Source organism: Apostichopus japonicus, chromosome 16 (assembly GCF_037975245.1).
Source record: "Apostichopus japonicus isolate 1M-3 chromosome 16, ASM3797524v1, whole genome shotgun sequence".
NCBI classification, from domain to species: domain Eukaryota; kingdom Metazoa; phylum Echinodermata; class Holothuroidea; order Aspidochirotida; family Stichopodidae; genus Apostichopus; species Apostichopus japonicus.
The window spans coordinates 1,547,828-1,617,560 of record NC_092576.1 but is presented as its reverse complement, the minus strand read 5'-3'; the positions used below and the strand labels follow the sequence as shown (position 1 = coordinate 1,617,560).

The following is a 69,733-nucleotide window of genomic DNA, read 5'->3' as shown; positions in this document are numbered from 1 at the left end:
AGCAACTAGCATGATTTCACCTCATTTTGTCTCAAAAGGAAACTTGTTCCTTGTTTTCCAATTTGCGCATTGGATATTGCAGTGCTAGTATGCATATTTTCCTTTGGGGGGGGGGGGGGGCGTTGATGGAGTGATGTGTATACACAAATAAGATATTACAATAAGAGTTATAAAGGGTATAAATGTAAGGCTGTATCATTCCAATCGAATTTCTGCAAAGTGCCCTTTCACGGGAAAAAGACACGCATTTAAGTTATCGTAAGCACAGTCCTTGGATGTTTACGTCTTGCTTACGGTCACCTTAAACATCGGAAACCCGTACATTTTGGAACAACGCGTTTACGATGTGATTACGCATCCGTAAACATTGTAAACACGGAACAACAGATTTCCGTTACGTTTATGACAACTTACATATCGGAAGTTAATAATTACTTTCGTATTTATTAAAACTTATTTCTTCTGCACGTTTACGTTGACCTTAATCTCGCCACGAAGAAATTTACGACAGGATTACGATTATCTTACACATCGGAAACTCGTAGCATAGATACAACGCGTTTACAACAAACTTACGCCAAACTTAAGCATGACGTTAACGTTGATTGTTCCATGAAATAAAATACTGGACACAATTCTCATGTCAATCTTCCCGATAATGATATTACCCTGTGACTGCATCTCATGAACACAATTTCAACATTTACGTTGGCTGAAACGAGTGCAGTTAAAAATTTACTGTATATTTACAATTAACTTACAAATACCCAAATACGTTCATTTCAGCGTTTACGTATTGATTACGAAATCCTTAAACGTCAAGTTTTCATGGACTTGTCATGCTTAATACTATTTATACGAAGATGACATTATACTGTGTTTGTTCGTATTAAACATATATGAATATTTTCGTTCACCTGAAACAGGAACAGTATGGCATGTTTAGGATATACACGTCGGAAATTCCGAAGCATGCACACCACGGGATTACAGCATGATTACACCAACTTACTCATTGCGTTTACGTTGAATGTATTCTCCACTGAATTCGGAATTTACGGGAAGATTACGATTTACTTACGCGTCGGAAATTCCAGAGCATACACATACCACGAGTGTCAGTACAGCATGATTACATCAACTTGCACACTTCGCTTACGTTGACTCAATAAAGATTCGGAATTTAAGAGATGATTAATATTAACTTAAACGTCGGAAATTTCAAAAAAATACACAGAACGTGATTACGGTATGATTACACGTCAACCCATCACAACCCATATACGTCACATTTAAGTTGTACCCACGGGTATTTTTTACCGAGACAATCATCTGCCTATTCGGTTCATTATATGTTCGTCTGTAATTATAGCATGCTAAAGTACTTCCAAAGTGTTCTCTTGAAATTCTAGTAAATGGACACACAAGATGACTGAATGTCCAGTGAGGTAAATTTCCTTCAGGGTGCACGTGGTAATAGAAAAAAAGTTAAAGGATTTGACCAAAGGTGACCATATTTGAATTTCTGACATTTTTCTAATACAGCATATATCTTTCAACGTGAATGTGCATGGCCTGCACAAACATACTACCATATGTACCTCACAATGTATTTCTCATACTTTGTTCAGTTATAACATATAACATAAATATATATATATATATATATCTATATATATATATATATATATGCAGATGCAGCCGTCAAACCAACAAAACTCCTCAAGCTAATTCTATGAGAGTATCAGCAAATATCCTCGTGGTTGCTCATTTTGGTAAGTTACGTAATTCACGTTGCGGGCCCTCGATCATAATACCTCAACAAACAGCTCGCCCTCACAAAGAATTAAGTTTGGCGCTCTGGCATGGCTGATCGATATTCTTATCACTACCGCTGGAATCATGAGAAAACAGATGAGAAGACACATACACGGGTCTCCTCATCTGTCTGTCTAACTTTTTTATGTATACTTATTTATGTGTTAAAGTAAGATGGTTTTTTATTTATTATTATTATTATTTATGTCGACCCGATTAGTATGGTACGTGTTTGGTTTATCTGCTTCTTGATGCATATGCAGATACAACAATGAAAATACACGATAAGGCCTGCCTTATACTGTATCAAACAGAACAATGCATCCAATTGGTTTATTGTAGAGAATTTGTGAAACCGCAATGAACGGGGTACACCCCTCAGTCCGACAAGTTTTCAGTCCGACAAGTTTTCAGTCCGAAAATAAAATATACGTTTTCAGTCCGAAAATGAAATACACGTTTTCAGTCCGAAAATGAAATACACGTTTTCAGTCCGAAAATGTTTTCACTTGGGGAATGAAAGCAGTTTTAATGCCATAATATCACCAATAAACTGTGACAGCCCGAACTGATATTATATATATATATATATATAGAGAGAGAGAGAGATATTGATATAAATATAGATATATATATATATATATAGATATTTATATCAATATCTATATATATATATATATATATCTTTATATATATATATATCTATATTTATATCTATATCTATATCAATATCTATATCTATATCTATATATCTATATATATATATATATATATATATATATATATATATATATAAATGAAAATCCTCCATTGCATATATATATATATATATATATAATTGAAATTGCAGTGAGTTGGAAAATCCAGAACATTTAAAAAACTTCCAGCCTCCACCGGGATTCGAACCCGGGCCTCCCGCTTTATATGCGGACACCCTAACCACTAGGCTATGGACGTTGATTGTATATCCAGAGGTTCGAACCCGGTAAGGAAGGTCGAAATTCCATTGTAGGCGTAATTATATGTATAAATTACGCTTGAGAAAAGTTTAAAAATTATTTAATAAAAAAATGGCTTAAATACATACCAAAACAAGGAAGCTGTACGGCTCCTCGTAAAAAGTGCAATAAACCACCTCGGATTAGTACAATTTCAACTTGAGCTCTTTAAGAAATGAGTAATACAGGAAACTATCGGGAGGAACAATGTATGCGTTGGAATTCCCAGGATCTTAAAGTTCATGGTCTGTAGATCGCAAACCACAAACTTAACTAGAAATTTCTAACGAATTCAGGAAATACGTCGGTTCAAATGGTCTCGAGTTTAGGCTTTACCTGGGAAATATCCGGACCTGCGATATGTATACAAAGTACATGTGGTCACAGAGGGGTTGATGATAAAAGTTGACATTTAGTACAGGCAGGCCTACAGCTTCATGAATCGTTATAGAACTATATGCAACGAAATAGATGCATACCGCGGCTTACACAAAGTGCATGAACTTTCCCTTAAGTATACTTGACCTTGTATTGTTGATATATATATATATATATATATATATATATATATATATATATATATTTATATATACACACACCCATCACTTCTTGAGATTGTTCTCATCTGCATGAAAACGCGCGCCCCACAACCCCTACGCCCCACCCCTCTCGACCTTCGCCCGTATAGTACCAAGACCTTGACAAAATCCGGCAACACACCACTTCATCGATAACAAGACTAGTGATCGGGTTGTGTATAAGTGACGTCTTGAGGTCGTGCACTTACCTAAATGGAGTGTGACCACTCCCGATTTCCTAAGATCAGGCCCCGTAAAATCCCAAGGACACTGTACTGAATGGACATGCATCTAACAATATTCGAATTATTCGAATTTGTAAAGCAAACAGCAGATATCACTCCATATCAGTGAGCATGAAAATGGCGTTCCAGAATGAACAGCCTCCAAACCATGGGCGCAGATCCTGGTGGGGACAGCGGGACGCGTCCCCACTAACCTTTTCAGTAGTGGGGACATGATATACCGTATCCCCACCAATTTGTCTTGAACAATAGCTGCATTTCAAGTTCCCCTGTATTGAACTTTGGCGAAGTTTGATCCAGCATTGTGCAAATCACATGCAACAGTTCTCATTTTATTATATTTATCCACAGTTGTTAAATATAGGACGGAAATCGCATTTGCGGCAGTCTATAATTGTTTTCTGGGAGAGGACACCAGACCCATCGTATACAAAAGTCTACTTGGATTATTTTTCCCCTGATTTTTTTTCTGCAGACGCCCATGCATTTATTTCCCCAAACTAAAATTCTAAACCATGAAATCTCAAACTTAAGGAGGTTTGGGAGCATCATTAGGTCTGGGAAGTGTTATTTCCGGCGATCTGGGAGGCTATATTTGACCCCAAAAAATCGTACGCAACGCGCGAACCCATGGTCGCGCTCCGCTTAGATAGTGTCAGAGAACAGACTCGCGTTCCCACCATTATCTAAGACTGATCTGCGCCCATGTTCAAACTGTCGATGTGTGTAGTGTTCGGTTTCGAAAATATCTATTTCCTTAAAGAGGTTTTATTATTTGTACACCAATAAATTAACTGTGTCGGAATTTTCGAAAATTCCCTGACCAACATTCTTCATCATACTTCCCTCTACTCGTGCAAATTTGACTAGTTCTGTTTGGGGTTGAAGGAGGTTTTTCTGTATTGATTGTCCATAGATGAAATTTTGTGCAACATTGCATTATGGGTATGTTTTGAAGTGAATTTATCGTGAATTTTCAAATTCTGAACAAATAATGGGCTTAAAACCTTGAAAAGTGGAGCTGACGGGTATAGTGGGCCGCGACTTAGAACCACCTACAAAAGCAATGATCCGCGGGAGATGTGATGAGGTCGAACATGATGAGTGACTGATGACAATCTTCAAAAAGGTTATGGATGGAAAAAAAAACCATTTGGAAATACTTGGTTTTCAGGCAAAAGTGTACATCTGGTTGGTCAGTTTCAAGCTCGAGAAGTGCCATTTCCGGTGATCTGGGTGTATCAAAACCAGAAATCGCTGCGCGCCAACCAATGGTGGCGCTCCGCTTAGATAGTAATTCGCGCCCCCCGGGTCAGAAAATCCTGGATACGCCACTGATTAACCACATAAAATGACTGAATGTTCATTTCCTCAAGGGTGGTAATACAAATACAATATTTTATTTTTTTTTATCAAAGGTGACCATATTTGAATACCTGGCATATTAGGGGCCAAAACAGCAAACCTTTGGAGCGGGATATACTGGTTTTGTATTGGGGTGTAAAATCTAAACAATTGCAAGTAAAAGATTCAAAGTAAAGAACATACTTTACCAAACACGTTTTACGAGGTACAAAGTATATATTTATAAATTTGTAGTTAAGACGGTGCACTCTTTACTGCAGGAATGCGACAACTTAATAACGATTTTGCTCTCCCTTTCCTCTCTTATTCATTGCTGCAAATGTTTCTGTTGCAGCGATAGAAAGCAAGTGTAAAATAAATGACACATGTTGACGCCAGAAATGTGTTCCACGTTCATTTCTATTGTAAATTTTCTATTGTAAATAATGTTATTGAACTCTGAATTCAAACATGGAAACGTTTTACAAACATTCACCTCAAAATTAGTGGAATAATGCCACGAAGATTAATATATAGAATGAAAAACAACTTGTAGGTAGGGCCTATTGCTTACCGGCTAAAATTAACAAAAACATAATAACATTAAAATTAAAATAAACATAGACAACGTATACTGCACGCAGCCGCGTACACTATACACACACATATATACATATTATCCGTATTGTGCCCACGCTTAGGCAATTGTGCCCACGCTTGGGAAAGTATGATTGAAATATATTAGGCTAGTTGTCATAAAAAACTGTTCTAAAATTTAACAATTTGGAAGGCATTACACCATGTACAAACGAGAAGGCCCTATGAGAAAATTGCAAGTGAGACAAAAGCCTATACATCATATACTTTCTTGTATTCTCTTTCAAACACTCCGACCCCCCCCCCCCACCCCCTCACCCGTTTAATTTTCGAAGGTAATTACATTGCTACGGGAGAAGTTTGGGTGTCCAGTTAGGTTCAAACTTGATATATGCAACTAATATAGGTATAGAAGGATTAAAGTATGCTGTATTGGCCCATATATGCCATATATTCAAAAATGGTCACCCCTGGTCAATATTCTTAAACGGTTTATATTACCTCGTTGGAAAAAAAAATACCTCACTGGACATTCAGTCATCTTTTGTGTTCATTAAGATTGTCTGAGAACAATTTGGAGAGCGAAGACCTCCAAGGGAGTATTTTTTTGAACACTCCTAGCAATTATTGCTTGCTTAATTTGCGGCCAATACAGTCCACAGATACAGTCACAGATACAGACATATGTACGATTAACATATAAACATATACAACATATGTATACTGTACTCAGCCGCATACAAACACTTATACATATTGGTTGACATATATGTGTGACAGTAACTTTATTGTGCCCACGCTTAGGAGAATTGTGCCCACGCTTGGGAAAGTATGACTGAAATATAGTAGTCTTCACAGAAACTGTTCAAAAATTAAGCGATTTAGAAGGCATTAAAACCCAATACAAACGAGTAGACCCTTTAGGAACTGCACTATTTAAGAAGCCTATATATTACATACTTTCTTGAATCCTCTTTCCGACCCCGACCCCGCCCCCCCCCCCCCACCGACACATATACATATATACACATATACATATTGGTTAACATGCATGTGTGACAGTAACTTTATTGTGCCCACGCTTAGGAGAATTGTGCCCACGCTTGGGAAAGTATGACTGAAATATAGTAGTCTTCACAGAAACTGTTCGAAAATTAAGCGATTTAGAAAGCATTAAAACCCAATACAAACGAGTAGACCCTTTAGGAACTGCACTATTTAAGAAGCCTATATATTACATACTTTCTTGAATCCTCTTTCCGACCACCCCCCCCCCCCCCGACACATATACATATATACACATATACATATTGGTTAACATGCATGTGTGACAGTAACTTTATTGTGCCCACGCTTAGGAGAATTGTGCCCACGCTTGGGAAAGTATGACTGAAATATAGTAGTCTTCACAGAAACTGTTCGAAAATTAAGCGATTTAGAAAGCATTTAAACCCAATACAAACGAGCAGACCCTTTAGGAACTGCACTATTTAAGAAGCCTATATATTACATACTTTCTTGAATCCTCTTTCCGACCACCCCCCCCCCCCGACACATATACATATATACACATATACATATTGGTTAACATGCATGTGTGACAGTAACTTTATTGTGCCCACGCTTAGGAGAATTGTGCCCACGCTTGGAAAAGTATGACTGAAATATAGTAGTCTTCACAGAAACTGTTCGAAAATTAAGCGATTTAGAAAGCATTAAAACCCAATACAAACGAGTAGACCCTTTAGGAACTGCACTATTTAAGAAGCCTATATATTACATACTTTCTTGAATCCTCTTTCCGACCCCGACCCCCCCCCCCCCGACACATATACCTATATACACATATACATATTGGTTAACATGCATGTGTGACAGTAACTTTATTGTGCCCACGCTTAGGAGAATTGTGCCCACGCTTGGGAAAGTATGACTGAAATATAGTAGTCTTCACAGAAACTGTTCGAAAATTAAGCGATTTAGAAGGCATTAAAACCCAATACAAACGAGCAGACCCTTTAGGAACTGCACTATTTAAGAAGCCTATATATTACATACTTTCTTGAATCCTCTTTCCGACCCCCGCCCCCCCCCCCCCCCCGGGCCTCTTCATTTATTTTTCGAAGGTGTTGCATACGGGGAAGTTTTGGTCTCCAGTCAGGTTCAAACCTTGTTATATGCAACTACACGTTAAAACTCAATACAAACGAGTAGACCCTTTAGGTACAATTCTACACTACTACATATTACTATCATACTAAGTATGATTTATTGGTCCCATATATGCTACATATTAAAATATGGTCACCTTATGTTAAAATTCTTAAACTGTTTTATTACCACCTTGGAGGAAATTTACCTAACTGGGAAATTTAGTCATCTTGTTGTGTGTGTTTATAATGTCAGCGAACAATATGGAGAGTGAACACCTTCAGGAAAAGACTTTTTTGAAAATTTCCAGCAATTACAGCATGCCGTAATTTGGGGCCATTACATACTATTTTTGAGGAGTACACGTATTTGAACTCGAAGCCCCTCACCCCACAATCAATTTCCCCCTCCCTAAATCTATTACACCTGATTGACTCTGCGATCAATTTTATATATAGTTTGATGATACCTATACTTATTTTTAATTTAACATAATATGTTGATTACATATATCAACTGAAAATTATAGTGGGGGATCATAACGAGGAAGAAACTGTACCCATCAGCCTTAGATTAAAATTGTATATGTACGCTTATGAGTACGGAATTTCCGACTGTCGCACTCTAATTTTTCCGACTGTCGCACTCTAATTTTAATAGATTCTTGTTATTTGTGAGTGACCTACAATTTTCGGTCAAACTTGACCTTCAATCAGTCATAATTACCACGTTTTCCTTGTCATATTAAGAAATTGTATCTCGCGATTCTTATACTCCACCATACAAAACTTCGTATGATTTTGAATACTCTAAAAAAAATGCCTAATAAAACTACTGTACAACGTATACAATTAAAACGCTCAATGCTATTCTACGGAAGCTTAAAAGTGCCATCAACATAAGAAAAACTTTGCCCATAAGGTGAAATTTTTCAGTAAATTGTTAAAATAACAAGATAAAATCTTATCCAAAAAAAAAACAGAAAAATATTGGATCGCTTAGTCGCTTAAACTGAGCAATTGAACAATTTTTGAAAAATGTTTAATTGACAACTTATCATATCTCGTGTATTGGACATTTTGCTGCAAATTGTTCAATTGTTCACTTCATCCCAATTGAACAATTTTCTGCAAAATTTTTAATTGGCAACTTATCGTATCTCGTCAACTCAACATTTTTCTGCAAAATGTTTAACTGTTCACTTCATTCTAAATGCTCAGTTGGAATGAAGTGAACAATTTAATTTTTTTTCATGTGAGTGATAAATAGCCCCCCCCCCCCCCACAAGAAAATAATATTAAGCGCGCTAGGAAAAAGCACTGTATTTTGGGGTAGTTCACTATGTCGTCGAATATAATTTGTTGAAAAAGAAAAGTTTTCCCCTTTGTTACATTAACATAGCTTTTTTAGTTGGTAGTCTATGTAGCCTATAAAGCAGATAACTTATACTCATTGCTTACTCGCTAACCAGAGTGATTAATAAATTTGTGAAGTGAGGGCCAGTGGTACAAATGTACCGAAAAAAGTTCGGAACAAAAGTGCAGTCGCGAAAGATGGGGTGTCTGACTGACACTGACCGTATCGTTGACGAGTAGGGTGTGGGGGGGGGGGCGGGTTACAAGGCAGCAGTCGGAATTTTCTGGCTCCAAAACCCATCCAGTTGGAATTTCAGCCACTACATCTCCCCCCCCCCCACCCCCCTCTCAATCATCAGGCCTTAGCTACGTCCGTGTGTACGTAAACGACGTTCATTACTGTTAAGTTTTTACGGGACTTTATAGTACTAATTAATACTACGTGCGACCGTGGAGCTCTGTTTATAGCTCCATGGTGCGACGAAGACTTGTACCCACGCTTATATAGAAATTCTACCCAAGCTTGGCAAAGTATGACAAGTAAATCGCAAATCCAACACATATATACCGGTGCTATGGCAGAGTGGCGGATAAAGGCGGTGGCGTTTGGAAGCAATGCGGGTTTCTCCCACATTTGTGGTCGCTTAAGCGTCGTGAAAATAACTGCTGATTATTATTACCATTATAACATTTAAAAAATGTAGTAGTTTGAAAGATTATTGAACTTTCAAGGTTTATATATATATATATAGGTTTACTTGAGTATTCACAAATTCCAATCTCTAGTCCACAATCACGAGTATTCTTCCAATGCTCGCCCCACCCCTTCTTTTTACGTCCTCTTCACTCATTATCGATTCATGGACAGAACTTGATAGTAATTTCTGATAAAATCTTCCTCAGTTGCATCCTATATGTAAACTGAATGTTCCGTTGTTTGCACATATGTCGAAAATAATTTATATCGCTTGAGAAAAAAAGCATTATGCAAAAATTGTCATATTCACGTGTGGTGTTTGTAAAAATCACGCACCTATATGCGAATATATAATAGCTAAGATTGTCCTGTGTCCGTTATATAATTCCATTAAAGAAATGCATACCTGAGACACGAGAGTATTATCCTGTGAGGCCGACCGTAATACATTCATGCTTGAGACACATGCAAGTCTTAAATAAACAGAATAGCAAGTCCCAAACATATAGACCTTCCTTACTGGTTTCGAACCTCTGGACATACAATCAGCGTACATAGCCTATAGTGGTTAGGGTGTCCGCGTACAGAGCGGGAGTCCCGTGGTTCGAATCCCGGTGGAGGCTGAAAGTGTTTTCACTGTTCTTGATTTTCCAACTCATTACGATTTTCATATATATATATATATATATATAGTAAATAAACATACATTAGTGCCGTAATAAAGGCAAAAATAGAGCGCCCACACGTGATACGTGGTACACACAGCGAAATCCATGTGCATGTGCCGCATCAAGGTAATAGTTTTATTCTCCAATAGTTATATATATGAAACGAATTTTCCTGAAAATTATTGCAAACTACATCTAGATCAAGTAACGTTAAACACACAAGTGATGTTTAATATGTTGAATGTCAAAAATGGAATGTAGCTATATCATTACGCTGTTGACATGGAACTGAATAAAATTAAAAATTAAATACTGCCGCATTTTGAAGAGTGTCAGACTTTCAAACCTTTTAAAATGATAACTCGTATTAAATTTGTAGTTGATGTGGGTCTCTGAAAAATATAGCAAGAATGTGTTTGTGATTACTGTCAAAAAGGTGTGATATACTGAATAACATGTAAATATCAAATGCTATTGTCACTGTGACACGCTTCACATTGTTTGATTGTTTATTGTAAGATTCCAGCTACTATATGATCACTGAGTCAAAGCATGGTTAAATGATCGACAAACTGCTATATTCAGTTTCCTCCGACTTTAACATAAGTTCACGAGATCGTCAACAAGTTTTAGCAGCGGCAGTTCACGGCTTCCATACATATTTGAATTTAACTGCCTATTGTTGCTGGACCGTAGAATTCGGAAATATCAATGTTGGATGCTAACTACGGAGCTACAGAAGCGTAGAAAGGACATTGTACCGTGGAGGTTTTTACCTCCATGATTGTACTAACAAATTTATGAACTAGTAGAACGTAATGATAATATAATAATTGCAGTTTCCATGAACTGATATGTGAAAAGAATCGCTTTGCGTTGAATACTTTTCGAAGACAAGACAAAAAAAACTATGGCTTGGAGGATTCACACTGAGTACATAGCATCGCACAATTTTTTTCACTTGAAATCCAATCGAGTTTTCCCTTTGCTGTTTGCGCCAAGTTAGCTTCCGAGAACCCGCGACGTTTAAATGAGCATTTACAATAATTAGGGTACTTTAATTAGACCTCCTTTAACACTATATTGGGGACCCGATGCAACCATGTGGTGCAACCCACCCACTCGCCCCCCCCCCTCGTCAGGTTCCCCATGTGTGGTAAACTTAACTGTTAATGCAAAGAATCGTTATCCGTTAATTTTAATTGGAAAGTTAGGTGATCGAGTAACACATTGACATCTCATGGATACAACATTTGCCCCTAAACTGATCCAGAATGGTCGTAGAATTCATCTAATATTACAGATGAGTCATATTTTGGATATTTGTGGATGTCTCCTTCTATCCAACTATATGTACCCCCTCCGAGTTTAGTCCTGAAATAGAAATTAAAATATAATTAGCCGGTTCCTTTGTGATGCCGTTTTTGCGGCTTTAGAAATGGTCGGGTCCAGAATAGCTATTTAGAGGATTTATTTAAAAACGGGGACAGTGGTGGGTGGGGGGGGGGGGGCACAAGCCTCGGAACTGGGATATCGAACAATCGGTACTCAATGTCAGGCTTCAAAAACTTTAACTTAACTTTGTCGGTCATAGCGGCGCAAATCCATATTTGAGATTTAAGTAATTTTTGCTTAAATTTTGTGCGAAACTTTTTCCAACCTCCAACCTCCTACCCCCATGCCCCCCTTCCCCCTTCCCCCTCCCCCCGTTTCAAATGCTCCTCTTACGATTCCCATTGTCCATATCCTTTTTCATAGATTAGTCGAGATAGATTTCAACAGTCCGTTTTTTGCTCTGCCGATTTCTCTCAATATGCCCTCAAGTGATATTCGAAGAAGTATACTCAAGGCCTATATCATGCACGTAAAGCGATGAACGCACAAATACCCACCGCAATATATGTACGAAACAGAGAAGTATACTGCTTACTTACTATAAATATCATTTCCAGATAAGCAAGTGAAATTTCCGGTCACATCACAATGATAAAGTTTACTGTCTGTCACTTTGCAGTTCACTGGTTGGCTACGCCAGTTGGTTAGTAACAATAACGTATTCAGTATAGTTAATTACGTCACAGCCTGGGCTTACTAGAAAGCGGGGAATTTGAAATCAGTTAAAGGCGGTATCACTAGTAGCAACACGTTGGTTTGATTCACACCGCACTTGATCCTCAATCGAGTTCTACATTGCAAAGAGCATTCAAAATGGACGATTCAGGCTTCCGTGGTTTATTGCAGAAGTAACAGAAAGCTCCGTGGAAGCAAGGTTGCCAGTTTATACAAGTACACTTTCAATTCGATCCGTCGCTGGTTTTTAATGATGTTCCGCAGGAAAATGTCATACGTGTATTGGAAAAGGAAAAAAAAAAAACATTTAGAAGCAGCGACAGTTGGAACTACCGCGGCAGTATGCACATGTTGTGACAGAAAGCTCGGTGCAAACATTTGAAGGAAGAATTAAGGGCACTCCGAGCACTACTGGCTGAGAAGGAACAACTTCTTTCGAAAAAAACGAAAACGAAGTTCTCTGTGCCACTGGATTGTTCGGTACGTAACACTAGGCCAAGACTTATCAATGTAACTTTTCAATCACTAAAAGTCACCGTTATATAAACCCTAGACCTGTACAGGCATTCGTTCCTTTAAAAACGATAAATTAAAAGAGTTTAAATATGACAGTGAGAGAAATAATACAATAACCTCCTTTTAGATATCTGTAAAATGTTTCATGCACAATTTGCCAGGGTATACTGTTATTGATACATTCACGTTCTAACCTTGTGATGGTGAACGTCACCCAACCACGTGCCCCCTACCTCCCCCCAACCCATAAACAAATGTGCTTTGTAAACCGTTGAAACATACAGTGGCGTAGGAAGGTACATTTGATTGGGGGGGGGGGCTTAAGACTGATGGCCGGCCCGGGGAGGGGTCTAAGGGAAGTTTTTCCAGGTGGCCTCAGATGCAATTTGGTGCAATAAAGCACATTTCAATACCCACTCCATTTTGTAAACTTAATTTTGTATTTTCACCTGGCCTTAGATGCAATTTGGTGCTCCAAATGAGATTTTTTTCTCATTTGGAAAAGAAAAAGGGGTTTTCTGACTTGCGAAGCGGGGGGGGGGGGATGATACTTCCGCCCCTCCACATTTTTCACTGGGGGGCTGGAGATATTGAGAGTTGGAGCTAGTATATTTTTCAACAAAAGTAAACTATGCCAACTGATCTTAATATATGTCTAATTCATATATTATTCTTGTGTCTTTGTTTACAGAAACTTCGGTGTAGATTGAGCGCAGTGAAGAACATAGACTGGTCAGAGGAGAGAAAAGACAGACTGTACAGTGATGTCAACTGATTATATGTCATCCGAGGAATCTGACATGGAGGGCGAACGAGCTAGGGTACCGTAGTGCAGGAGTTCACTTGGGAGTCGGAAAGACTGAACAAAATTAGGCTGGACTCATTCTATAAGGACGTTCTCCTTAGCGAAAAGTCCAGAAAAAAAGGATACCCGCCGTTAGGAAAGGAGACGTATCTTTAAAATGCGTATCGACTGACGCCCCAACTTGGGCTGTTAATTAGGCTGAACAATAATAATGAAGGTATGACCCCCCCCCCTCTCCAAATGGTGAAAATGGTCATTGTTTGATGTGCCGGATTAAGCTTGTGGGAGGCCCGTGGCAAACAGTTTATTGGAGCCCCCATAGAGATACATTGGTACCGGATAACGCCGGATGTATATCTCACAAAAGATATCTATTTGCCCACGGTGGTTATGATGCGTACATTAAAACATCACATAAAAACAGTCATGGATCAACAGTGTAAAGACTGCATATCGAAGTCCATTTCGTTTGACTTTGAACTTTTTGTACCATATACAACGTAGAATAATGTAACGTTATAACAATATTTCTTTGAATTTTTTACCCAACGTTTAAACTCGTGCCCCTGTTGCACGTGGATAATCCTGTCCTGAGCGTTTGTTGATTAATGAGGCCCCAGGAACAAACAGCAAACGCCGTTGTTTCGGATACAAACAAGTTGCAGTTGACGATTTTGTGTAATAAAGAAGAGTTTTCTCTAATTTAACATTTGGTGTAATATAATTACATGATACCTTTAAAACGAAATCCTGTCTGAGATAAATGCAACAAGGAAGAAAGAATATGCCCATAATAATAGATGTCAGATTAATTATTATTTTCTTGTAAGTCTTTTGCTTTAATGGAAGCTTTTTTTTTAAATTTCCCTTCACAGCTAATATATTCCATCAAGGGATTAAATGTTAAGGATTAAGTTATCCTTAAAATATTTTCAGGAAACAAAAGCCAAGAAAAAAGCATGATTCTATTAATTGTTAATGAATCATTTAGTAAATCATATTTTAATATAAGACATAGAGTATAGGCCTAATAACTTGTCGTCGAAATGTTGTTGTACTTGTACGATTGTCTTTCATTATTCATGCATGGTTAATTCCAGACTTTCAGGGTAAAGAATTTAGAGATCTTGTTTGGGCTATCATTGAATTTTATATCAAAATATATGTTAATTACAATAAAACTTAAAGCAGCAACAAAATATTAAGCGTGCTGCGAAATGAGGCAGGAAGTGATGTTCTGTGTCAAGTTCGTTCCACATAAAAGAGGCTGGTACCGTTTCCGGGCCTGGGTGGGGGGGGGGGTCGAGGGGCCGATAACCATCATGGAAGAAGTGCCTAGGCGTTTATATCATCTGAGGATAAACCGACCGAATTTTAAACATAAATTTGTTTGGTTCAATTTAACTGCTGATATGTTAAGTTACTTCAAGTGGGTAGCTGGTTTTCAGAGGTTTTTATTTGCAAACTAGTAACTAAAAATAGAAACATTCTATATATATTTACTTGTTTTTTCCTTCTTTCACCTGGCATTAAAATCGTTGCATGTGTATAATAATTGCCACAATGTAAGTAAAGTAATATTTGGGCATCAAAATACATTCTGCGGACAATAATGCATGTTTTGAAATTTGAAAAGGAGTATGGCTTCTCGAGGTTTAAACTTTGTATTCAAAAAGCTAAATATTCAACACCATAATGTAAAGCAATATTGAGTTGCATTTAGATGTATTTACACATCAGAAGTGGTCTTTCGTTCATTTACATAGTTTTTGTATGAGTGTAAATATAACAAATAAACGTTTACGATGCGATGTGAAGTGCAAATATATAAATAAAAAAGTGGAAAATCAAACGAGTGTGATTTTATGTTTATTATTTTTAATTTTCTTTAAATCAAATGTAATATTTGATAGAGGTGGTCCGTGTATTTCTCAGCCTTATCAACCCGATTAAGACTCCCTAAACGTAGCGAATAAGCCCAGCCCCTGTATTGGTCGTAAAGTAATGTGTTTACGATGACCACGTTTCTCCGTATATATTGGTGTAATCATGGCGTTTACGATGATCAATGCGAGAAGTTTACTGCTGGATTCAAACGTAAACTCCAGATTAACGGTCATGTTTAAGGTAGCGAATCTGTTGTAATTGTGACCGGAAACGTAAAGATTACCCTTCCCTGAAACCGCACGATTAAGTAAGCTTCACCGTATTTGGATGACACTTGGCGTTTACGGTCAACGCGTACGCGGTAAATAAGTCATCGCGAACACGGAAAACTCACGCGTTTAAGTTAGATCGTAAGCTAACCTTAATCACTAGTTTCAGGAATGGAAACGTAACGGAAACAGGCATGGAACTCGGAATTTACGTCGCAATTACAGACCGAAAACGGCGATTTAAACGCGTGTTTTTTTTCCCGTGAAATTTGATGTCGGTGCCCAGCCCCCAAGATTAAAAGTGTTTCCGCCGCCCTTGACCTGGACATCTATGGCGGGCCATCAGTCTCAAATCATGGGAGATCGACTTATACCGATTTAAATCGACATATACCAGTTTCCTTCGACTTATACCAGTTTCCAGCAGCTGAAATTGACTTCTACCGATTTAAATCGACATATACCAGTTTCATTCTACATATCATCGATTTATTTTACTTATCATCGATTTAAATCGATGATAAGTAAAATAAATCGATGATATGTAGAATGAAACTGGTATATGTCGATTTAAATCGATGATATGTAGAATGAAACTGGTATATGTCGATTTAAATCGATGATATGTAGAATGAAACTGGTATATGTCGATTTAAATCGATGATATGTAGAATAAAACTGGTATAAGTCGAAGGAAACTGGTATATGTCGAAGGAAACTGGTATATGTCGATTTAAATCGGTATAAGTCGATCTCCCATGATTTGAGACTGATGGCCCGCCATAGACATCCCCGATAATGAGTGCATATAAGAAACATTTTCTTTTTCATGGATGGTGGGGGGGGGGGGTGCCTACAAGCCTAGAAGTACAGGTTTATCATATTCTTTGTTATATTTTATACTTTTTTGTGAGACAAATTGCAGTCTCACCCGACACAGCGACATTATCCCGCCTACGTGTCGTTGAACAATGTATGTTTTTCTGGAGGTAGCTGAGTACTGTCTTAAAATAATAAATAAGGTAACTAAATAGGAGCTTAAAAAATATACTGTCCCATTTTTCCCCTTCAAAGTGATGTTACCATTTTTTCTTCTTCTTATTTACCAAATTTTTGGGGAAGTGTAAATTTCTAAAACGTGAGATTATAAAATAAAGAATGTTTAGATGCAACTTGCAAGGCCTCAGCCTAAGTGCCGTTTCCGGCAATCTGAGAGGCATTGTGTGCCAAAAATTTTCTTGTACGCTACGCGCCAACCGATGGTGGCGCTCCGCTTAGATAGTGTCACAGGAACTTTCGGGCACAAAAAGTTCTGCCCCCCAAACTGAAATGGTCCCGTACGCCTATGTTTAGATGCGATATTCTGGCTAAATTGACACCCAACAGTAGTACACAAATTCTCCCTATAGCCCCTCAGCCCAGCCACTGCACATAACCAAAAAAACTTTTTCGCATTGACCGCGTATCACATTATTTTTTACCTCCAAACCTGGGCGTCTCCCCCCCCCCCGATTTCGACCTAGGAGGGGGTAAAGCGCTCCCTGTTCCCGGTTTCCATGGCTCTGTTTTAAGCAAGTACTAATATTAAGTTAGGTGCGCATGCGCACATCATAATTCAATGTTGCAACTGGGGTTTTCCAGGATTGCCAAAACGGGAAGTCAATGTTTGCGTAATAAATATATTCAGGGGCGTGAAAGTCCATAATTGTCATGTATTGCTGTATGTGGTAAGGCGGTAGACGGCGAACTCGAAAGCACAACGAAGAACTGGTGTATCTATCCTGATTCTCTCACTTCATCGTGGATGAATATCGTGTTTCGTGTTCATAGTTCTTGGTATGTAAAGCTGTGCGACATTTTGTTCGATCTATAGAAGTTACAACTCATGTTGAAGGTTCTTACGACCCAAACGTTTTCGATCTCCGACCTCTTTCTGACAGACGTACACAGGTAACATTATCAGTGCATTGTCACTTTCAGTAGGCCTAGCCTAACGTAAATTGTTAATGTTAATTGTCCAGACCGTCGTGGAAAATTCACCACACAACTTACGGCATCCTCCCTAATTAATATTATACAACCTGTCAAATACTGACCTGACAAGCAACTGACTTTTGGTTCACAGTTATTTGCTTACAAAAAAGCCCATCTTTTCCAGACAATGAAAATATGAAGTCATTAAATATGAAGTCATATGAAGTCGTTAAATATGAATCTAAAAAAGAGACTGACTTCGATCAGCTTGCGGCTTTGATAAGCCAATGAGGCTTCTTTGCGAGTTTCTGATGGCAGGAGGACCTACAATACATACATACACATACGTACACGCATACATACATCATAGTTTGTAAGTCATTGGGATTTTCCTTTTCTATTTCAGGTTTTTGTGTTTGAATGCAAATAAAAGATTGACTAACATTTTCAAGTTTGACTATAGTAATTCACTAACAAGCCAAAAAGATATAAAAGTATAAAAGGTTGGGTCAATGGGAATGTATTTTTAGAAATTGATATGATTCAATTCTGAAATTTTAATTCCATATATAGGCTAGGCTACATAAGTTTTTTTCTTACTTTTACCTGTGTTTCCTGGATTGGAACCATTCTGATGCCTGCAGTTACCTTGTCATTCCCTGCTGTCTAAATGAAATTTTGGCCAACATGTGTTGGAACTGTATGGTCATTATTATTGTTGGTCAGCAGTGCTATGGTGTACTTTACATGATAGGACTAGTTCCAAACAAGTGCTGGATTATGCATTAATCAAAAATGAAATAAGTCATAACTTTTTCACATAAAACTATAATTCTGTTCTTCAAAGGTGTCTTCAAATGTGGTACATATACAGGGGAGGTCAAAATGGGTTTTAATGATGATTGAAGGTTACATAAAAGACTAGACTATTTTACTTTCTAGCATCATTTGGGGCAATAGTCAGTACTGATGACCTCATACAGTTACTGTATATGTCACAGTGGTGGACTGGCATGGACGAAGTACAGTATACATATATGTACATTCAAATCAATCAATCAATTCAACTTAATTTTTGGTACATTTTGCTTTAAAAACTCTTTACATTGTTTGTAACAGTAGTTCTCTAAAACCTCAGATGTTGTATTCTTCATTTTCTGTCAGTATGATGTACTGTGATGTCATCACATGAAGATGGCTGCACCATCGAGGCAAATATCTAGACAGGGTTCAGCATCTAGGTATGTATATATATATGGTATTCATCAATAATCAAGTCAACATTATGTGATTGCATTTGTTATCTTGTTACAGTACCTAGATCGAATAACAGCAGTTTCACATTGTACGAAGCTTCCCGAAAATGAGGGCTAGATAACTGCTGAGTTTTGATGTTGTCAACGGAAGAATTTCAGATTTGTGAATATATGGCGGCCCAGATGGAATATTGTTAAGTTTCAAGAACTTATTGATCCAAATGTCAATACTTTTTCTTCAGAATGTCAATAATACATATATTATAAGGTACACATGAAATGCAAAATATGTCTTTTCTTGTCTGGAGTAATGGTTTGAGTCTGAAGGCAATTGTAATGATGAGCCTTATTGAAAGTATAAACTGTGCTAACTTTCGGTCTAATTTGCAATTGTATATATTTGTATATCAGGGTGCATGTTTATAATATAACACCTGTTGCTACTACAAAGGATCCAGCTGAATGATTAAGCACCCTCATGGAATGCATCGTTAGGGAGCATTTCTCCCAACCCATTCCTACATCTTCGAGCAGTGAATGTTTGAAAGATACCAAGTTCCAACATGCTCGAAGTTTATGATGCATATATGCTATATGGGACAGCTGCTTGTAAGATTCACAAAGCTCAGCCAAAATAAGCACAGAATATCTTTGGGTGGACAATGTTATTGCCTTGGATATATAATCAAGAGACAAACAAACTGACAGCCATTTACATCAAATCAGTGACCAAAAAGTGTTGTTTAGAGTTCAACAGCTAAATACAAAACATGGTATTATGAGATCATGATGCCTGGTTGTATACGGATGTTTCCAGAAGGGACTTGTTATCGGTTCTTGTCGATTATGGGTCGTTTGAGGTCTAAATGTGAAATGCCTAAAGATAATTTCTCTCTCAAAAACAAAATATTAATGGATCACAAGTGTGTGGATCATGGTTGTCCCATGGATTACCAACTTTTATAGTTTTTGGTAGACACTGAATCTCATTTGGTGTCAGCAGTCTGTTTACAATTGATATGGCAATTTGTTAAACATCAATATCAACAAAAAATAGGGTTGGATTTAATACTTGACATACCTGTATACAGTATTTGTAGTTGAGGTCAAAGGTAATTCAAGGTCAGCATTTAGGTCCCAAGACTGATACTTTGTAAACATCAAAATAAAATAAAACTGTTAGCAAACTGCTTATCCACTAGAGAGTCTGTGTAATAGAATGTGTAAAAGTAAACTAATCCCCTTTCATGTATCTCATTGTGTTCACATGCAGTGCTCATTAACTTGTCTGTTTTCTGTGCGTGTTTTGTCCCTTCTGTTACTGTAACTTGTCATTTAGCCTCTGAAGAAGATCCTGCTAGGATCGAAACGTCAGGCCAACTTATACTTTTACACTTTGTTAACATGTCAAAATGTGCACTTAATGTTGGTAGATCATACTGAGTCTCACCATATTGAGAGAAAATGCCATTTTGCTGGAGGATGAAATTTGTAAATCCTGCATGTATAAATGTATGACTTCAATCATGAGTGGTTTATTAAGTGAATCTAATAAAATTATTCATGCTGCCTTATGTTGAGGCCAATGAATATTTAATGATTCTCTATGATCTCAAGTGAGTAGCAAAACATGAATGAAGTTGAAATGCATTATACCATGACAGACGGCCACTTCACCATTTTGCGAACTGGAATTAAACGCACCTGTATTAATTTATAACCTGTCCATTCCATCTTCAAAATTTTCAGATTATTGCACCCAATTGTGAATTGATGGTTTTGCTATTTTTTTTTTCTATTCTGCACCGCTCTTCACAGTACCAAATGGAATTTGTCCCCCTATGGTTGCTTAAAAGTAGATCTCTGTGATAACCTAGATGACAGTGATGTAGAGAAGTTAGCAACAGTGTTTAACCTGCCGCGTGGAACCCTGGACGAGATCAAGAGGAAACCCACACCCTCTTTAGCATTACTTCTTGAACTTGAGAAGAGATGTAAGATTTCAAAGGAAAATGTAGACAACTTAATCGAGGGATTAGATTTCATCAGCTGTGTATACGCTGCCAAAATAGCAGAAAAATTCAAATTGAGATATCTGTCTGGTAAGTATCTGTCATACCACTTGCTACACATTCATATATTATATATATATATATATATATATATATATATATATATATATATATATATATTGTATCGAACAATACTAGTTCTGTTTTGATGACATATTTACCTTACTCTGGAGATCAAACATGATTCTAACCAACTCGAAGTCATTTGTGATTCCTATTAGCAGGATCTCGAAAGAGATACTTTGAACAGACTTTTGTTTATGAAATGGAGGTCAATGACAAAGGCAAATGATATACACACAGAAAGAATGGTTTTACCATTGAGCCTATAAGGTAGAGCATAGTGTCCTATTGTAATCATTAAGCTACTTCAATTCTCACAGGTCTAAGTATTATTTCATGGCGTATCAACTTTAGAAACAAATAGACGGCCAAACATGATATGGGTTAAGGCAGAGAATTTAGGCACTTTTAAGCACAATCAAACATAACATTTGTGTTACAGCTGCCACAAAACTTGTCATTCCTACACATACATGGAAGTCTTGGCAACACTGTATGTGCTGGGTTAATTGTCACTTCATAAATAGGGCATTTCCTGCAGTATGCAGGTGAGCTATTGTACTGCCAGCTATAGTGATAGGTAGACAGACTACTGCTGGCAGTACAGGCTTGCTCAGTTCTGAACTTGAGTTTCTCCATTCATTCAGGTTTTTCCAATCATTTCACCACATTTATTTCATAAATGTTTTGTTTGGATGGTAGGGTGTGCCATGCTATGTAAATCATTGCTTATCATTTCACATATTTGTGTGGGGTACGAAGATGGCTTACTTAATGTTCTGCTGTAAACAGTAACTACACAGTGAGATACAAAGATGACGTAGAAGGTGACTCTTTCTTTCATTTTTATGTAAAGATCATGAGTCTTTTCATCCTTACATCTTCTCTTTGCATGCAGGAGGAATTGCCACAGGAGTTCAAACTGACCACAGTGCAAGGTCTGATATTTCATTGCGATAATTCTTATGATTGTATTATTATAACATATATGTTAACAATTAATGTGAAAATGCTACATTTATTTTAATTACTAACAACAATTATGATCTTTCTATTGTTGTATTAAAATGAGGCTTGTTGTTTTGTTTCTTGCTATCCATGTTGTATACAGTAGGTCATGATTTTCATGAATGTGTTCACTTATCTTGAAAATAGTGAAACTGCATCAAGAGTTGTAGTTGCTACATTATTACTGTAGCATTTAGTCATAAAGTACTCTAATTGAAAGTAAAATTGAACCCACACATTGAAGTTTGGGGTTAGCACATTCTGCAACTCCAAATGTCTCTTCTGAGGATTTAGCTGTTAAAACTGATCAAACCATGCAATCTTCGGTATAAATGTACTCACAGCACTTGAGCACTGCAGTACACATGTGTCATAAAGTGTCTATGCTTTCTCTATGTCTCACAAGCTCATTTCTGCCAACAAATGTGTTTTTTCTCTAGTCATGAAGCAAATCCTGGAAGAAGTACGATTAGTCTTTCACCCCAGAGGACTAAACCTCCACCTGACCAGAGTGATGTAATTATAAATTGCTTCTGTTGTAAGAAACATTGTCAGCATTGCTCCAAAATATGCTACAGAGTAAAAAAGGAAGAAAAGGAAAGATAATCTTGATAATTCGTTCATCATGTTCAAATGGAAGCAAACATTTTGATGTCATCTCAAAACATGTACCTCATTATAAATCATTTACCGTTCTACTTTATTAGGGAGGGGGTGTTGAGTGTTGACTTATTTCCCAGTATTTATTATGTTGTGCTTATCAAGTGATGAATTCTAGAACTTTTCCATAGGAAATGGAACAAGGTTATTTCCATCGTTTGAGAAGTAAAGTTTTTCATAGCATAGACGTGGACATGCCTTGTTTTGGATGCAAACATCACAGACTGAATGATATTAAAAAGTGCAATGTTTTCCTATACTTCAAATGTGTAAATTAATTCATGAATTGTTTGAACTAAATAGTTACCATGTGTGTGTACTTGCTTGGCAAGAAACAGATTTTTTTTGGCAGATACTGTAGCTTACTCATTACCAAACATGTCGTAAATCACTTTGCTTCCTGAGGAGTCCGGCATGCATGAATTGATACTTGATCACCATACACAGTACAGTACTCTGGTCTGATATAATGGAAGGAATTCTGATAGCTGGTAGCTGATAGCGGATTCTACAGGAAAATGTTTATAGCCACATCCATTTCTCCTGAAATCATGACTTCTTAACATTTATACATTAGTGGAAATAAGTGTGGGGAGTCTGGAATTGACTTGTGGGTGGGTTGGGGGGGGGGGAGAGGTAGATATGGTTTTAGAGTCTTCATTTGATAGAGAGTGCACAACATGAATTCTGTCCTGCATTTTTCAATTGGCACATCTTCTTATTTTTTCATGTTTCAAGAGATTCATAGTTGGGTACTTATGTTATCAGGTGTTACTGTTCTTTCTGCCTTATGTTTATGCATACAATCAGTATAAACATGGTTTGATACTGCATGGTGTACCTTCTGACAAAATAAACACATTTTTATGTACTGAGTGATATCCAATTTGAACTTTGTACTGCAATAAATCACTTTATTCACACAAACAGTAAAGTGCAAAGAACCAACTCTTATCTAAATTGTACATAGTACAGAACTATACACCCGAAAAAGTTTATAAAGCAACCTGGAATTTCTCAAATGGCAATTCTCACATGATAGAAAACATTGCTGCATAACTTGATGTGCAATAAATTTAAAATTAGAAACTGGAAATTACCCATGAGTTGGTAATTGTAAGTATATATAGCTAAATGAACTCCATGCCTATAGTATGCGCATCATTCAATATTTTAAAGTTATCATCAGAACTGGCACAATACATGCTGGAATGTGAAACAAGGTTCACTCATGCTCAAACCTGTAACAATCCAAAATAGTTCATAGATATTACAGCTCACATTATCGTACAGAAAGAAAAGATATAACACAAAGTAGTCAAAAGAAAAGATATAACACAAAGTAGTCAGAAGAAAAATAACATACTATAAGGGACAAAGGATGCCAGAAAGCAAAGGTAGACACCATAAAATAAACATAAAATGAAAATGCTTAAATTTCACCAAAGATATAATAGTATAGACTAGAAAGGGATAGGATAGAAGGAAACTGTAAAGAGAGGGGGGGGGAAGAAAGAGATAACAACGAGACAAATACAGATGAGTGAAGAATGCATTGAAAGATGGCTAGGAATTTGGGGACTACACAGCTGACAATGGTTGCTTACAAGTTGAGTTTTTACCATTTTACCGGCCACTCTCGATCCATTCTCTCAGATCTTTACAGTTTACAAGTATAGCCCGACCCTGTTGACTTTCTGTGAAAAAGCTTTGAAGGATAGTGACTCTGAACAAAGAAAGTGCCATACCCGACCTTTCGAACGTTAAAAGGTTCGCATCGTGCCAAAAATTGGGATAATAAGGATAAGGATTCTCTACGATTCGGAAGGATATGTCTGTAATCACTATGACTTTATTTGGAGAGAGGGAAAGTTGGGGTGGGGGTTGATGGTGTGGGGAGGGGAGGGGTGGAGGGTAAAGGGCATTGATGTGACTTGTTTCTATAATAAATCAAGGTTAATGATGTAAATAAACATTACAGCATTCATAATTTACTTAGAAGAGAAGCACAAATGTGATAGTTGTTGTAATATTTTTTGACTTGTGATATTTTTTATGGCATATGTTTAACTGCTTTTTTGTCCTTTTCTTGTTTCTTTATAGCCCACAGTTGGTATAACATTTGGAATACATCCATTCCCTGAGAAATTGGATGTACAACAACCGAGACAACCAATAGCCTGTTGTGAACAGGAAAGTGAACTACCACTTGTAGGTATGTCCTTCTCTTTGCTGTTCAGTTCTATGTTTCCTTAACCCTTTCATATATTTGAATTCTGTATGTAAAATTGTAGACTGAGGTATGTTTATCGCTACATTAATTAGCGTTTAGGATAATTATCAACTAACAGGAATAAAGAGCAAAAGTAAGTTTGATGTGTTACAAAAGGAACATGCTTAGTGATTTCTAAATGCCAAATTTGAAACAAGAACATTGAATGCAAACTGCACTTAATAAGGTTGTCATATCTACAAAGTTTCCGACTTTGACTTATGATGACTTCATATGACCTTTAACCTCCATAGAAAACAAAAGAGATCTTGAATGCAATAAGTTGCATCCACAGACCATGTCAGATGTTTATTCCAGCTGTACTTTTTGTGTTAATTGTGATTCCATTGTTTACAAGATTTATAGACTTTAAACTCTGTTGACATCAAGTGACAATCAACCTCTACTAATTTCAATAGGGTGCTTGTACTCTTTATTGTGGATCTACATACCATGTGAAGTTTATGCAAGCTATACTAGGTGTTCAGGCTTTGACCTACATTGACCTGAAGTGAATTTTGTCTTCCACCAATGACAACAGGGTTCTTGTACCAGGGGAATCTACATACCAAGTAGGAGCTTCACTTTGTTAGAGCATTAACAAGGATTTCAAACTTTGACCTTTGTTGACCTCAAATTCCCTTTGACCTTCACCAATTACAATACCTACCAATATGAAAGTCATCCTCCATGTACTTTTGAGTACATCAAATATTGTTTGTGCAAGCCAAAACACCACACATACACACAGTTGTATTTCTATTGTATTAGCCACACAACCCATGATATTTCCCCTTTATTCTATTGCTTTGTCTGTATAACTGATGACTATTGTTCTCTTTTGTTTGACAACTGGAGATGGGAATAATTCCCACATCACCTCTTGTGAGGCCTACACATTTACAAACAGGTGCATTCAGACTTGGGACCCCATTGCCTTTTTCATTGTTGAAATCCATGTACCTTAACCTTAATAATACCCTCAACAACAAAATTCTTCTGTGGACATAGAACACCTTTCACATGATGTCTGAGGTCTTCTGAGAATGCTGTCCTCAGTCAGAATGTAAAACAAGTTCACAAAAAAAACCCCAAAGAAAGTCTTAGTATGTATGTATGTATATATGTATGTATATTAGATCCTCCTGCAAGCAGGAACTCGCAAAGAAGCCTCATTGGCTTATCAAAGCCGCAAGCTGACCTAAGTCAGTCTCTCACATTCATATTTAACGTCCATGATTATGAATTGTTAACTGTCAACAACTCTGTAACTGGACGACATACATTAATCTGGGAGTGACTCGAACCGGGGACCTTATGATTGAAAGGCACTGGTGTTAACCACTGAGCTAACACGCCACAATTAGTAGTGAAATGGCGAGTTGAATTTTTAAGTCTCTATGATGAAACAACAGGAGCTACAGAAGATGTTTCTCTCCCTTTCAGCTCATATATTGCAGCACAGGAAATAAAGCGAAAGGAATTGATTTGATATTCAACTGTGATTATGTAACAAGTGGACTGATGAACGTTGAAAACGCCTTCTTACATCCATGCAGTGTATACACATCTCTACATCTTTCAACATAAAGAGGCTCGAGCACCAATCACAATGATTGGACTAGCTATATAGCATAGCGTCCACACTGCTAGTGCACTTCAAGTCACAAAAACATCGGTTTGAAAAGAATGTGACAGACATTTAGCATTTTTTGTGTGTGAATAAGTCCATAGTGTTTTTGAGTAGTAATGAAATTTGACCACATTGTAAATTAGGAAGGTGATTTGAAGCACATTCTAGTTTGTAACTTCCACTACCAAGTCATTGTTGGTTCCTAAAAGGTAAAACTGTGGAATCATTCTTACCGACCTTGCAAATTTGTGGGGGGTGGGGGAGGGGAGTGCGGATTTAAGTCTGCAATTACTTTAATGTGATCACAAAGTCGGTAATTACTATTACAGTTACATATGTCTGACATGGCAACATACAGAAATGCTGTACTCAAAGCCAAAGACTTCATTGGTACAAATCCTTTGGTCAGCGAGGACTAGACCATCATTTGTATGAGATGTTTGTATTACTGAAATCGAAGGGTCTGCACTGTGTGTCAATGATAGCAAGAAACATTAAACAGGTACAACAAAAATATCAAAGGAACAATTCAAATTGCAAGTGGACGCACTATACATTAAATTAGTAAATGTTGATAATATATAGTTCACAGGTCTTTAAATGTTAAAATATTTCGTGTTCAACACAGAAATTGTTAAACCCCCTATACAATAGTCCATGTACTTTGAAGCTTTGTAGGTTAGTCCATTATGTTGATAGGGGTAATGTTAGTTGGCTTTTAAGAAAACAATATGGAAATATATCTGAAAAGAAAACAACTGCTTGCGAAAGGCAGATGAAATTGAAGGAACACATTTTTTATATGTATTCTGAAATTAAGTTCTCATTTGACTACTCAAAATGTATATTGCATACCAAATTTATGCACGACAAGTAGGACTCCTCTCACAAATCTTATGCAGGACAGGTAGGACCTTTGCCATGTCTTCTGCGAATTAACCATGTCACACATGGGGAATCTGAGTTCTTCAATATTTTATGTGCTAATTACCTTGCAGGAAAAATTTCATACTATACTTTGTTCATTTCATTTATTCCCTGCCGGATGCTAAAGGAATCTATGCGATGGTGATGGCGTGTGTGTGCACACAGGGTAACTAGAAATATGTGCATCAAATTCAAACATGATATGAGAATCTGTCATATTGAGTACAAGTACCCTATTCATTTGTCAAATGTATTTGAGGTCAAAAGAGGTGAAAATCTGAAAACGTATAAACAAATAACTCATAAAGTACATTACGATCTTCCCTGCCTATAGCAAATGCCACCTGAGTCCCATGGTTTTGGTCAAAATAGGAGCTTGAATATGTACCTGAGTAGGAAATGCTAGCTATACTGAACGCTCCTCTGCACAAATTCATGATTAAACACAGTGAAATATTTCAGTGGTCAAGCCAAATTTGTGTATCACACAGGAAAGTAGTGCTGGCCATTATAGCACTTGTATTTACAATCATATGGTGGCTGGTCAATTAATTGGTGCGCTCAAAGAAAAATCCTAATGGCAGTATTTGGGGTAGTTTATGCTATCAAGTAACAAATTATCAATGCTTGAGTGAATTGAGGAGGACTGTTTTTCCAATGGCAGGCTTGACGTCATGTACATATTTGTTGAACTTCATACTTGGTATGTAGATCCAGCTTGGTGAGTGATTGCTGTTTGAATGTCGTAGGTTACATGAGGTTTGCAGGTCTAAACGTCTGAAAACATTGAAAACGTCAGAAAAACATGAGAACTAAAAATTAAAGCTACAATTAATCACTTTCAGTTCAGTGTAGATTTGTGAAGGGCTCTTTAAAATATGTCTTCGACAATACATACAGTCATCCAGGAAATGAAATCTGCTACAAAGAGTTGATACCCTCAATTATATTGGGTGTTTTAAACCACACTCAAGTGGCCATTATCAGTTTCACACTCTAGGTATCATCATGAGGTCAACAGGTTATATCAAATGGTCTCAAATTGGCCTTATTCTCTGTGATTTATACTACATAACTTTGACTTTGGCAGTACGTTGTGAAAATATTTCACAGTGTGTAAATGATGTGATGCAACTCTCATTCTTTAATAGCAATTGTCAAAGGAATGATTGGTGGTAGAGCTGATTTGCTAGCTCAAAAATTGGTAAAAGAAAATGTCCATTGCTCATACATCTATCTTTCCATATTTTACATAGGAAGACTGTTTTTCTGGACATTGAGACATTTTAGAATAAAAATTCTTTATTGTAAAATCCTTACCAGTGGATTGAATGGTTGATGCCCACAAGTGAATGCTACTGATTATAGCTGGAAATCTCTGATCTCTTCTTGATCTCACTTAATTCTTGGACAAATTTCACTTCACTTGCTCTACATAGGTCAGATAGTTATGGAGGATATTGATCAAATTGCAAGTTTTCACAACGCCAACTAACTTTCTGGTTAGTTTGTTAATGACCTTCACTTATTTCTTAGTTTTGACAGTATGGATTGATGACACAATAGCAGCTAGCAATGTACAGCAAAGATGCTCACAACAGTTGGAATTCCTAAAGCAGAAGATTTGGCAGGAATCATCAGAGTATCAAGACCATCTCAGTGAACTTGTGATTTTGTTCATAAAACTGTATAATGGTGATCTTGTTGAGATATCCGGTGATCAACTTCAGCTCCATCTCAGAATATCCTCGCTTGATTACCTCCATGAACTTCAAATAGATGTTTGGAATGGAGTGCTTGCAGGAGTACTTCAGGAAATCTTTTTTGATGTCATGTGTGTAGAGGAGGAATCGACCTCACTGCAGTTGAAAATTTTACTTGATGAACAGTCTGTTACTGCCTTGGAAATTTATTTCAAAGGTAAATATTACATGTTTACCCCTTGCAAAGTTTTTAATAACTAGGTATAATTTCAAAAGTACCAAGCAGACTATACCATAGTGCTCATACATTCCAACAACATAGCATTCTAAACAGATATAATGGTCCTCGTCTGTGCTTTCCATGCTTGGTTATATATATATATATTTATATCTTTCTTATTACTCCCAAACCCTAAATTGGCTGACATTACAAGGGGTACCCATTTCAATTGGATTAATGGGTTGTTTTCTCAAAACACCTCCAAACAACACCATGTAGAGTAAGAAACAAGGTAATGAAACCATGGCAGCATCTAGGAGGAGGGGGACATGGGGAGAGGTAATTTTGTCTCCCAATGATGGTGCTTTTAACACTCAGCCCCCCTCTCCCATGCACCTGGGATAGCACCCATAAAGCAACCTGAAAGCCCCTTTGCCAGTGATTTGCAATTAATTAGAGCTACTTTTGAAATTTCGAATTAGATCATTTTGATACTAGCACGGTCTTACTTTGTACAATATTGCAATTTATATTTGTTTTCCACCTTCACAAACATCGCAATTTTGTATTCTTTACTGATGACAACCTTTTTTCCTTTGATTGTATGATAACCATTGTGTGGGCTTCATTCCATATCAGCCAGAGAAATGTTAGTTCTACAATGCTCTGTTTGCCATTTCATTACAGAGTTTTGAGATGTTGGAAGACATTCTTCTTGGAATGTTGATATTTTTCAATTAACTTTGACTTTTCTCGATAAAATTTTTGTCTTAAAACTGTCTTTTTTTTTATAACATAGATACAAGGATCTCTGATTTCCAAGACAGCCCATTTTTCTGTGACTATTGCAAAGTAGTTTTCCAGGAAGCAGAGCAACATACATATCACATACAGACAGCTGGTCACAAAGAGAAAATAGTCGTCAAAGATGGTGACCGCCCTTGGAAGTATCGTGAACCGCTATCGACCATAACAAATGGAAAGTTCATGTATTGTCCAGATTATTTGTAAGTGTTTTTGCCATATAATTTCTTTTTTTTGATAATATAAAAATTTGAACCAGAGTGTCATATACCAAGTCAATGGTGTAGCCCTTAAACTATGTCAGAAAGTCAAGAAGCATTGTTATATCCACCCCTTCAAGCGTTTCCTTTGTAAGAAATCTGATTTTCTGATTGTACACCCTGAAAGGTAGATATAACAATTGTTTTGAAACCATGGGATAGCAATGGCATGTGTGCAAATGTGTATGTGTAATTGAGGCCTTGTTTCAAGTAACTCAGAAACTATATGGTAGGTGAACATCAAATGTGCATGTGGATGCACATTATTGAGTACAATAACTCTATTGTTTTAGTAAAGCTCAAAGGTCATTTGAGATAACACAGGTCAAAGTCTGAAAACTTTTTCAACACCAAACCTCCAAAAATAATGCTTGGATACACTTCATACTTGGCATGAGGATCCACCTTATTGATTGCTGGCCCTATTGTTCCTGCAGAGACCAAAGGTTAAATAAGGTACATAGAGGTCAAAGTCTGTAAACACATTGTAACCATTATAATTCCAAAAGCAAAGCTTATATGAACTTCATAATGGGTACATTAATCCATCTAATTGAGTACAAGAAGATTTTTATTTCTGTGAACATCAATGTTAATTTTAGGTTACCATAGCTGGTGAAAGTCTGAAACAATTTAATCTTGTAAACTTTAAAAGCCAAACTAAAATGAACTTAATACGTGATGTGTAGATCCACTTTAAAAACTGCAACAACCCAACGCTATATTGTGTTTGCAGCTGTCAAAATCGGAAAACTTTGTAAATACAATCACAAAAGCAAACCCTATTGTTTTACATAGTTCAAAGGTTTTGAGGTCATTAGAGGTCAAAGTCTATCAATTTGAGAACAATTAATTCAAAATCAAAGCTTTGATGAACTTCACGCTTGATAGTGGATTCAACCTTATATTATTAAGTGCAGGTACCCTGTTGCTTTTAGTGGTGAAAGGTCATTTGAGGTCACCAGAGGTTTGTACATAGTGAGTAGATTTACCTATGGTTCTATTCTTGAAACATAAACAGTGTTACATCAATTGATCTCATACCTGGCAAGAAACCAAAAGTCCTGTAATATTTTTGGTTAATGCAAAATTGTTCATGTACTTCTTTTATATGAAAATGTTCAGGTCAACTGGGAGCCTGTGTAAAAATGATTGTCAATGTCCATATGCCCACTCCAAAGGTGAGCTTGAAGAATGGCAGGAACGTCATGCCGCTCGTCTGAAAGTTATTAAGAATGTTGACAGACAACAACTTTGTTTGGAGAAGTCTACAAGATTCAATGTGAAGGTTAGTCTTAAGCTGTAGGGATTATTGATTAAAGAATGATGTAGGCATCGGCTTAGTGTTGATAATGGCAATTTTTTAACAAAAAGTAAAGAAAGAAAAGCTAAGTTGTATGGTTGTTTCTTTTCCCCTTTTCAAGTAATCCACCTTTAAGGTGTGCAAATTTTTTGGCAAATGTTTCCTTTTTAGGCTTGAAAATTACTTACATCAGCTCCTCAGTTCAGACCTAACTTTTAATTTTGTAAATTTGTAACTGCTGATTAAATGTAATTAAGACAACATCCATTTGGAATAAATTCCATACCATACATCATTTACAAGTACATAATGCTCTGTATAAATGTCTTATCACGCTGTGCAAGTCCTGTATATTTTTTCCATTGAGTTTTGCTCAGTCGGTCTGTCAGATAGACTTACTTGACCAGCCACTTTTTTTGGCTAGAATGAGATATGAACCATTAACCACCCGATTAAAAGTTTATCTCCTAACTGCGGTATTCAGCTCTACTTGGTAGTGATCTCTATATAACAAGCGTTATGCTTTTACTTATATAGGCGTCTGATCTCACGATGTGGGCTATAGGGACATTCGGCTAGAGCACTCTACTGGCCTACACTGTTCATTACTCAAGTTATAAGAAGTGAGGATTCTCTTTGGTCATTTGCTTCAGCCAATAATTCCCTGTTTCCTTTTTTAAATTTAGAACCCCTGCCAAACAACCACTACTTTGCTTGGGGAAGGGGGTACTTCTTATTATCTATATTTGATTTTATGTGTACGTTCATCAATGGAATTTCACAACACTGAAGGTTTCTATAGGTAAATTAAGAAGAGGTCAGAAGAGATCTCCAATTGCCTGCTGAAAACATTTGCATTGGTTGATGTAAAGCTGATATAGGTGACATATATATAAGAAACTCAGTTTTTGTCACTATTGACCCATATGCTATCATTTCAAAGAAAGTTGCTTAAAAAAATATCCAATCATTTTATTTTGCCCCAGTCAAAGTGGAACGGCCTTATTGAAAAGTATCTAGAAGAGAAAGCTAAGGAAGATGGATGTGTGGAGCAAGTTGGTAAAGTCAGCTATTTGGAAAGTGAAGAAGATATAATTGCTCAAGGCAGCCACAATGTTCTAATTTATATTGGAGAATATGAGGATGACTATGTAGCAGTGAAGGAGCTGCCCAAACAGTCTCTTCAGAAAGAGAAAGAGCTGTACGAGAAGATGAAGGACAGAGATCTGAATAATGTCCTAAAGATATCCTGCATTGAGGAATATAGACGTCATTACTATGTGGTCACTCCACTGTGTGAGCATGACTTGACCTACCTCATCGAAAATCCCGATAGCTCATCGCTTTCACAGCCCCAACAGATCAAGCTTTGTCTGGACATCCTCAATGGCTTGAAGGGCTTACACGATTTGGGTATTATTCATCGTGACTTGAAGCCAAGCAATGTCTTGATAAGTAAGGGATTTTTATTACACATGGTGGTCTTTTCCTGCATGCTTCACTGATGTAGATAGAGAGCGATTTGTGTGTGTTGGTGGGCGGGGGGGGGGGGGGGAGGTTTGGGAGCTTGGTTAAGTTGGGTGAACCCTTAGCTTTCTATAAGGCTTAATAATTCAATAACATGGAAACTTTGACCATGAAATGTCAAATGTGCTGTTTGATATTAAATCCCATAAAAGGTAGATCATTTCAAATCATGAAGGAATTGAAGTGAAAATGAAAATGTGCTTGTTGTATGAGGTTTCAGTAGTACTGGCAGTTTCTATGAGATGAACTGTTGAAGTTTGAACCTAATCACTTGTTGTGTGAAATCTTCATTCCATACAAAGTACTTCTACTTTGACAAACCACAACTTAAAGTTTGATATAATTGCCTTGAGGAACAATGTGTAATTTGTTTTCATAATTTTGTATTTGTAACATTGTTCAACCATTTTCTTCTTATAATGATTAAACATTGAAAAGTTCCACAGTCATGTAGTTTACTTGGCATTCCACATTGAATCAAGTTTTGGTGAAATCATATATTTGGCATAATAGTAAGCATTCATACTTTAATTGCAGTTATGATAAGTTGGTCGTTGCTTCAAGTTGAGTCCTGCAGCTTTACCAATTAACACATTTGTAAATTGATTGGGTATGGTCAATCTGAAATGCTGGTATTGCCATTTTTAATGAATTGTCCCATTCTCATATTATAAAAGTGTGATAAATAATGCCATGTGGTAAAATATTGTGGTGGAATGTGATTTACAAAGTTGATTCCAATCCATCTATGAGCAATTAAATTTTTAAATACTTTTCATTGATCACTCTTTTGTGGCGTGGCTTCTGCCACCCACCTACCTCCCCCTTCTCCCATCCCCTTACTATGCTAACGGAAAGATTACTTGTAGCCTACTTATATTACAACTTCATTAGAGAAAGCTGTGAGGATCTAGTTTTCTTGATTTAAATTGCTGTCTTTGCACTATATTACAGGCCAAGGAGAAGCATTTTTGGGAGACTTTGGCATAAGCAGGAACTTATCAGGGCAAACTACACTCGTCACAAACGCTATGGGAACTCAGTGCTGGTTGGCCTCTGAATGTTGTGATGCAGAAGAAGACACAGCTAATTACAAGAAGGCTTCAGATGTCCAAGTAAGACACCAAGTGAAATTTACTTCACCATTTTTCTTGTATATTCTTTGCCTTTTCTTATAAAGATGATAGATAGTCAATATACTAAGCCTTAACAGTGAAAATAGATCTGCAGACTTTCATGTGAAGAAAAAATGGTTTGGACTCGTCCAGAATGATGAGGTCAGTGTTTTATTGAAGAGTCGGCAACCATCGGCCACTCGGATTATAACTGTTAGAACTGTTAGAATATCGTTGAGCCAACTTTAAGTGAACAGACGTACACGATGAAATGAACAACGTTGAAAGTTATAACTGTGATTTGACGATTGTCGTTTATTGAATTTCTGTCTTGGTTTCAGTTCAAAAAAATGAATCGTTTGTGAATTACTAGTTTAATCAATAATATTGCATGAATATTTTGTACTGCAGTTTTGTGATTCTAAAATGAGCAAATTTATTGAAGTGTTTAACCTTACATTCACAGTTATGTGTCCTCAGCGTGTATGGTTATGATAACTTTGATTTTCACCCCCCTACCCTCCACTGTCTCATGCTATTTCACTGTTATCAAGACTAATGAAAGTAATTATGAAATTGATGGTTTGATTTCAGTACACCAGGCAAATTCAACACTAAATATATTTTTGTGCAGGTTATTTTATTGGTACAAACATATTACTTTCAGATCTTTATTTACAGAACCTTTCTTGAGCTTCATACTTTTTGCAATTGACTCATCAGCTGATTACAAGTATGTTGGTGTAATTAAATTCATGGCTCATATGCTCAAATGATGAAAGAGAGACAAAAAATGCTACGATCTTATGAAATATATATTTACGTCAACACTTCAGGTTGCTGCCTTTCTGATGTACTACATTTTGTCCAAGGGTCATCATCCATTTGAAGCAACATTCCCTTACATGAAAAAACCAACAGATCTTCATATTAACCAAAAATATGGAAAGTTTATTCTTGATCACTTGGAAGATTTTCCAGAAGAGTGCAAGACATTACTCATCCAAATGTTGGACAAAAATCCTTATGGGAGACCCAAAATAGAAGACTGTCTTCAGCAAATGGAAGGTAAAATACCTGTATGGAGGATGACCGTAGGAAGAGTTTTAGTGTTAATATGTTTATTGTCAGACAGACAATGTTACAAAAAGAAAGAAATACTTTGACTGCCAGGACGAGTTCATATACATGTTACAAGCTCAGTAATATAAAAGGTAATACTGAGCATTATTAAGAATATGATTGTTTCCAGGAAGTCTTTGAACATTCATTTTCATATATAGGCTAAAGAGTTGCAGAACATATAAAAAAAAAGTGGACTAGATGTTGAATCTTAACCTGCACTCCTTTTTATTTTTATTTGCTGGACCATGACATGAACATGAAATGTCTGCGTAAAGACACTGTGTAAAGTGTGAGTAAGTGCACATGATTTGCATTCTGACTGAGGACTTGAACAAAGGTATTCCAAGTCCTCTTATGCCATTTCAAAGAATCACATCCTCAGAAGAATTCAATTGTTCAGTGGTATTGTTAAGGTAAGGGTTTGTGGATTTGAACAATGGAAAAAACAATGGGGTCCTCAGTCTGAAACACACCTGTGTGTATATTTGTTTGTATATATACATGTATATACTTTGAAATGGCAATGAATTGTGAATTTAGAATAAGAAAAGTAAAATAAAAAGAAATGGATATTTTAGTTATTGCATAGTCTCGTAACAAGTTGAAACCTTCAGGTGTTTTGATCAGTGCATGAGACAGCATGATAACTACTTCCTTACGATCTTCCCTGCCTCTAGCATATACCACCAAGTCCCCATTTTTTTGCAAAAAAACAGGGGAGATTGAATATCTACCAAAGTTCTTTTATATGCTAGCCATACTGAATGCTCCTCTGCACAAATTCATGATTAAACATAGTGTACTATATCAGTGGTCAAGCCATATCTGTCTTCATATAGGAAAGTAGTGCTGGCCATTAGATCACTTGTATTTACAATCATACGGTGGCTGGTCAATTAATTAGGTGCGCTCAAGGATGAATCCTAATGGCAGTACTTGGGGTAGTTTATGCTATCAAGTAACAATTATTAATGCTCGAGTGAATTTGAGGTGGACTGTTTTCCTATAGGCAGGCTTGACCGTCGTGTTTTTATTTTCTTTCAAATGCAGGTGTGACGGAAAAGTGTGCCACACGAAAATCGATCTTGGCAGAAGTGTCTAATGAACATGTAAGGATACAAGAAAAAATAACTGGCATGTGGTCACCGTGTTGGTTGCCTTGCCGAAAGTGAGGCAAAAGGAACCTATGACATTACGATATCACAACTGTGTGAGTGTGTGTGTATGTGATGCCCCATATAAACAAGGAATCGCAAAAAGTGCAGCTTGGTTTAACATCATATTTGGTATATATAGATTTCGCTTGGTAAACACAAGAATGTTATTTGAAATTAGTAGTACTCCAAGGTCATCTGAGGTCAATAGAGGTCAAAGTCTGTAAACTTTGTAAAGAGAATATATTTCAAAAAGGGAACTTGACAGTGTACATGATAGCTTGGTTTAATTTTTTACTCGGTATGTAGATTCACCTTATTGAGTACAAGAACCTTGTGTGTAGTTGACCATAATTGTTCTCTAACAAAATTTGTCTGTTGGCTTTCTGGTTTGAATTTATGTAACAATTATGCAGCTGTAAGATGGTAAGCTATGGTAGAAAGGGTGGGATATATGAAGACACATTCAGGGTTTTGCAACCTCATGAAGTGTCAAGTTAACATGACAAAGTGGCAATTCTCCTCAAATCCGAGAACTTGTTTTGATCCGAATTACGATTAATTGTAAAATGAAAACATATATGACTTTTTAACCCTTAACAGATTAAAATGTCCTTGCCGGATGTGGAGATCCAGTGTGATGATAAATTGTCTGTGATCATAACAAAGAAGGGACATTTAAAACATACTTGGACATTTCGAGTCAAGTGTAAAGGAGTGAGTTTTTAAAATACTTAAAATGGTACCTGCATGAACTCTTTATCTTTGTTAACTTTTAGATGCTGCACATATTGAGTATATAAACCTTATTGTATGTATTGTATGTATGTATTTTAGATCCTCCTGCAAGCAGGAACTCGCGAAGAAGCCATTTAGCTTAACAAAGCCTCAAGCTGACCGAAGTCAGTCTCTTAGATTCATATTTTAATGTCCATGATTATAAAATGTCAATTGTCAACAACTCTGTAACTGGACGACATACATTAATCTTGGATAGATCAGTGCTAAGTTGAGGGCAAAGTTTGAAACTCCCACTTGGTTTGCAGATGTCCCAGTTTGAGTATAGAAATTTGACCTGAAAGTAAATATGATATCTCAGAAGTGGTACTTAGATCTATCCCATGTTAAAGATATATGTGAAGACTCATATTGAGTTGTTGAATTCAAATTTGCATTTATGTAAACTAGGTCTATGTTATTTTGAGCCCATCAGCAGTCAAAGTCTGCACACCTTGTTAAAGACAATTTCTCAGGCGAGACTTTACAGTGTCCCATATCTAGTATGTAGATGGGTAGATTAACCATATTGCCTTTATTGGAGATCAAAGTTATTTGAGGTCATCATGCAGAGGTCATAGTCTTCAAAATTAATGAAAACAAAATGTCAAAGAAGAAAAGATTAAGGTATCATTTATGTCCTGTATATGGATTTCTTGTAATGTCATGTTGGTGAAAGAGCAATCTGTGGACACCTTGACAGCATGTTATCATGTGGAAGGAACCTTCAGCTAGCAGGTTAGTATAAGATGCACCAGATTATATTATGAAACCTCTATATGCATTTAAATTGCATTTTTGCTTTTATCTGGTATTGCTGTTACCTTCCAAGGACACTTAACTTCAACACATACAGCTGGATCGTTCTCATCATTAATCAGTACATTTATGTATTTGACTGAAGCCTTGGAATTTGGATTTGTAATAACATTCAGTAAATATTACACCCTGTTCTTCATCTAGTAAGGTCTTTGACTGTGTATCCGTAGCATTGCTAGTTCACTTTCGTTAAGTATTAATGTAAGGAATAATTTCCAGGACTGCTCGCTCTACAAGATACAGTGAACCAAAAGTAACCATTGTACAAGACTAAACATCAAAAATAAGAAAAACAACAAAAACATGTGTCACAAGCTGCTATATAATTGAATCAAGTGGATCAAATGTAAAATGCAACTTAACTGCACATCAAACTAAATTTGAGTGTTTATTGAACAAGATTTGAAGTGATACTGTACGTTACATGAACAAAATTCTGTTTAGCTACTGTAAAGGTATGTTCAGCATACCATGAAATGTGGCCTGTAGTATAGGTAGTATGAGGTAAAGATAGGTGCTTACAAAATAGGTGATTATTTTAAAAGTTAATTCACTGACTGGTTATGGTTATGGTTGCATTTGTGTACTGTATATCTTTTTTTCCAGAAACAACTACAGAGAGTATCTTTCTGGCATAGCAGACATGAGCTATTCTACTTTCCTGTAAAGTCCTTGAAAGGAAAACAGCGACATCATAAAGAGCTCCTTTCTGGAGATTTGAAAAGAAATGCGGAGGGGTTTGTATGTGTCACGGTGCAATTCCATGTGAAAGGAGACACTCAGTATAATCTATTCGATCAGGGAGTGATCTTTGACTTTGGAGAGTGGCCATGTCTCTGTCAACAGCTTCTGGTCAGGGTTGACGCAAAGTCTCGAGGTGGCTCCCAGCATAAAGACGACTCCTGGGAGAGCTTTCAGCTCGTGCCATATGACACCACTCTTGCTACCGATAAGTTTTCTGAGAACTTATTGAAAAGGTACCCATTGAAAACTTTGGAAGTCAAACTCATGGATAATCCATCACAAGAGAACTTTCAGGAGTATTTTAGAAGAATGACATGGGAAGAAGAAAAAGCCTGCAAGAAGGAAATGAAGAGGTACTTTTGCTCGAAGGCCTTTAATCAGAAACATCCATTAATTTTCCTGAAAACATTACAGATAATTTTTTACACCTCAATAACAATTTGTGTAATGTAGATTATTCATTTTTTATCATTATTTTTTGTTGGTATCTGTTGTGTTTTGAAGAAGATAAACATCAATGGATATGGTCTAATCTTGAATAATGTGAACTGAGAGATGCATGTCAAATGTGGTATTGAGTATCCATTCCTTCTACTAACTCCCTTAGTTGTGCAATGAACAAGCTGTTTAGACAGCCACTCGTTAAGAAATAATGCATTTACAATATAGGGAACATCTTCTCAGTCCGATAGTTCAATAGGATAAAGGTGAAGGTTTACAGTCTTGTTCCAGGCCCATGCTTCCTCACACATCTTTGCAAAGCTAGCCCCTGGTCATTGTTAACTTGTCACACACATGTACACATGCAAGTGTACACAATTTATACAATCCCTCCCGGGGCACCACAGCGCACCACACCAATGTGTCCCCTGAGGGTCTTCAGATAGTGTGCATGCAGCCACAAACTGGCGCAAGCAACTATATTTACAAGTTACCTCACAAATCCCTGTCTATACGTCTAGGTGAAGAGAGGCAATAGAAAGTTTGTGCTTTGCCAAATGGCACAATGTGATGATTTGGCTAGCTAGTACTCGAACCTGCAATAAAAGACTTGGTGATGCCAGAGGTTTACAGTGACAGTGCTTTCTCTAAATCATGCTCAAAGTTTCTTTGACAGGAAAAACAAGACATAACCTAGTTGGACTGGGTGGGTTCAAGCTGCATGTGTACGTATAAAAGTTTGAGTCCAAATAGCCCATTGAGGAAACACACAATGTGCTGAAAAAGCAGCCCTCTTTTTTCTGGAAACACATTCCCATCAAGATGCATGCGTGAAATCACTTCTGTTCAAGCAGCATTAATTATATGTAGATTGCTTATTTTGAACCTGATTCAATTAGAAGAATCAACTGAAAGGCATGTAGCTAGATTTAAATACAATAGCCGTGCACTGCATTTTGTGTGCAATATGTTTGACTGGACACTGATGGGTGGAAGCAGGCCAGTAATTTTGTCACTGGCCCTGCAATATTGCTCTTCCGCAAATAGTATAATTTATTTTGTACTGTGAATTATAAACAAGGTTTATTGTCATGACCTACTTGTTTTTGGAAACTATGGAGAGGTGCAGTGATGCCAGAATTCTTCCCGATTTTGAAATTTGGTTTCGGCTCCACACGATCTTTCAGTCCCAGTTGAAACAGGCATGAGCTTTTCCACAAATTTTTAACTAATATCCTAACACACTGTAGCATGCAAAATTTGGAGCCTATACCGCATTTTTTTCTCTGGATTTTCATAAAGTCCCAACATTAGCTTAGATAGTCTTTGGGACATCCCTGAGAGGTGGTTCGGAGGATATAATACTTGCGGCAACATAAGCTGACCATTTTTGAATTTTTGAGAGTTTGGAGTACAGTTGGTGTGAGATAAATACTTGTACGCTGTGAGATCTCGTAATGAATGTCTTGTGTATATGAGTTTGCCGTAATGTCTCTTTGTATAAATTGGCCTTTCATTGTTTGCAGATTCAATGGAAGACACAAAATGCTTGCACAGAAAAACATCGATCATGAAGTTTATGGGCTTGTGAACTTGGATCGTTGTCTTTGGGGAAAGATAACAATGACTACTGCATTTGATGACTCTGAAGCTAGCCAATTGGTCAGAAAATGTGTACGTATGGTGTGGCTCAAATTTGATGTTCATCCTGAAAAGGTCTATGAAGCAGAAATTGTTGTTCGTCGCAATCTTGATCTCAGAGAGTTTGACAATTTCTATGTAAGCTTGTCAGAGGAGTGTGTACAGGATCAAAAGTTACAGGATAAGTGTGAAATTGGAGTCCAAGTCCAGTTCAAGATTGACAGAATGCCTTTCTGTAAACAACTTTATGCCATTGACAACTTCAAAGAAAAACAGCTACTCTTTCCTCCAGGAAAGATGTTTCCACGGTACGTACAAATTTCTCTTATTTTTAAAAATAGGCATATTCCTTAGTTAGTATAGATGTCAACTAATTCCTTTTAGTGCCTAAAAGGAGATAATCTAGTCACATGTCTGTTTAAGTTGGATGTTGCTAACCATGTAACATGCTTATTAATAGCAGGCAAATAAAGTAATGCACAAAACTAGGATACTAAGATACATTGCAAGTAAACAGTGTTTCTTTATTTTTCTCCTTCTTAGCAAATCCAGTGGTTTTCCTGCCAAATGTTTCAGTTTCAACTTTCACTCAGACCCCTAGAATTAAAATGCAGCATGTTGAATATTTGTGGTTTTGCTGTGTAGCAGTATGGTCTATTTTTGTATTCCACATTAGGTTATCAGTCGCAATAATTATAACAAAGTTAATAAGTAAGCTGTTAATGTTTTCTATCACACATGGTTAGGTTTCTAACTGTGAAACAAGACGCTCAACAGAGTATGAGAGATGATGGTGGCAATGTTCCCTTAAATCATCGTCAAGAAGAGGCTAAGAACTTCATCTCCAAGGCCAAGAATATTGTCCCTTTCAGACAAGGCCCTTCCTTGCTCATCGGACCCTTTGGTACTGGGAAGACATTGACTTTGGCTCAAACTATCACAGAGATAATGAAATCAGACAATGAAAGCAAGTTACTAGTATGCACTCATTCAAACAGGTATGTCAAGAGATATTAACTAGCAACTAATTATAAACTTTCACGTTACAAGTAAACCCTGAGCAGCTGATATAAGCACCTTTTATCTTTGCCAAAAGTAAGAAGAATCCAGGAAATGGTTGAGGTAGCATGTTAGTAAATGTGTTGGTCAATCATAGTCAGTGCAGGCACTCAATTGTTTCTGTAGAAGGCTTTTAATGGTGGGTTATCCAAAATTCAACTTCTGGAAGAGTTAATCTGGAGACATATTCATAACATAACTTGAAATTCCTATAGGTCCACCTCAAAATTGCAAGAAACTAATAATCTACAGTATCATTTGTGGCAGCCATAGACAATTTTATGTCAGCAAAGTTCGCAGAGCAAATCCAAAAATGCAGTTTGATTGAGCTTCATACTTGCTACGCAGATCCAATGTTTATCTTGGTAAAGGTCTAAATTCAAAAAGAATTATTTGGAAAGCTGTACAAATTTGTCAATTATAGTAGTTATACTAAAATATGCACCACGTTAAGTTTACGTTTAGTATGTCCATTCCCCTTAATTCCCCCTAATTTATGAACCATTCTATGATTGTGTGATGTCAAAGATATATGAGGTAAACATAAGTCAAAGTGAATTATTGTTTATCATGACTTGTTCATAAATATATCAATGGTCACTTTAATGAACAAAGGCCAGATAGCTTGTAAACTTGGTACCCTTCTGTGTTCACCTTGTACCATATGGAGTTCAATGCAAAATTCTGCTTTAACATCATCATTTTCTTTCAGTGCGGCTGATTTGTTCATCACAGAATACTTGAAGAATTTCTTTGATGAGTACAGACGTATTGCAGGTAGACCAGTTTTGAGGTTGTATGCAGCCGACAGAGAACCACTCACTGTTCCCGATGAAATCAGAGATGACTTTTGCATTCAAGATGCTAATGGCAGATTTGCCAAGCCCACGATTGACCATATTAAGAGTAAGAAAGATGGCAATGTTTTCAAACATTAAACTTAGGGCCTAGCCATTACTTACGTAGAACAAATATGTGTACCAAAGCTAATAGTTCACTGCTTAATATGCTACTGATTAGCTTGCTCACTCATCAGAGACTGAAATCTCTATCATCAACACCTGCAAATGAATTTGACAATGAACAATGTTCAGTAGACTAGACTGGTCTTAGTGTCAACCTTGTTTACTAAGTTTCTAACTTGAAATAATTAAAATAAAACATAAAGAAAGTACACGATTATAGGTCCCACAATGATTTATAAACTGACAACTCACACAGCCCTATCATATACTACAGCAAAGATGTTGGGTTGGGCTTGTATCTTCTACTAAAGGATCATGATCCCATGCATTTATGTGGAAGCATGTGGGATGCTAATGGATGTAAACAAGTATGTCAGAAGGGAAACTTGGATGAAGGTAAGCCTTTAATATAATAAACATGATATCACAAATTGAGACACTAGCTTGGATGTCATATGAAGCATGTAAACTACCTGTACTATAAACAATAAGCAATTGTATTTTGTTTCATTTTGTTTCCTTTTTGTTTCATTTTGTTTATTTCTGCCATTAAATCACAATTATGTACATTTGTTCAAACATTGTTAAAGCAATGGGCAGTTTGCTGGATGTCAAAGGTCACTTGAGTTCAACAGAGTTCAAAATGTGAAAATATCTCAAGATGAGACCCTTGCTTGGATGTCATAATCAACATGTACATTACCCCTGTTAAATATGGGAAGCAATTGTGTTGGTGGAGGTCAAAGGTCATGTGAGGTCAACAGTCAATGTGAATATCATGTGAGCAAACATATCTCAATGAGGAAAATTTTGATTGAAGTCATAGTCTTTGTATGGTGTCATGTAGTGAGTATAAGAAGGGTAATGTTAATGGTGAAGTTCAAATGTTATTTGAGGTCAACAGAAGTTAAATTCAAAGATGTAATAAATGTAATAGCTTCGGATGTTAAACTTGGATGGACTTCTCACATATTGTGTGGATCCAAATGTCAAGTGCAACTGCAATGCTAACTGTTTGTGGTCAATTTGTAGTGAAATTATCTATTGATTTGTTCATGAAAACTGAAATATACCTTTCATAAACTCTTCTTTGCAAATCCAAAGTATTTGAAAATTCATGCTGATAGGATTAAGCAATACAGTAGTGGTGGTGATCTTGTGTTTACAAGTTAACATTTCATGTCAAGTCATGTCCCTAAATAAATTGCTTAAGAATCAGCACCGTAACATATGACTTTTGCTTTTCTCTCCCTAAGGTGTACGGATTGTTATTACCACCCTTTCAACTGCCATCCACCTGGTTGCATTAGGAGGGACGTATGGAATATTTTCTCACATCTTCGTCGATGAAGCTGGCCAAGCACTTGAAACTGAGACCATGATGCCTCTTGCTCTTGCTGGACCAAGAACTGTCGTGGTGCTCTCTGGAGACCATAAACAACTGCGTCCACATGTAAGATTTACTAAGTGTTTTGATGGGTATTTTGAAAGGACTAATTCCAGTGACAGAAAACATGACACAAGGAATGTTCCTAACTATATAGACATGTGAATTTTTGCCAGAAGCTCTTTAATCCAGTGGTCATCATAGCACATATTTTGTCAAAGTTTTCCTTTCCTGTTATTGCAATTATTGTTTAATTTTCCCTTGAAATACAATAAACTTCCAGTGAAGTAAATACAGATAATTAACTGTGCCTTACTTTTTTGTCCATCCAGTGGCCATTTTCTTACTACATGGGCAACACTGGATTGTCTGCATTGTCCGGGCTGATGCAGTTTTAATGAAAAGTCAAAAAAATGTAGAGTGCATTCAAACTCATTATTTGTCATTTAATCCAGGATACAATATCATAACAACAATTAGTCAACTTCACTTATCACAGAATTGTTTAAGGTTGAAGTTCTTTGGTATGTAAATCATCTCAGAGGTCAACAGAGGTCAAATTTTGAAGCTGTAATACCACCACAACTCAGAAAGTTGAAATTGGTAATAAAATATTGTTTAATAGCAGACATTACAACACAACTATGTGTCCATGTCTGTGACGTGTCAGTAATTGGGCATACATGGTTGCACTGGTTTCCAGGTTGTAAACCACAACATAAAGTTTCATGAACTGTGGTATACCATGACATTTGTTACAATTGCTAATTGTTTACAAATGGATGAGTGCACTTTGAAAAATAACAATTATGCTTCTTACAGCAGTTTGAAGATTATGATGGTATTGATATGTCACAAGTGTATGTGCAAGCTCTTTACGAACTGATGGTTCATGTCTGGTTGACTTTGAAGGTGTTCTCTGAGATGGCTCGTAGGCACCAATTTCGTCCGTCCATGTTGGAGCGACTGTTTTATTGGAGCATGGAGAACAACTGCAACAATGCTCACTTTTTAATCGACAACTACAGGATGGAGCAAGAGATTCTTGACTTCATTGGTGTCCACTGCTATCAAGTTAAACATTTCAAAGCTGTTACAGCACATTCCCCACAGAGAGCACTGCCCTCTGTAACATTCTCGACAGTTCAAGGTACAGAAGAAAAACGGGGACTATCTTACATAAATGCAAAAGAGGTGAGTTACTTAATACAATTATTATCAATGCATAAGAGAATTAAAAACGGGGGATCTTTTCTGACAGTCTGGTTTGACACAGCTTATAAAGATTGACTTAAGTTAAACTATGCCATGTTTGTTTTCAGTCACATCCACCATACTGTAGCTAAAAATTTGCTTATATGATAGAGTGAATGCAGGTGTGTGACACTGCATGTGACTCTTTAGAAACACAACCTTTTGTTTCCCAGGACATATTATAAATGCCGCATATGAATACAAGATGCCATAAGTAATATTTAAAGTTCAATTTGAAGAAGGCGTTTAATAAAGTTGATTCATGTGTCACTCTGTTTATTTCCAGGCAGAGGAAATTGTGGAACAGATTGAGAGTTTGAGGGAACATTGGCCGGACGAGTTGGATGACTTTCGCACTGATAACCAGATTGCTGTTTTGGCATCTTATGTATCTCAGGTGAATGACTTCAACTACCTTATATCTTTTAATGTTTCACTGGGTAACAAGTTCACAGGCCTGGATGTCAAGTCTGTTTGGACAATTGGATACCCTGGCCCTCAGTATGCATATCAATGACTGTGTAACAGTGTATTTTAGGCAAAAGAAGGTTGGCTCCAATAAGAGCATACTTAACATTGTAGAAAATTGGAAATTAATGCCTTTATTACAAAATTGTGATGTTATAAAGTTCAAAGCAACAAAATTTACTGATTGCAGCTTTGTTGCTAAGTACTATTTACACATATCGATCGTTATGTGTTAACAACAGGGTCTACAATTATATTGGCTGGATTGAGACTGAATTGTTTCCCAGCTAGTAGGAGTCAGAGTATGAGCTGTTGGAGACTATGCATGGTGGCCAACCTGGTCGTTTGTAGTCATAAGATAGGGCGGACATGTTAAGGATGTATGCACCATGTACATGTCCGTTTGACAGATAATGACAACAGTTAACAGCATCAAAGTTGCAAATGTAGTTGGCACAAGCACTTTGCACAAGACGGGTTTTAAACTGCATGAGGAATTGATTTTTTAATGTTTGGTATGTGCGTGGGTGTACCTTTTAAAGTGAATAATAAGGGCCTTATTAGCTAGATTGTTCTGCTTTTGCATGGTAATATAATAGCTTTTACAATGGTTTATGAGCTTACATCCAACAGTTAAAATGATGAGTATTATATTGGAAGACGTTTAGAGATAAGTCTAATGAAATGAAATGAGAACCGAAGAAAGAAGAACCCCATCAAATATTTTCCTGTCAAGTAGGAGATATAATGCCTACATACTGTAGTGGATATCAACTACATACATGTAAGACTTTCTTGTTGGGATATTTCTCACAATATAGATCTTGTATTTGCATTTGCTTGAACATTACTTCTTATGTTTGTGCTCGACAGGTCAAGCATTTGAGGATTTCTTTGAGGAAGAAGAGGCTTTCTCACGTGGTCGTCGACACTGTGCATAATGTACAAGGTAATCATAAAGCAAGGATTCAATTGTCATGCTTTCATGCCATGTTTAGTCTTTGCTGTTCACTCCAATTCGACCAAACGTGGTCATAGTGATCTGCAGATGATTATAATCATAAAAGTTTTAGGTAATTGTCAGGTCAAAAGAAAGGAGGTCAAAATCATGAAAATCATGTAAAAATGTACTCTTTCTATTAATGGTTGATATTGATCAAGCTTAGTCATAGCGATCAATAGATGATGAATCTAAACTTTGTACTCAATTTACATATCGAAGGTCATTTGGGGTCAAAAGAGGTCAAAACAAGGAAAGACATGCTTTTCGGAGGCTTCCTGTGGTTAAAGTGATCAGCAGATGATGGGTTGGTTGTTAGGTTATTGGTTATGTTGGTCCCTCTGGTCAGGTAATACATCATGTGTTAAGTGGTAGTCAAAATGAGTCCGAGTTGATCCATTTTCACTTTCCTAATTGTTGGACAGGGAAAATGTTGCAGTTGGCAGATATTTGCATTCAGCGGAGTGTACTGCAACTCCAACCCCCCCACCCCCACTCTCCCCCCCACACACACATTCACAACTTCTTGTTTCAACCTCACACAAAGTATTTGATTAGCAAAACCTAGCATTTAGGGCCTATACTTATATAAACCTAATTTATACTCTTAATACACTTCAGTTTGCACCTTTTGATGTGTAATATTAAATGTGCTTTTCTTATGAGGGTTGACTCCCAGACCTCCTTCATAGTCTGCTTCAATGACCCCAGTGATGGTGCCCCTCCTTTATAAAATCCTTCATTTGCCTCGGACCCTTCCACAAAAGTTCAGCTTTCTACCTTAATCAGTCAGGCAAAGTTTGAACCCCCCCCCCACCTTTGAAATTCTGTACAATTACCTGATGCTGTATGTGTAAGTAGAGGACAGTAGAGGTCAGATTTAGTAAATTACAGTTTTCCCTTCTATTTTTTTTGAATCTAGGAAAACAGTTTCAAGTAGTATTCATCAGCTCAGTTAGGACGAGAAAGGTGAAATCATTGGACTCTAAAGAAATTCCCAACAGTGATTATCTTGGTATGATGTCCGATGAGGGAGAACTAATCACTGCTTTCACCAGAGCTAGAAGTTGTTTGTTTGTGGTCGGTGATCCGCTGGCACTTTGCAACATGGGTGGATGTAAAAATATCTGGAAAAGTTACATTGGATTATGTCGACAGAAGAATAGTTTGAAATACCCTGAGTCTATTGAAGCTGAAATAAACTCTATCTGTGCTACTGCTGATGTGCAAGACTCTGCCATGAATGACAGCCTGGTTACCAGTCCAGGGCTGCAACCACCTTTACCAGGATTTTGCAGTGATGAAAGTGTTGATGCTGACGGTTCTGACATAGAAATGGAGTATAAATCGGTTGATCAAGATCTATGTGATGAAATCCTGAAAGAGTTGGACAAACAGGTTAACGAAGAACGAAAAAGACAGGACTCGGAGTCCAAGGTTGATGAAGGTGAGTGTGTGACAGAAGAACAGTCAAGTAAGGAAGATGCGGCAGCAGAGAAAAGGGCAAAACCGGGTAAGAAAAGAAAGGGTCGACATAGATTCCGAATGCTGGAAGGGGAAGAGAGAGTAGTTCTTGAGAGGACCGTGGTAGGTGATCAAAAGCGATCACAGCTGGAAGGTGCATTCCAAGAGGAGGAAGAAGAAGAGGAAGAAGATTTGAGTGATGAAGAACAAAAAGAATTTTACCTAAATAAAGCAAGAGAAGATCCAGAGAAATATCCCTTCTGTCTTGTGAGATTTGCCAAGTTTAACAAGGTGTATGGAATTCCCTGTGGCAAACACTCTGTTGACAAGATTTCTCTGTCAAATAAACACAGGAGGAAACGTGCCTTGGATGGCGACCAGGCTGTGGTGAAGGTGATATCAAAGAAGGATGATCATAATGATGTCACTTATGGAGAAGTCATGTGGGTTAAAAGACATACTGATCTGAAATGGAAGAAAATCGTTTGCACCCTTGATCCAGATAACATTGGCTTAATGTGTCCAATAGAATGCCGTGGTTTACAAATGTATCCAAAGATGTTTATATTCCCAAAGGGTGTTAGTAAACAGACACATAAAGGTATCAAGTTTTCTCTGTATTCTATCAATCCAAAATGTCAAGATCAAAAGATTCAACGCGACAAAGATCTTTTTGTTCGGTATGTTGAAATGAGAGACAAGCTCTTCGTAGTACAGTATTCCCAGTGGTTTCCTAGACACCCTTATCCAATGGGTATTGTCACAGACATACTACCGGAATGCAACTCGTTGCTTGTTGGTATCAAAATACTTAATCTACAACATGGTGTGAAAGAGAGATGGCCAAACAGCCTGTTACAACACAATTCGATGCAGTTTTCCTCTGATTGGCAGGTACCCACCAAGGAACTGGAGCAGAGACAAGCTTTTGACCTCAGAAAGAAACAGGTTTTTACCATTGGTAATCCTGGCTATGGTGATTTTGCATTACATATCGAAAGGTTTGAGAATAATGCAGGATTCCAGCTTGGTATACACATCACAGATGTAGCCTATTTTATTGGTAAGGACACTCTACTTGACAAAGAAGTATTGAAGAGAGCTTCCTCCTTTTATAATGATGTCCCAAATCAAACCCATGTAGCTAGTCACATGTTACCTGAAGTTTTCAGTACCAACCTTTGCGTGTTCAAGCCAGGACAGGATAGACTAGCTGTGTCTATAATACTCACCTTGGACGAATCTAATGCTTCAGTGAGAGAGACAGTGATTGGAAGGTCTGTCGTCTCTTGCAAGCAAAACTTGACCTTTGAAGGGGTTGAGAATTTTCTCTCAAATCATTACAATGGTAAAGCTGAATTTGAAGATAACATCACCAAGCAACTTGAAATGTTGTACAAAATTTCAAGATTTGTATCTCCCGTGGACCCCATACAAATGTTAAAGGACAAGAATTTCATTAACTACCCTAGTGCAGTCACCCTGATTCAGAAAGTGGTATCACTGCTCAATGACGCCATTGTTTCCAAGCTGGATGTGTTATCTGGTCCAAAGCTAGTGTATCATCAGCGGCCCATCATGGAAGAAGATCTTAAAGATTGGAGTGAAACCTTCAAAGATGATGCATGTAGTCTCCTGAACCCACCTTCCATGATAACACAGGAACTAGAAAACTCAGGAAATGGTGCCAAAGATGATTATATGCCCTTGCTTAGAGGAACACACAAGGATGTCAACAATGTTTTAAAGTATGGAAAAGATAAGATCTTTGAACTGGAGAAGATTCTAGTCTGTGTTGATAGGTTCCCACAACAAAATGCAGCCCTGGCTCAACTAAGGGCGGTTATACCACCCAAAGAATTAATCGCCACAGAGGCCGTGTCATCCTCGAATCTGTATCGTTACCCTTGTCTTGCTCCTCTCAGATCATACCCTGACCTCATCAGTCAGCGTATATTGATAGCAATTCTCGAAGGTTCTGAAAATCCATACCTGCATGATGAAGATATATCCCACATCGCTCATCACTGTTTCCGGCAGATGGAGAACGCCCAAAAGTATGAAGAAAATGTGGAGATGTTGGTGTTAGCTCTGAAGCTGAAGGTGGTTCCCCATAGTCTTCAAGCAGTTGTCCACTCAGCTTCTGATGAGAAACTGGAGCTGACATATCCTTTTCAAAAGTTCCTGGATGAAGGTAGGAGCTCCACAGCTATTGCACAATGTCACCTCAAACCCGGGAAGAGACCAGAAAAAGTTGAAAGCAAAGCAAAATCCATTCAACTGAATTGGAGGAACAGAATCTATGATTATGAAACCAAGCAAGTGAATCTGAGAAGTCACAACAACAAACTTTGGTTGTCCACCCACGAGCACATCCATCATATTCCAATAGATGATTGGCAGCGTATGGTCGACATTGTTCGACACAAAAAATATCTTGATTTAGCTAAACTTGAAGAGAAATGGCCAACTGCCAATCAGCGTCAGCTGCAAAGAAAGGACATTCATGAAGATAAAGGTGAAGTCATCACAGAAGTCACATGTGAGAGAGTTGAGACAAAGAAAGGGTCTGCAGAGCTGAAGAAGTATGTTGAATTTAACCGTCAGTTTAACCCAGGAGATGTTGTTCAAGTACAACTGACCAGCAAGATGCAACATGGTATCCCAGCACCAGCCATCCAGCTCATTAAGCTCACTCCAAAACATGGTATATGTCTGGAGCATAGGGCTATGCCCGTGGAGTGCTTCACAGAAATAGCGGAGAGACTGCCACCTGCATGTACAACAATTCAAGAATACATGGATGCATGGACTCCTTTACTCAAGATGTTGATTGCCTACACCACCATTATCAATGATGAAACTATAGTCATCCATGGCATATCAATCAACTGGTTCAAGAAGGATGGTTCAGTGTGTGGTCATTTCACACTTGAAAAGAAATGGTGCGATGACAGGCAAATTATCTTAAGTGTTCTTCAGAGAAAGAAAAAAGGCAGAAAGTCAGATCCTCCTGACCCCTCAATGAAAAGTGTGCTCAGTGATTACATCTGTGTCCGTCTGAATGGGTATAAACTGACAGATACTGTACGGTCTAATCTCCAGAAACTAGGATCAAAGGACCTTAGTGATGCCTGGAAGACAGAGATCCCTCTACCTTCTAGTGCTTCTCTGATAGTACACGGGATAGCAGGAACTACAAATATAGGAAGACCCTCTGACACTGAAAATTATGACGTGGAGTTCCAGGTCACCCAGAAGTCGTGTGAACTACCAGATGAACTGTTTGACAACCAAGAACCAGTGATCTGCACTGTAGAGTTGATTCCAAAGTCAGAACCGGAAAAGTAAGCATTAATTGTTGCCATCGATATCTTTTAATACTTTAGTCCAGGAAGAGATATTTCAAAGGATCTATTCTTGCTTTTTAATGTCAGCCATATATACCCGGTCTAAGTGACTGGGCTTAAAAGCTTGATTGCCAATGTATAACTACTTTTGCTGTGCTTTCATTTAATATTTCAACCAAGCTTCGCAATGATTCTGTACGGGTGAGTGTCACAGCATCTAGCTGTACACAAGGCAAGGAAAAAATAGAAAACCCATCGAAGCCTTTAGAGAACTTCAGAGAAGTTTCAGATAAATAAATATTACAGCTATGAATAATAGTAGTGATAGATTGGAGAACTTATGTCACTGTTCAATCAGCAGCTGTAGTGTATTTGTAGTCAAACGAGGGTCATATGAAGAAGCTTAAAGCAGCTCTTGTTAGTTTGATTGGCATTTTGTACAGAGTATTCTCCAAAAAATATCATAATTGAAATTGGATCAAGCTAAGACACTTTTCTAGCACTTCTTGTTTTAGAGCATCACTTTTAATTGAAATTGATAAATATTGCAATGATGCAATCAAAAAGTTGCATGAACATAGAATTAACTCATTTATTTGTTTAGACAAGTTTGCAGTTCAAGTTGTGAAGTTCAAGATTGAATTTTTTTTATTTTGTTAAATACTATTTAGGAAATTAAATTCAATCACAGTTTATGGCTTAGATATTTTCATTTGTTTTTCATCATTTGAAATGACATGTGACTTTAACAAATACCTCAACCCTTAACGAGCTAGATGTTATGTAATGGCTATTTAAATTGATTAGTTTGTTATTGCTATGTAAAATTGATTAGTTTGTTATTGCTATGTAAATTGATTAGTTTGTTATTGCTATGTAAATTGATTAGTTTTTTATTGCTATGTAAATTGATTCGTTTTTCATTGCTATGTAAATTGATTAGTTTGTTATTGCTATGTTAATTGATTAGTTTTTCATTGCTATGTAAATTGAATAGCATAAATGATGATGAAAACCAACTCAAAAAGCTGCTTTTACCATTTAATGTACAGCAGGCTTATGAATTTTACATGACTTTTGTAGATTAGAGTATATGTGACAGGTCTTTGTATTTTATTTTTGTAGGAGAATGGAGGCAGCACTAGCTACTATTGGTAATGGTGGTGAACTTGTAAAAACCATTGTCCTTCAAGAACCAGACTTCCATATTGATGGTATGGATACATATGCTAATTGCAACTATCTTTATTCAGGACTGTGCATTGTACCTCTATATTCAAAGTACTTAATATATAGCAATGAGATGTTAGTTTAAAGTTCACTCATATATTAATTAGGACCTAACTATTGCAAAGTGGATTCAGTTCATGTGCTTTCTTAACCATCTATGATACCTGCAAAAATGTTGTTTATGTTGATTGCAATTGACAAGTCATGAAAGCATGACATCTTCACAATTTGCATGTAACTGGACAACACATCAGAAACACATCTTCATCTATGAAGCTTAGTTTCATAATGCTAGGAAATAATGGTCCCATTATCAAATTTTTAGAAGCTTTGTGTCTTGATTTGGTAAATGTTCAATGCTTATAATAAAGTTTGTAGCGTGATAAAATAGTTTCCCTCTACAATTTTAGTTAAGGTGATGTCAACAAGTTACAAATTTCTTATGATGATGTATTTTACTGTCATCAAGTAACAAAATTTTCGGAACTGATTTTCATCATTCTTTACTCTTTTGGTGAATGTATGTAGTAGGCTGTGTTATTTCAATCAATTGCAAGTAATGTAATTGAGAGTAATTCATGTTTATCTCCTTCCAAGTAGGTAGACTGCGATTGAGTTCAGGCGCTCAGAATTAAGAGAACTGAAAGCTATTCTCTGCCATTGGCTGCATACTTTTATAGGTGCAAGAAAAAAAAACAACATCAAAATAACCATTTTTCTTTTCAACACCAGACGAACTTCAAACAATATTGGATCATGGAAAAAGAAAACTTGATAACGAGGATGTTTTCGTCAGATGTTTTAACGTCGATAATGCAAGCCTAAATGATTCTCAGAAGGAAGCTGTCCGTTTGGCATTGATACAGCCCTTTACTGTCATTCAAGGGCCTCCAGGTAAGAAGATTCTAGCAGTAATTTTAGGTCATATGGCTACACTACCTGCACCTCACTTTGAATTTCTATCCTAATGTATGAATCTGTACCCATCAATGTCAAGGAGGTTTGTAGTCATATTGCTACTTATCCAGGTCTCAGTTACTGCAATAAAATTAAATCATGGTTTTCAAGTGCGTTTAGAAGATAATTTATAGCAACGTTAATCTTAGTTAGGCTTCTTGCGTTTACATGTAATACTGAATATGATTTTTCTTGCAGAATCAGTAAAACGATGGTTAAAATTGTCACTGGTTTTGTAAGAGCATGTCTGGATTAATCGCATCTCAACATGAGTTTCAGGAGTCCTAACTGTATGATGGAACATAAAATACTATAGTACAAGAGTTAACAATTATAAGGAATAAACAAGTTAAGTTAATGCAATGACTTGATGTAAAAACCCCTATAATAAAGAAAGAAAAAAATATATAGTAACTCTGAATAGGATCATGATTTCAATAGTAGAATAAGTGGCTGGTTGCAAGTCATACAGTGAAGTGAGAATGCAAGTTGCTTGCTTTAAATATGTCCTATTTTTACACAAGTATTACAACACTTACTAGAAATATATTTACAAGTCGTGCTTAAAGATAAAGTGATTACCAAAATACACAAAGAATGGAGGGAAAGGAAGCATTTTAAGTGGAAAGAAACCTGGATTAAAAAAGAATACTACATAAAGGAAAGAAAAGCCAAGTCTGAGATACTGGACGATAAATGGTCAGCAGTAATGAAAGCAATATGTTGTTATGCATAATACATTTCATGGCTGTAGTGAAATCGTGCAAATGTTAATTACCTAGTCTTTATGTTCGATCTTCATAATGTGATCAGCAGATGCTAGATCCAAACCTTATAGTTTACTTCAATGTCAAAAGTCGTTGGGGTCGCCAAACGTCGAAGCAGCTAAAATCATATCAAAGCCTCATCTTCTATTTTCATCAAATTTAGTCATAATATTAACATAAGATAGCATGCAGGTAAACTGGTTATATATTTAGTAATGTTTGACTCAGGCATTATTCCACTGTTTGTTAGTAGAAGCTGCATTAATAACTAAATCTGATTTTTTTTGGGGGTATTTTCTGTCAGATCATCCTCAGTTAGTTGTTTGGATGGCTGCGGCCAGGTAGCTGGCTAAAGCAATTCTTGCATGCAATTTTAATTTCCACAGTTTTACTGGTTCTTCATTGTTCTGTTATAAGAATAACAATACCCCACTTTTAACTGATGTAATAGAGGCCCTTAAATGATGTAGAAAATATTATTTATAGATAGAAACTGCTGCTCTAATGAACCAATCTTTTCACTTATTAAAACCAAACTTGGTTCAATTTATTGTGAAAAAAGTTAAAGGTATAGTCTGCAATTAAATTGTTTGACACTTTTCTGTTATTGAAGGAACCGGTAAAACAAGAACGGGTGCTTACCTCACAGTTCTCCTGGCTGATATCAACAGAGAGGTTAAAAATAAGAAGCAGATTCTATATTGCGGACCATCAAACAAGTCAGTGGATGTCATTGCAAGTAAGTTCAATCAACATTTCCTTTCAGCCACGCTTTAGCTTCCACTTCACACATACATGTGTACATGTGTACAAAAGTTATGAACACACAACTATGTTTTACATTCAGACTGAGGACCCATTATTTTTCCATTGTTCAAATCCATGTACCCTAACCTTAATAATACCACGTAACAATAGAACTCTTGCGAGGACATGCTGATTCTTTAGAAATAACATCCGAGGACCTGGAATTCTTAACAATAGAATTCTCGCGAGGACATGGTGGTTCTTTAGAAGTCGCATCCGAGGACCTGGAATTCTTAACAATAGAATTCTTGCGAGGACATGGTGGTTCTTTAGAAGTCACATCCGAGGACCTGGAATTCTTTTGTTCAAGTTCTCTGTTAGAATCCAAAACAACACCGGTATGTGTGTATGTATATATGTACAATTAATGTACATGTGTACAGAATCTTGCAAGAACATGAAATCATTCACTAGGGTTCCAAACCAATGATGACAGAAATACAAGTCGGTAGTGATCATATCTACTTCACCTTTTCAGCTGTACCAAAGTGTGATGGTGACCAGGGGAATTACTTATGGAACTAAATTGGCTTATACTTAAAGATGAACAATAGTGATTTTTCAGCATCGACGAAAAAATACGATTTTATTCAAGAGTATTCTAGTTGGTTTCCATATTACACATGTGAAAATTCAAGTCAATCCGATGTTGGGAAAGGCTTAAAAAAAATTCCTAAACTCCTTGATTTTTTAAACAAAAATTGGGCTTTTCGCGAAAAGCGATGTGATGATCACGTGATCTACAGTGACATGTGACGTCGTTATGATGATAACAAAGTGAGCTCGGCATAGCGTACTTCAGCTGTGTGCACTTAGTGTGTAAGTTTAGTTGCAACCTACTCTATATTGGACTCGACAAACAACCTAAACCACTAGCAAAATGCCAAGAAATTTCGTTGTAGGGGGATGCAACAGAACGAATGTGGACTCTACAATAAGTTTTTTTTTCAATTTTCCAAGCGGAAAAAGTAGTGAGAGAAATCGGAAACTCTGGATACGATTTGTGAGGAGAACCAGGAAAGACTTCATCGCACCAGGAGTTTCTCATGGCAAGAATGTGAAAGTTTGTTCTGCCCAATTCACAGAAGATGATTGGGACCCTAAATATTTGATGCAGAAAAAGTTGAATGTGTCAGGAAAATTCAGACCGATGTTAAAGACCACTGCAGTGCCACCAAAGCTGGCGAAGAAAAACACGGATTCGCCTATGAAGAAAAGACGTCGTCTTTCCATCATTGTGTGGCAAGGTCACTAAAGTAAAAAAAGTTTGAAAGATTGATGCTTTTATGCCGCATTATTTATATATATCCCGATAAATGCAACAGTAAGTGTTGGAACTGGAAGACATGTCAGACGTGAACAACCTAATGACTATATGAGGAGAGAATCCACGTGCAAATTTCAATTGGGGCATGGACGTCGCTTAGGCAGATTTTTTTTGGGGGGGCAGAGATGTGTTCATACCCTCCAAACCACTTTAAATGTAATACGAATAGGAAATGTGTGTATGCCAGTGGCGGCGGAACCGGGGGGGGGGGCTTGGGGGGTGGCTCAGCCCCCCAATGAAAAAGTTGAGGGGGCAAATGCTTGATAAGCCCCCCCCCCAATATTTACCAAGGCTCCGAAACGTGCATCTGCCCATTTTTCAATGCATACTTGTCGATCTGTCCGATGCACACGTATACTATATAGGTGTAATAATTTAAGTAAAAGCTGGGGGGACCCTCGGCCCGTCCCCTGGCTATAGACCACATAGTCAGCCCAACCGTGTCTTCACGCCCCGTGAAAAGTGGAAGCAGTGAGTGTGGATACCGGTAAGCGCAACACAACTTCGTCTTAAGCCAATGACTTGACTCATTTCAGCCAGTTCTCCAACATCCCCTTACTACACTCAAAAACGTCTTTGCGAGTACACTACGAGTAATATCTACTCTCTTAAAACACCATCGAATATACAAATTACAATGTTTTTACAGATTTTTGGGTGCAATCTGAGAAATTGCAGGCTTGAGACCAATATTTTAGGGCTAGTTATTCGCAGCATAAAACACTCGGGAAGTGCCGTTTCCGGCCACCTGGGGGTTTGAAAAACCCCAAATTTTATTGTAAGCTCCGCGCCAACTCATGGTGGCGCTCCGCTTAGATAGTCTCCACACATTAACCCCCCCCCCAATAATTTTTCCGTTCCGCCGCGCCTGGTGTATGCTCGAGTGAAACAAAACATCGAATAAGTATTACTTATGGTAGCGCACACTGTCACTTATGTTTGCACAGTGTGAAAGTACCGTTTGCGGACCTACGTGAAGTTGTGCTAGAATACGTCTCCTTCTGAAGCCCAAACCACGAGGCATGCATGTGAATAAACGCAATAGGTATTGCATGTAGTGAGAAAATTTTTCGAGCTAGACTAACTACTCGATTGAGTTCAAATGCGGTTGTATTTCAAGCTCAATGAAACCTTTCTGTTGGATTTAATGACGCACGGAACAAGGAACGTTTATGTTTTACAGTAGGCCTAGTGCATACAAGCGAATCTACTTTGTTTAGAACTTTGTATTTTCTTTCAGATGTTATACTAATCTATGTTTGAGACTATCATCACTATTGTTATTGTGCCAGTTTGACTGGTAGGTGAGCACATTCATACATCACTCTGTATAAAACCCGCCAAAAACGTGATCTTGAGATTTACGTTACTTTGGGTCAGCTTGCGAGTTACCTCTTCAGATATTGGGAAATCGTTGCGAAATCGCCGCAAATTTCGTAAAAAAAAACTTGTAAACACGTGGTGAAGAAATCAAGAAACACCATGATATTCATTATCTATTTATGTCTTGAACATTACGCCGGAAAATTAAACTAAAGTAACAGTTATGCTGACACGAAATGCACGCACAGCTCCGTACTGAACAGTGCACAAACAGAAAAGATCATCACAGTGACGTCATTCACTGACATGAGGGCTGTTCAAGGTCTTTGCAGTGTTTGCAAATTCCTAAATTACGGAGACGAAAAAACGATGTTATAATCCCTTTTTTATAACTTTCCGGTGTGCTATTTGGAAAATTAAAAAAATATATTGCTTGGTAACAAATAAACTACATTATATATGAAAATGAGAGATTTTTTTTCTGTCACTATCGTTCTACTTTAACTTAGAAATTGTCATCACGAGAGACTCATTTAAAGTGACAGCAATATTAAAGTAATGCTACTAGTTAGTAAGTAACTTTTCACAAGATATCTTCAAAAGTGCGGTTAAACATGCCAGGTCAAATTAGGGATGACTTGTGCTAGTCGCTTGGTCAGTTTGGGCTTTTGTCTTCCAATGCAAGTATTTGGTTGTAAAACTTGGAGTGAACTGACCAGAAGATATCAATGTGTCATGTTCATTTGTAATATGACAACTATCTAATATAGTAATAGTTAGTTCAAATAGTTTACTTGCCAATATTCTATATGAATTGTTTCCTAAATATTTCAATTATACAGATGATATTTAGGTCACTATCTATTTTCGTAAGCTTTCATTTTAATATAAAACTGTGGAGCTATTTCTTTACTTCAAACAAAATATCAATAACAAGGAATGCATCAAATTGTTATAATTGGCTTAAGTGTAATTCATTTCCATTTTTTTCGTCAGTGTACCTCCAAAAATATAAAACAAAGAAGATGAAGTTTGTTCGTGTATACAGTGACTTCATAGAACAGCTAGATTTTCCGATCCCTGGTGTTGAAAGTGCAGAGAGGAAGTTCACACGTGACATTGAAGAGGTACAGAAGACAGATATTCAAAAAGACTCCCTCCATTACCTCATAAGGTCACAGAATTGCACTTTGAGTGGAAAAATCAATCAAATGTACAAGAAGCTGAAGGAAGGTACTCTCGATCCAACATTGCAAAATATCAGGAAATACAAAGCGCTTGTTAAATTCGCTAAAGTAAGTCCATATATATTGCTTATTTCTTTTCCTTATATTTCCTACAATTCAGTAGTTAGTTATGACTTTTTCATGCACTGCACCCTACAAACAATATAGAGCAAGAAGTGATATTTGGCGGATATGGTCGGCAAATGTATGTCTGATTTTCATGTTCATACAACAGAATATTAGTTTCCTGGCATTGATACATTATTTTGCAGAATCAAATACTCAGTTGATGTTACCATGAAAGCTCATGTATGCTGCATGCACATGTCAAATATTATGAAGCCATGTGCACACTTCCCGTCTGAATGGGTACCCAAATCAACTCCTCCATTGATCTAAGTTTTCGATAGTTTTTTGTCAAGATCCATAGTCATACTACTCACCCTGGGCAGTGAACCAGTAATGAGCATTTTCTGTTAACCAGTGATTGTTTAATATTAATATTAATTATTTCTTTGTGATTGTTTAGTACATTTATGTAAACTTTATATTAGTTGCATTCATGCAATGCAAACTTCCTGACTATGACTACAAATTTCCATATTAAAGTAGTCGAGTTGCAGTCAAGGAGTCTGGTTGCAGTCATGATGGCTGTGTGTCAAAAGCTTAATAAACAATGTTAGATGTTGATGCCCTACACAGAGAAGGCTATTTTTTTTACAATTGCAGTGCATGAGTTGAAGGTAAGCTCGATCAACAACAACAGTAACGTAATCATATCGAACCAAAACCTAATGAAACTTTAAGGTCTCTTTAAACGTTTTTATCTTGTAATCGTGAGACATTTCAATAGCTAACAACACTACAAGATTTGAGCTAGCCTTGTATTATCCAATTGACTACATCCACTTGATATAACAGGGGTGTAAAGTGTAAACCCTAGCCTATCTTTGGGTATAACTATTACTAGAGAATTGAAGAGCTCTCCAACTATGATTAGCATGCCAAACATTTCATTGGCATCAGTTACAATATGCATTATGATCATAAAGACTAACTCTCTCTACAGCTTTTTCTATCCGATATCTTGATTATTTCCTTCTGGTTGTTGAACCGGTCCGACAACGACAGTGAAAAATGTGGAGGGGCGGAAGTATCATTCCGCCCCCCCCGCTTCGCAATTCAGAAAACCCCTTTTTCATTTCCAAATGAGAAAAAAAATCTCATTTGGAGCACCAAATTGCATCTAAGGCCAGGTGAAAATACAAAATTAAGTTTACAAAATGGAGTGAGTGTTGAAGTGTGCTATATTGCACCAAATTGCATCTGAGGCCACCTGGAAATGCAAAAAAAGGGGAGGGGGACACCCCTCCCCTTTGACCCCTCCCCCAGGCCGGCCATCAGTCTTCAGCCCCCCCCCCACTCAAAAGTACCTTCCTACGCCACTGTATTGGTGTCGATGAATGAAAAAAAAATGTTTTTTGAATTTGAAATTTTGAAATTATTTTTTGAAATCATCATAGATTGAAGTTCTCAAGAAGATGGAGGTGATACTCTGTACATGCAGCGCATCAGGTCATTTCATTCTGAAGGAAAGCTTGGACATTCTACAGTGTGTCATTGATGAAGCAGGGATGTGTTTTGAACTAGATACCCTTGTTCCACTAGTGTGTCATACACCCAAACAGGTTGTGTTGATTGGCGATCACAAACAATTGAGGTAGGCATCAAATTATGACATAAAACATTTCTTTAATGAGTAAAACATATTACAATAGAAATGGCTAATATTTCTATTCACATCAAATATTAAAAATATATACAATTGTAAAGTGATCTGCTAAATCTCCTTTCGCAATCCTTGACTTCTTTCAAAGAAGGATTTTAGATTAGAATGCAGAGCCAGTTTGTATAATTTAGTACACTCAGTGTTGTGCTTTTAAACCTTTAATATTCAAGGAAATGATGAAAAGGAGCAAAAGCAGAACATGCAATCCATGTTAAGTAATAGATTGATTACTAATTAACAACCTGTCAATCATATTAAGGACTGTCTTGTTGTCATGCCCACTTGAAGGAAAACAGTTATCTTCCAATTAGCTCGTGGAAGCTTATACTATCTTGTGTAGCGATTGTGCAGTCCAAATTGCACAAAGTTGAAGTAAGCTTGCACTAATAGACACCTGTAGTCCAGCTGTTAATCTTTGCTTTAAAGTATAGCTGGTTGTAGTATTTGCCATCATTTTATTGTCGAAGCTAAGAGTACTTCAATATCAGAATTAAAGTATATTGTGTGTGTGTGCTTCATCTTTTTAAAAGCTGTGTGAATATCTTCAGAATGTGTATCAAGAAAATAATTACCCATATCGCTCTAATGTTTTGCAATAAAAAAGTTCATAGACCTGCTGTTAATCAAGCTTAAGCTAAACTCTCATTCTCTGTCATATATCACTCTGTCCTTCAGTGTCAGTGTGTCATAATCCTGTCATACACTCATTTTTTTACCATGATGAATGCAAGCAGGGTTTTCTCTTGTGATGTAGAGTGAAAATTGTTATTCTGCGATGATTTAGCCTAAAAATCCTTATAAATTTGGAATCTTATTCTTTATTAAATGCATCTCATATAGACCCATTGTCCAAGAACCACGCGTCAAGCAACTTGGAGCTGATATTTCACTGATGGAAAAGTACCAAGGCACTGCACACACATTGTCGATTCAATACCGTATGGTAAGTCAGCCATTTAATTGTCAGTGTTTTATATATTGGACTCTGTTACACATACTGGTGAAGTATAAGAAAAGGTACGTAGGAAACACACAGAATGTGCATACACCAACAAATGACATGGGAGACAAGATACCTAACACAAATAATACAGTTAGTTATATATAATTCCGTTGGGATTCCATGCCATATATCATACTGTCATGATGCACTGTGTTAGTCTATGGACACTGAGTTACTTTCAGTGTTTGTGAAACCTTTAATTGGTCACAATTTGCTGTAGCACTCTTTACACCACTGTAAGATTAGTGCGCACCTGCGTGTATTTATTTAAACATGGATCTTATTACATAAAAGAATTGTCTAGTTTGTGTATGAAGGTCGGCCATTTTTATTTATTGAAATTTGTTTGCACATTCTATTTTGAAGCATGAAGAAATCTGCAAGTTTCCATCTAAAGAATTTTATGACAACCAGCTCATTACTGACAAATCAGTAAACCAACGCACGCCTCGATTGCCAAGTTATATTTGGCCAGGCAAAGGTCGAGTGCCACAAGTTTTCTGCCACATAGAAGGCTTGGAAGACACACAGACTGTCAAAACATCAGAAGGCAACGAAAATTCAAGAAGTAACCGCATTGAAGCAAAGGAAATTGTACGTATGAACTTGAAACTACTTTTTAACAACATTCTGTTTTATTGTTTCAAGATTATCAAATAGTATAGAAGAAAATGTATAGTTAAGTTAGCCTATTTACATACCCTTATTTCGAATGATAAGAATGATAATAGTTTGGTGGTACCATGTTGGTATTATGCATTCATAAGTTTGTGTTGCCATGGAACTTTATACACATCAAATATTGTCACGAAATTGTGAATACCATGCAAAATTTTGTACATTCTTCTTGGATTTACCAATTCTGAACGCGTGGATGGTTGTAGAAACGGTTGACCCATTTTGGCAATTCTAGCTCCTTTTGTGACACTACATGTAAAGTATATGATGGAAGCTGGGAATTCTTGATATACTGTTAATCTGTTACATGTTGGTATGCAACAGTAATTATGACCATTTCACTCACTATTCCATTGTTTCTACATTCAGTAAATCAGTTATTTGGCCAACTGCACTATTACGGATTGTTTTGTGTCATGAGTCAGCAACATTTTGATAAATGTCAACTGTTCAATAATAGTGTGCACATTTTCATAGTAGGCAAAAAAGCACTTGATATCAAACTGCAAAAGGCGACCATATGCTGCCAAACATTAGAGCATACCCTTTCCCACAGCTTATTCCCATTTACTCATACATATTGCAAAAACTGACTAAGCACAGCAACAGCAATATACTTTTAAAATCCAACCTAGATTAGGTCAATGTCAAACGTCTCCTGTATCATTCTGTTTTCTTAACAGGTTCGAGTAGCAAAATACCTTGTGGACCAGAGGAAAGTGAAACCAGAAGATGTGGCAATTTTATCTCAGTACAAGCTTCAGTGTAATATAATACATAAGATGCTGCAGAAGACACACCCCAAGATCAAAGTTCAGACAATTATCAAGAGCCAAGGTATAACTAAGATTGAAACGAGCCAGATTCTTTAAATGAATCAGCCTTTCTCTTCATAACTCTACAAGAACCCCAAACCAAATTGTAGATACTCTTTAAATGTTAATTTATACTGCATGATTCCTTCCTCTTAATATCCTTTTCCTCTATTGTCTACTCCTCTTAGGTTGTAACTCAACAGAATGTACCATGTTGGGCAAGATGAAATCCTTTTTTTTTTAATTCTATACACTGTATATGATGCAAACTGGACAGGTTCCTCTGTGAAAAAAAGTGAAGAAATTACATGAGGTGTGATCAATTTGTGCCATAAGTAATAAGTAGACATTTGTCTATCTATGTATTAGCATATCGTTGTCATATTACATGAAGAAGATCATAACAACATTAGGGCTTTTCAGTGGAAGGCTTCCAACTAAAGCCAGGATCTAAATGGATCATTATCTAGTAGAATACAGTGTTAAGTTTTAATACAATCCTGAATTGTTTTGCTGTGATATATGTCAATACTATTCTGTAATGAAATAATTTATTGATTCGCTCGAGGGTAACCAGGTTGGCTACATGTATTCGCTTCCTTGACTGTCTGATTGTTTCGTCCATGAGTCAATTTCTTTGATATTTTTAATGACAGGTAGTGAATGGGACTATGTATTGTTGTCCACCGTGCGATCATTACCGGAAGACGAGATTCCAGAGACTCCGGGAAAGAGTTGGAGACGGACTAACCTGGGATTCATCGAAGATGAGAACCAGATGAACGTTGGTATAACCAGAGCCATGCAAGGCCTGATAATTATTGGTATGTACAAATCGAATTTCCTATGCAGCAGCGCAGAGGAACCAAAGCCTGCTTTTACACACTGAGCAATATTACATGTTGGGGAAAATGTTCCCATATTCTTAAACTCCTAAACAATTCCCAAAATGATTGTCGTCTTCTGGAGACTGCATTGGTTTACCATATGTCATAACCACATGTACACGTAAGTGTGTTTCACATGCAGACTGTGGACCCCATTTTTTATTGTCCCATTGTTCGAATCCATGTACCTTAACCTAAACAAGATCCTTCAACAATAGAATTCTTCTGAGGACATGGTGGTCCTTTTAAAATGACATCTGAGGACTGTTCATATCCTCAGACACACACAGGCATATACACACATGATGTTCAGAGCTTCTTAGCTAAAATTATCTTTTATCGTTCTTTGTTCAAAGTTTGACAAAGTGAACCCCATTCATGGAGGGTCAAATAATATCCCCATATTTCCTGCACAAAATATGGTCATCTCAAGTTATAGGCCTACGTTGATCATATGGGTATAGGTAGAACATTGTTTGAAATGCTTGTTTTGTTTGTTTGAAACACTGCAGACTGATTCGAATATGGTGATGTCATACATTTATAGTTATCATGGTAAATTTCATCAGACCCTAAGACAAGGAGGAGTTTATATTTTCCCCTTACTGCTTTCCAATTTGCTATGGTTGCAATATAGTTCTGTATATTGTGCAAAGATAACTGACAAAACGTTTCCTAAACTTCTCCCTTATTTATATATTCTTTCAATTTTTAGGTAACAGGAACTTGCTGAAAACCTGCAAAATATGGAGAAAACTTTTGGAGCACTTTGAAAATATAAATGCTGTGATACCTGCTGATCAATTCCCGGCAAAAGGTGCACAAAAGACAAAGAAGACATCGTCTTAGAAGCCAAGAAGCCAAGACTATAGGGCCTCTGGATACCACCAGTCTGCCATATTGTGTACTTAAAAAAATTAACTAAAATTTCATTTGTATATATGCTAAATCTGTTCTTGAAAAGTAGTATCAGAGTTTAAAATGTAGGTTGACAATTGCTTTATCTGTACTCAGAATAGAACTTTTAGTTGTAAAAAGAGTGTAAAAAACAAGACCCTTTTATCAACAAATTATTTTTAAGAACAATTATTAGTTGCATGACCAAATCAAAGAGGTAAATGAATAATGCAGATCATGATGCTATAAATCACCATGTTCTCTTTTTATTTCACTTTATATAAGCATTTATATATATGCATTTGTTTATATTGCTATGTTAAATGTTTTCTTGAGATGTATGTCATCCTTAGCTGATAGTAACTTTCTTTTTAGCAAACTATGCACTTAGGCAATATTAGATGCACTTTTGTTCCTCCATGCACTTAACAAACAATCATTCTGGAATTTTATCTCACATTTTACTTTTCTTAACTTACAGTACTTGAAAACTTTCTGTGAATATTGCCTTTCTTTCCTTTTTCTGTTGTAATACAATTCAGTCTTTTAGTTTCCTATCAAATCGGTAGCATTTGGAGACAAATATCTTGACTTTGATGTAAGGTTTATCATAATAATGGGTACATAAGTCGCATTGTATTTAGTAGAGGTCAAATTTAAAGGTCACTTGAGGCCAGTAGAGGAAAAACAGTGGAAAACTTGTAAGCATGAGAGTAAAGTTTATGCCTGCTTCAATAAGTTTCATATAATCAACTAAAAGTCATTGAAAACCAAAGCCTATTCTTACTTTCTGTTTATCTTTGTTTTGCTTTATTGTTTTGCTAGTCATTTATGTATTATGGATCAAATTCTTTGTCACTTGGTTTCAATTAATTAATGAAATTCATTTAAATTTGAATTATAAACTACTCTTACTTTCATAACTACAAAGGAATTATGTGGGAATATTTTAAAATGTTATTTGTTTGCTTAATAATGGTCATTTAAATCGGTGTCTTTTCCTACCTTCCAGGTCTTGTGTTTCTAGAAAACTTTTTTTAGTAAATATGTTAATAACTTTAATATTTAATATTCAAAGTTAATAAAAGAATATAATTACTGATCATGAATAGCACATCAAGTTTTGTAGTTATTCTCAGAAAGTGAGAAATAAACTTTGCTGGATATGTTTTGTTTCATTATTTTGTGTTTCATTGTAGAATCCAAACTACATCTTTAATATAAAGGGTATCCACGTATAATGTGGGAGGCCCCAGAAATTGTTCACTGTTCTGTATTTCCAACTCATTGCTGCATCAATTAAAAAGACATGAGAGAAGCGAAATGAGACTAAAGATATATGAACACTCACACACACAAATTAATATAAAACCCACAAGAGTTTAGTTTAATATATCTGAGATGTACCAGTCAGTTGTAACATTGTAAAACGTAATTGTTTGATTGATCGTCAAGCATATTAAGTAAATTGTGTGATTGTCTTGTTTATTTATAAAGAAAGAGGAAACCATTCATTGGGTACATTATAATATTCATGCTAGGAAGGTGTTCAATGCATACCCAACCACATGATGATCTCTACAGTTTGTTTGGTCACTTTTAACTATTTTGTGACTCTGGGTATTTACCATCGCATGTTCAAAAGAAAGAAAAGACCCGTACTATATTTAACATGTTTTTTTTAAACGATTTACTACTTTGTCAAGTTTGGTTTTCATCTTATGGCATTTATCATTTTAACTATCTCTGTAAATGAGATCACAAACATATCAAACTGTTGCCACTGTGAATTATTAAAAGAATTCAAATCGTAGCCAATCACACAGTTTTCATGTATTTACTCATATGGTAATTACTATGTTAATTAAGATTTATAATTTAATTAATTATTGCACTTAAGCTGGGATATCGCATACTGATTGCCAGTCACCTGATTTTAATAATCGATGGTACTTTTTTGATCTATTGAGTGGTTACCGTTCTAGTAGTGTACATACAATATTGCTAAGGCAATTTATACTTTCTATACTTCTGCAATTTTGGTATCATTCCTTTCTTTATAAATGGAGCAACATTCCTGGAAAATCAACAAATTGTTATAACATTGAAAATATTTGGGTTTTAATTTACAGCTAGATTTTAAGAAAATGCAATGGAATAACCAATCACAGCTGTGACCAAAGTGTTTTTCTGAACTATATTGATCTGATGTTTTATTCTTTGCGGGAGGGGGGGGGGGTGGAGGATATCATTATGTTTAAATGTCTACTGGAATGAAAATTTGTTGTTGTTTAAAAGGATAAATATATTTTTTGGTCAATGGATTGCATACTGTGTTTTATTTAACCATTTTTTACAAATTCCATAAGAAAAAGTCATCTTCAGTTATAGACGGAAAATGTCTCTATTCAAAAAACCAAAATGTTGGGACTGTGAAATGTTCATTGAAACGTGAACATGGATGGCCATTGTCTGAATCTCTTGCATATTTGAGTACAATGCTAATGAGCTTGATAAAATTTCAAATGCATGTAATAAGATATTTGTTGTTTATCATATATATGTACTATACATATGGCGTGTTTCATTGTATCGCCTACGTTTGATTGCATTCCAATGAAATTGTCTTTCGCTGTATTTAGTTGCAACAGTAAATTTGTAACAGCCTGCATTTTGAAGAGCTTAAACTGCTCTTAAGTTACAATCATCATCAGGTATTGTTCATTTACTGTTGAATGTGAGTTTTCCTCGCCCAAGTTGGTGTCTTTTGATGTGACATCTCCCCATCTTCTCTTTCATCTCCCCTTTTTCTTCTCCCATTTCTTGGCTGTCGTCCTTCTTGACCATCTATCATGTTGTGATCTGGCAGTATGCCCAGTTCATCTGCATTTTAATTTTTTGATTTTAACTACGGCATCTTTTACTTTAGTCTTTCTTCTGATTTCCGTGTGTTTAACTCTATCCCTCAGAGTTAGGATATAGCATTTTTCGTTCCATTGCTCTTAATTGTGTTGTTATTGGGGGTTTTCTCAATCTCCCTGGTCGTAGTCCAAGTTTCCTCCCCATATGTCATCGTGGTTAGAACACACTGGTTGTACATCCTGCTTCGTAGTGACATAGTTGATGACAGTAAAAAATGTTAAAAAAATATATATTTTAGCCAGAAAGGAAGCGTCGATGTAATTCGTGGTTTTCACTCAAATAGGTAGGTTATAGGTATATGGAAATGTGATTCTTTGCTTAAAATCTCCTTGAAATGGTTGTTATCGGAATATCATGAACATACATTTTGCAAACGCTCAGAAATGAAAAATGAACTTTGATTAAATTTTTAAAAAGATCTAGTATGCACTGCTTCAAGGTGAGTCCAAGTAATGATTGTTGAGGTATAATTAACAGGACTATTGTTAAAACAGCATACTATCATCATTTTATTATATATCATACTACTGAGATTCACAATTTCTGGAGTATTTGCAAAAAGTATGATTAACAAATACATTTTACGATGCATACAGTCCTTGTGTTGAAAACTCCGTTTAATGGCTGTTCCATTTCTCTCTTCTCTTTTATTTTTTTTTGGA

At 36.7% G+C, this 69,733-nt stretch overlaps 1 protein-coding gene across 2 annotated transcripts; it reads left to right on the top strand.

Moving 5' to 3' along the window:
* The first annotated feature begins 17,729 nt into the window (after positions 1-17,729).
* On the top strand, positions 17,730-69,152 carry LOC139982060 (3'-5' exoribonuclease HELZ2-like). 2 transcript variants are annotated; one of them, XM_071994573.1, is made up of 33 exons: positions 17,730-17,834; positions 19,137-19,213; positions 21,047-21,330; positions 22,262-22,301; positions 22,812-22,887; positions 25,135-25,246; positions 29,400-29,783; positions 30,586-30,793; positions 31,976-32,138; positions 33,140-33,608; positions 34,635-34,795; positions 35,632-35,863; positions 36,971-37,029; positions 37,678-37,791; positions 39,277-39,767; positions 41,382-41,804; positions 42,243-42,494; positions 43,268-43,461; positions 44,777-44,973; positions 45,820-46,101; positions 46,448-46,558; positions 47,503-47,578; positions 48,552-52,440; positions 53,569-53,657; positions 54,406-54,567; positions 56,011-56,136; positions 59,851-60,149; positions 61,604-61,800; positions 62,710-62,812; positions 63,239-63,466; positions 64,234-64,387; positions 65,022-65,189; positions 65,968-69,152. In XM_071994573.1, the coding sequence occupies exons 2-33, from the start codon at positions 19,161-19,163 to the stop codon at positions 66,099-66,101; spliced, it is 9,930 nt and encodes a 3,309-aa protein (XP_071850674.1). In that variant the 5' UTR covers positions 17,730-17,834; positions 19,137-19,160; the 3' UTR covers positions 66,102-69,152. The 2 variants fall into 2 exon arrangements, with proteins under 2 accessions (XP_071850674.1, XP_071850673.1); XM_071994572.1 differs by having other exon boundaries at positions 17,731-17,948; positions 65,968-69,151.
* Positions 69,153-69,733: the final 581 nt, after the last annotated feature.

What these genes read in the sequence shown, in the direction of transcription:
- LOC139982060 (XM_071994573.1), top strand. Translation starts at nt 19,161, where the DNA reads ATGAAGATGGCTGCACCATCGAGGCAAATATCTAGACAGGGTTCAGCA. An exon ending in CAAATTGAGATATCTGTCTG is followed by an intron (nt 21,331 to 22,261) that starts GTAAGTATCTGT and finishes CTTTGCATGCAG; the next exon opens with GAGGAATTGCCACAGGAGTT. An exon ending in CTGTCTTCAGCAAATGGAAG is followed by an intron (nt 35,864 to 36,970) that starts GTAAAATACCTG and finishes TTTCAAATGCAG; the next exon opens with GTGTGACGGAAAAGTGTGCC.